The sequence below is a fragment of the Symphalangus syndactylus genome, chromosome 24, assembly GCF_028878055.3.
Source record: "Symphalangus syndactylus isolate Jambi chromosome 24, NHGRI_mSymSyn1-v2.1_pri, whole genome shotgun sequence".
Lineage (NCBI taxonomy): Eukaryota > Metazoa > Chordata > Mammalia > Primates > Hylobatidae > Symphalangus > Symphalangus syndactylus.
In genome coordinates, this window is record NC_072446.2 from 30,624,101 (window position 1) to 30,696,189 (window position 72,089).

Here is a 72,089-nt window from a genome sequence, read left to right on the forward strand (position 1 = left end):
CAAATAGTTGTATAGCACTTATGGAAATCATATTCATCCCCCATTTGAGAAAACCAGGAAGATAAACTTCTACATGCTGCAGCTAATTCACATTCAATGTTAATTAACCTCTCAAGTCTTCAGTTTTCTCATCTATAAAATGGACATAATCATTCCTGTGTTTATGACAATGTATAGCAAAATATTCCTTAGACATAAAGGGATATAATGTATGTCTTCATGGTGAGCATTTCTGGCATTGTCTAGGAAATTTGCTGATTTAAAGCAGTTGGCCTGTTTTTAAACATATATATATATTATATATATGTTTTATATATAGTATATATATGTTTTATATATATAATATATATCTGTTTGCAAGAGGTTTATTTATTTATTGAACAAAGTGCCTTCACAGCCTTCCTACACTTACAGTTGAGGATAACTATGTCATATTATGCTCAATATCTGTTATACAAGCACAGCCCTGCACACAGAAAGCACTCACTACACATTTGTGGAATAGGCACTGATTATGTAAACAGCCCTGCTAAAGAGATAACATAATCACCATTTTCACAGAAGAGAAAACTGAGGCTCAGAAGGACAGTGGAAGAACCTCTGTGCTGATGAAAAAACAATTTTCAACCAAACTCTTCCCTGTTTCTACAGATTGAAAAAGAGAAATGAAGGAGGTAGAGCAGGAGATGAATTGGTGCTTAGCTCAAAGTCGAGAGGAGAGGCCATAAAGGAATTAGAGAAGGAAGAAGCTACCAGAAGCCAAGTGATAAATTTCTATTTGAATTACGTTGCAGAAATTTAAAGAATGCTGTTTGGTAGATAAATGTGTATGCTGCCTGTTTTCAAGAAAGGAACATTGTGTATCTTTCTGTTTTCTTACCTGCCATGGCAACCAGAAAGCTTCGAATCAGATTCACTGCTTGAGTAATAATCAGTCCAGAGTTTAGAAGCACCTACTCTTTCCCTCCCAGAGGAGCTGTTTTCTGCTTTGTGCTTCTCTCTGCCCCATAGAAACGCCCAATCCTCACCCTAAACATGAAGCAGCATGGGAGAATTTTCACACATTGTATTAATTGGCCCATTCTTTGATTCCTTATATTTCACTAGCCCTACACTAATCATAGGAGTAATACCAACCATAATTAGGCATCATAAGTATAATGATTTCATTAAATCTCCTTTAATGGATTCGGACATGTACACTTTATTACCTTGTGATAATTGGAGTTGCTGAATTACAGTAACAGAGCAACTGAAGGTAATTTCCTATTTGGCCAAAGTCAGTCGACCTCCCCTGGGTCTCCAATTATCATATTTCTTCCTGGAATCAGGTCTCCCTTCTACTCAGAAGCTGCTGCAAGCTCCAAGCTATTACGATGGACTCTAAGCTTGCACGGGAGTCATGAAGTTCTAATTTTCTCATTACACAACCTCATCTGTCAGCTATTTTCTGGTGAGCCGGCCCTGTTCTTTAGCATAGGTGATAAATAGGCATGAACATCTTAGCGAGCAGAGAGGCAAATAAACATCTAAAAATGATCAGGCCTTGAGAATCTTCTATCAGATAGTGTTACGGGTCAGAGAAAACCAGAGCAAACCAGAGCAAACCACAGACTGAAACGTGGAGAAAAGGCTGAACCCAACTTGCCCTCTTTCACTCAGAATCACAATGACAGCACTAGGTAATTTCTTCTGCTACACAGAGACTCTCAGAGAGTTCTTTAGACAGTGCTGTCAAACTCAGTAAAGTAAGTTGATAGCATACCATCCAATGAGCACCTAGGAGGTGTGCTATAGTGTGTGAAGGCTTTAAAATACTGACTTTTTTCTAAATCAGGAGAATAGTTTACATTATGCACATTCACTCAATCTTATTAAATGAGATTACAATATGCCTGGCATGCTGTAAGCATCATATAAGTGTTAGTAAACATCTTCTTTTATTCATATAATGGTTCAGTGTCTATGTTGAGCCAAGCACAATGATAAACATCAGAGGTATGATTGTGAATGAGACAGACACAACCATTGCCTTCAAGTTGTTTGCAGTCTAGTTGGGTATAGGTACTATATAAATCAGCTTATATATATATTGATGTTATTGTCATTACAACGAATGTAGTGAAGGAAAGTTCCAGGTCCCATAATAAGATAGAATAAGGGACATGACTTAGTGCGATGTAGGAGGAGGAGGCAGTGAGAAGTGATGTTTAAGTTAAGACTCAGAAGATAGCCAGGTGAAGAGGTAAGAGGAAGAATGTTTCAGAAACATGGAATAGCATGGATGGAGGTTTTCATGCAGGAAGGAGCTGTGTAATAAACAAGGAAAGGGAAGGTTTGTCTGAAGATTAATGAGCAATGATGGGGAGGTAGCAGACATAAGATCACACAAGGCTTTGTAAGGCATGGTGAGAGTGTGAATTTCATCCACTCAGCCACAGACACTGAAAGATTGATGACTGGTCAGTCAGAGATTGGCTCTGAATGACCAATAATCACGATTTATATGATTTCTAGATGAACTGATCAATAACCAATCCATCCTGAAATGTTTATTTAGAAACTACTGTATGCAAATCACTTGCACAATGATGAAGAAAGCATGAGAAATCTTCCATTATTTCCTCATTATTTAAAATGAACTGTTTGGCCAGGGTACAAGGTTCAGCAGAGAATTGGAGGAGGATGAGGTTGAAAGGAATGCAACTTAAAATGCTAAGACAAGGAATTGGATTTTAGAAATTTTGCCTTTTAGAGAGGAGAAAAGAAGGGCAGAAGGCAGGGAGAAGTTAATCTTGTTGATTGTCTTTCATCTGCCAGGCACCTGTATTGTATATTTTATACATAGATTATAATTTGGTAACCAAAATCTGAGAAATTAATTTAAGCATCTCTGCCTATTTACCCTCAACATCAAATTTTTAGTTATGAATACAAAAAAGGAAAAGAAATTGTTCAAGCTGAGCTTAAGATGCTGACCACTGCCTTCCCATCCTCACTTTTGTCTAAAACATTTTAACCTGCCTGCATCCTTGCTACCACACTGATATCCCCACCCACACAGCTCTCAGCCAGAATTGACCACCTTGAGGCATCTCACCCAGGGAATCTATCTCATAGACTATGGTGAGGTGATCAAGTTCACTCTACTGAGGATCTGAACCAAGTGAACCAGAGTTTGGGTCCGGTAGGAGATGGTAGGAGTTCAAAATCAAAACCAGAGCCAAATGAGTCAAAGCTGAAGTTGTGGAGAACAGAGGAGTCCTGAGCAACAGAAATCGCAGCTGCAGAGAGATGCAGATGAAGAAAGCACAGGGCACAGAAAAATGCAGGGACAAAAGGCCTCATAGCCTCTTCAGAGACAGAGGGCATAAACTCAGCTTTCCAAATCTTATACTCTCAACCCGTGTTCAGTTATCTATTGATCTGTAACAATCACCCCAAAACTGAGCAGTCTGAAAGACCAATAATCATATTATTCTTATTTCTCACATTTCTGGGGTTGGCTGGGCCCAGCTAGGTGGTTCTCACTTGAGGTCTGTCATGTGGTTGCCATCAAACAGTGGCTGGCGCTGCAATCAATGGATGGATGGATGGATGGCTCACTTGCATCTTGGAGGCCTGAGTTGGGAAGATCACACAGGTGGGGCTGAAACAACTTGGGCTCCTCAGGCATCTTTCTCTATTTCTACATGGTCTTTCCACATGGTCTCTCCTTCAAGGTGGTTTCAGAAACCTAGAAGTCTTCCTGGAAGTTGCTTAATGTTCCAAAGGCCTGGGTCTGCCAAGAGAGAGCCGGGCAGAAGTTGCATTGCCTTTTATGACCTAGCCTGGGAAGTCATGAGGCATCTACTCCTGATGCATTCTACGTTCAGCAGCAAGGTATAGAGGCCAGCAGTAGTTTAGGGGAGGTGAAAAAGACTCGCTGTATTGATGGAGAAATGTCAAGTAATTTGTAGACAGGTTTTTGAACACCACAGCCCAGCTATGTACTTTGTCTCTTGCTCTTTGATGCCTGTGAGATGCTCCTTATTTCTCTAAATTAAAACACCTCTTTACTAGTGAGGATGGATTTTCATACAACCAAATGTGTCCTGATCAAAACACAAGATATACAGGCATACTTCTTTTTCTTTTTCTTTTTTTTTTTTGAAATAGAGTCTTACTCTGTCACCAAGGCTGGAGTGCAGTGGTGCAATCTCGGCTCCCTGCAACCTCCACCTCCCAGGCTCAAGGGATTCTTTTGCCTCAGTCTCCCAAGTAGCTGGGGACCACAGGCGTATACCACCATGCCCGGCTAATTTTTGTATTTTTAGTAGAGACAGGGTTTCACCATGTTGGCCAGGCTAGTCTCTAACTCCTGTTGTAGAAGCTGCAGCAGGTTATCCAGAAGATCTAGCTAAGATCATCAATGAAGGTGACTACACTAAATGACAGATTTTCAGTGCAGATGAAGCAGCCTTCTATTGGAAAAAGATGTCATCTAGGACTTTCACAGCTAGAGAGAAGTCAATGCCTGCTTTCAAACTTCTAAGCCCCTCTAGTTAGGGGCTAATACAACTGATGACTTGAAGTTGAAGCCAGTACTCATGTGCCATTTCAAAAATCCAAAGGCCCTTAAGAACCATGCTAAATCTACTCTGTCTGGGCTCCATAAATGGGACAACAAAGCCTGGGTGACAGCACATCTGTTTACAGCATGGTTTACAAATATTTTAAGCCCACTGTTGAGATTTGCTCCTCAGAAATAGAAGATTCCTTTCAAAATATTACTGCTTATTGACAATGTACCTGGTCACCCAAGGGTGTTGATAGGGATGTACAAGGATATTAGTGTTTTTTTCATGCCTAATAACACAGCATCCATTCTGCGGCCCATGAATCAAGAAGTAATTTCCATTTTCAAGTCTTATTATTTAAGAAATACATTTTATAAGGCTATAGCTGCCATAGATAGTCATTCCTCTGATGGATCTGGGCAAAGCAAATTGAAAATCTTCTGGAAAGGATTCACCATTCTAGATACCATTAAGAATATTCATGATTCATGGGAGGAAGTCAAAATGTCAACATTAACAGGAATTTCCCAGAAGTTGATTGCTACTCTCATGAATTACTTTGAAAAGTTCAAGACTTCAGTGGAGGAAGTCACTGCAGATGTCGTGGAAATAGCAAGACAACTAGAATTATAAATGGAGCTGAAGATATGACTGAATTGCTGGAATGTCATGATAAAACTTTAACAAACGTGGAGTTGCTTCTATAGGTGAGAAAAAAAATTATTTTTTTTTTCTTTGCAATGGAATCTACTCCTGGTGAAGATGTTGTGAACATTGTTGAAATTGCAGCAAAGGATTTAGTTTATTACATAAACTCAGTTGAAAAACAAGCAGCAGGGTTTGAGAGGATTGACTACAATTTTAAAAGAAGTTTTACCATGAGTAAAATGCTATCAAACAGCAGTACATGTCACAGAGAAATCTTTCAGGAAAAGAAGAGTCAATCACCGCAGCAAGCTTCATTGTTGTCTTATGTTAAGAAATTGCCACAGCCACCCAACCTTCAGCAACCAGCACCATGACCAGTCAGCAGCCATCAACATCAAGGCAAGACTCTCCGCTAGCAAAAAAGATTACAACTTGCTGAAGTCTCAGATGATCATTAGCATTTTTCGGCAAAAAAGTATTTTAATTACCTACTTACATTTTTAGACATAATGCTATTACATACTTCACAGACTATAGTGTAAATATAACTTTTTTAACCCCTGGGAAACCAAAAAATGTGTGTGACTCACTTCATTGTGATATTAACTTCATTAAAACATTTTCTTTATTGCCATATTTTCTTTAGTGCAGTGGTCTGGAACCAAACCTGCAAGATCTCTAAGATATGGTCATAGTTCATTATGCTTAGATCCAGTATTTATACTCAGGCCTGCCTAGTTTCAAAAGCCCATGTTTTTCTTATTGCACAAGGTAGTAATAGGTTTCTGGACCACTGTGAGGCATTACATAGATGTAGCTGTCATCCAGACCAGCCACTGGAGCTCTAGGGTGGACTGTTGAAGGATCTCCCCCAGCAGTGGCAGTTAGTGCTGTGTGAGTGGGTGAGCTACCTGAGGATAATGCTTAGAAAGCAAAAAGTAGAAAGGGAAGTACAGAATCATGGGGAAAGACATCATGGAGCAGCAGAAGAAACAGGGGCCAGCAGAAGGCAGAGTGGGGATCCAGTCAGAGAGCTGGGAGGCCTGAGAGCCACAAAACCAAAAAAGAGAGAGATTCAAGAAAAGAAGGGCTGCCACTATATTAAGGTAATCTTGTTACAGTAGTCAGAACACTTTTGTATGTGAGTGAGAGAAACCTCAACTCAAACTAGCATGAGAAGGGAGGGAGGGAGGGAGAGAGAAAGAAAGAAAAAGAAAGAGACATAAAGAGAGAGAGGGAAAGAAAGAAAGAAAGAGAAAGAGAAAGAAAGAAAGAAAGAAAGAAAGAAAGAAAGAAAGAAAGAAAGAAAGAAAGAAAGAAAGAGAAAGAAAGAGAGAGAGAGGGAGGGAGGGAAAAGAAAAGAAAAGAAAGAAAAAAGAAAGAAAAAAGAAAGAGAAAGAAAGAAAGAAAGAGAAAGAAAGAAAGAAAGAAAGAAAAAAAGAGAAAAGAAAGAAAAGGAAAGAAAAGAAAAGAAAGAGAAAGAGAGGAAGGAAGGGAGGGAGGGAAAGAGAGAGAAAGAAGGAAGGAAGGAGAGAGAAAGAGAAAGAGACAAAAGAAGGAAAGAAAAAGAGAGAGGGGAAGGGAGGGAAGGAGGGAAGGGAGGGAAAGAAGGGAAAGAAGGAGAGGAAGAGGAGGAAGGAGAGGAAGGGAGAAGGATCCTGAGGTAGCTTACAGATGCAAAGCAGAGTTTTAGGAATGCAGGCAGATTAGGAGACCTCAGTAACTGAAAACCAATTTACCTCCCCCTCTTCTCCCTCTCCCTTCCCCCTTCCCTTCTCCTCCCCCTCCCCTCCCTCTCCCCCACTCCCTCCCCCTTTCCCTCTCCCTGCAGACAGACTTTCTCCAAGAAGCAGAGAATTTGGTCACCAGCAATCAGATTCACACCCTTCTAGCTCCATGAAACAGACAAGAGTGACCTCCCTGCTAGCTCAAATTAGAAAAAATTCCTGGAGAGTACATGTGCACAATGTGCAGGTTTGTTACATATGTATACATGTGCCATTTTGGTGTGCTGCACCCATTAACTCGTCATTTACATTAAGTATATCTCTTAATGCTATCCCTCCCCCCTCCTCCCACCCCACAACAGGCCCCGGTGTGTGATGTTCCCCTTCCTGTGTCCAAGTGTTCTCATTGTTCAATTCCCACCTATGAGTGAGAACATGTGGTGTTTGGCTTTTTGTCCTTGCGATACTTTGCTGAGAATGATGGTACCCTAGAACTTAAAGTATAATAAATATATATATATATATAAGTTTTGTTAATATTGTGAGGAGATATTTGGACTTTATACAGGTAAAAGCTTGTGGAAGGATGAGAAGTATATGGGAGGTAGACAGTGAGGAACTGATACCTGAAGAGTTTGTATTGCAAAGAATGCAAAATTTAACTGACTAAACCACAAATAAATAACCAATATCAATTCATTTACAAAAAAAAAAAAAGAAAAATTTCCTGGAGAAAGACTGATTTCTCCAACTGTGGCCATTTCTACCGTGAAGTCATCATGGCGGCTGGGGATGGAATACACAGGCTGGACCAGTGCAGTTAAGGGGCAGAGCCTGTTCTCAAGAGAAAGGTGCAGGAGGAAGCACACTGGGAGAGGCAATGAGAGTTTCCACAAAAGTCACAGTTCAGGAAGGGCTGAGAAGTTTTTGTGTCAAGGAGCAAACTGCTGCAGCTGTCCCCTTTGCCGCCTCACTTTCCACTACAGCCAGCTGGCCACCCATATCCCATATATCCACCTTCACCCCCTGCTGGGGGCAAATGTCTCAGAATCCAAATTCCACCCCGCTTTTGACTGTCCTGGTAACCCAGTCTCTCACCTGGATCTTCTGGTCATACAAAGATCTCTCACCAGCCCTCAAACCCCATCTCATAGTCTAATGAGTCTATGAGTCACAGATATCCCCCAAGCTGCCCATAGTCTCTCCCCATTTCCCAAATTGTGCCCCAGACTTAGCTTGGAACTTTGAAACCTGTCCTATGCTCAGGTTTTGCATGTGCCCCTCATGTTTATTTACTGCCTGTTCCTGACCTGTGTCCTGTACATGCTCCCAATCAGCCCTGTTCTCTTTATCCCAGCTCAGGTTGACCTTGATCAGCACCCTCCAGACCTTGCCAGCCACCTGACTCTCAGCCACTTTTCACCCTAGTTCACCTCCTCACCCTGTGTCTGGGCCCGGCATGACAATGGCCCCATTGCAGAGCCAGATGCGAAGGTTTGCCAAGAAGAGATGAGGGCTCTCAGGCATGGGAGTTTCTCAAGCACACGTAAACAATATCCCACCTAACTTCCCCATCCCCAGAGACCTGTCCGAATGAACGGTAAAATCCAAACTCAGAAGAAACAGCCCCAACAAGGCTAGACACCAGAAAGTTTTCCATTTGAGGTCAGCTTCCTTACCTCCTTCAAGTCTTTGCTCATCATCTTGTCAGTGGACTGGTGGAGCTATCCTGATCACCTGTTCAAATTAGCACCAATCTCAACCCCTCCCACCACCATTCCTGATCCTCCCCTTTCCTGCTCTATGTTTATATCAACTTATAAAATACTACATAATGTATGGCATATTAAATTTGTTTTTTGTCATCTCTCTCCTCTCCTAACTCCTGCTAGAATCTGAGTTCCATAAGAGTAGGGGTAGTCAGGATGGCTGCTATTAAAAAAATGGAAAACAACAAATGTTGGTGAGTATGCTAAGAAATTGGAACCCCTATGCGTTGTTAGTAGAAAGGTAAAATGGTACAACTACTGTGGAAAACAACATGGTGGTTCTTCAAAAATTAAAAATAGAACTACCGTATGATCTAGCAATTTTACTTCTGGGTATGTACCCAAAAGAAATAAAAGCAGGGTCTCTAAGAGATATTTGTACACCCATGTTCATAGCAACATTATTCACAATCGCTGGAAGATAGAAGCAACTTATGTGTTTATTGATAAATGAATAAACAAAATGTGGCATATACATACAATAGAATGTTAGTCTTAAAAAGGAAGGAAATTCTGATACATCCTAAAACATAGATAAACCTTGAAAACATTATGCTAAGTGAAGCCAGATACAAAAGGACAAATTCTGTATGATTTCACGCATATGAGGTACCTAGAGTAGTTTAATCCATAGAGATAAAAAGTAAAATGGTCGTTTCCAGGGGCTGGGAGAAGGAGAAAATAGTTAAGTTGCTGTTTAATGGGTACAGAGTTTCAGTTTTGAAAGATGAAAAGAATTTTGGAGATTGGATGCCTAGCAATGTGAATGCACTTAACACTATTGAACTGTGTGCTTAAGAATGGTTAATATGGTAAATTTTATGTTACATATATTTTACCACTATCAAAAATAATTTTTTTAAAAAAATAGGGGTATTTATCTGTTCATTCACTGATGGATCACAAGTACCTAGAAGAATACCTGGAAAATAGTAGGTATTCAATAAGTATTTGCTAAATAAATACATGCCAGAAACTTCAAGAGTCCTCATAGATACTGAGGAGATAGGACCAGACAGAAAGCACAGAGTTTGAAATTCTCTCTCCAAACAAAGAGTGATCCATCTGGGGAGAAAGTAAATGAGTCTCTGAAAAGATTTTCAGAGATACCTCAATCCTGGCTCATTTTAGGCAGTATAGCTTTTTCTTGGTACAGTTGGGCAAAAAAGTGTTAAAAGTCTGAAAATGAAAAAGTAAAATGCAGTAACAAATTTTTAAATCATGGAAGAAAAAAGAATAAAACATTATACTGAATAAAACATTCAGTGATACTGATTTTCAAAAATACTAGCTTTCCCAGAATTAAGGAGAAAAAGACAATGACAAACATTATGATAAAGAAGATACTAGAAATGGAGGACAGAAAATGGCAAAATGCAACATAAAGACAACTTATTCATTTTCAAGAGATACCAGAACAGAACAGAAGCACTAAGAAAAAAAAAGAAGAGAATGCTTTCCCAGACTAGAGAAATGATCTGTAATAAAATTATAAGGATATCTATATTTCAGATATCTGATTTCAAGCATCAGTGAAGAGATTAATATCTAGACACAGTCTGGAAAAGTTTGCGACTTAAAATTTTAGACCCAGAAAACTCACCTTTTTTAGTGTAGAAGCGAAAACAAAACCATTTTCAACGAAGACTTAGAAAATGTGCCACCATGCATCCTTCTGGGAATTAAAAAACCACTTGAACACTAACTAGTCAAGACATGATATAGTTAACAACTCAACTTTCGGGAAATCAAGGTATTAAAAGACAAGGTTGAGTTCTGTAATCAGCCAAAAAGGTGGTACATCAAAGTAATGCTTGTAAATCTGTGTATAAAACAATGCACATGTCAAAAATTATTCTTAAGATTACCTAATGCAAGACACTAGATTGTGTTCATAAAACCCAAGAGGTTTAGGATAAGAGAATAAAAATATGCTCACACTGCATATTACGGGGAAAAAACTGAAAAATGAATGTCATATTTAGTTATAAAAATTTAAAAAGCAATAGTTACAGAATGTTTTTGAAAATCTTAAATAAACCCACTACTCTGATTAAAATATATCTTCCAAAATGGCATTTTTGAAGTAAATATAGTTCTCTAGTTTAAAACAATGCAAAGAAAAACAATGAGGCATAAAAGTTTAAAACATGAAACAAAGCTAAGGAAATAATATCAAATAGTTTTAATAGTAAATGCCAATATGTAAAATTCCACTATTAAAAGAAAAAAATTCCCAAATTAAGTCAAAGACAAAATCCAACAATACAGTTTTCAAGGACACAAGTGTCTTTCTATGTTAAATATGAAAAGGGCAAATGTGTAGTAGATAAATGCAAATTTTAAAAGCATAAATACAACATTCATATCAGATAAAGTACCTTCAAAGCAAAACCATATTACACAGGACAAGAAAGATTGTTATATATTGATAAAGTCTAGGTTTCATAATGAAGATTCAACTGTCATATCTTAGCCTGTGTTCTCTCATAAGAGCATGAGACAAAGACTTAAATACAAGGACACATGGAACATTAATTACAAAAATTGACCATATCCTGCACAAAAGCAAGAGTGAGCAAATTTCAAAGGATTTACATCATGCAAAGTAAGGTCTCTGGCTACAATGGAATTAAGCTTGAAATCAGAAACAAATAATAGCAAAAAAAATTGCCATTTGTTTGGAAATTTTTTAACCTGAAATACACTTCAAGCAACCCATCGGTCAAAGAACAAATCAGTAAGGAAACGAGAAAATATTTTTTATGTGATTTATAATGAAAATAAAACATATTAAAATTTGAGAGACATAACAAGTCATGCTTATATTAGAAAGAAAATATAAGCTGAAAATCAGTAAACAAAGCGTTTAGTCTTAAAAATTTAGAAAAGGAATAGCAAATTGAGCCCGAAAAAAAAAAAAGGAAGCAAATGAGAAAGTTAAGAGTAAAAACTAATGAAACTGAAAAGTAGAATGCAACAGAGCCTCAAGGTAGAGAAAGTTTTCTTAAATCATACATAGAAATTACTAACCAAATAAGAAAAAAAGTGTGATAAGTTGGACTTGATTATAATTAAGAATTGTACTCATCAAAAAATACCATTAAGATTACAAAAAGGAAAGTCAAGAGAAGAAGTTATATAAATTAATAAGAAAAAAGACAGTCAACTCAATAGAAGAATGAGCAGGAGACTTAACTAGGTACTTTCCAAAAGAGAAAATCCTAATCTCCCCACCAACCAAAAAAATATGTAAAAAGATAATTGATCTTCACCCAATGCAGTGGCTCACACCTGTAATCCCAGCACTTTGGGAGGCCAAGGCGGGCAAATCATGAGGTCAGGAGTTCAAAACCAGCTTGGACAACATAGTGAATCCCCATCTCTATAAAAATACAAAAATTAGCTGGGCGTGATGACACATGCCTGTAGTCCCAGCTACTGGGGAGGCTGAGGAAGGAGAATTGCTTGAACCCAGGAGGTAGAGGTTGCAGTGAGCCAAGATTGCGCCACTACATCCCAGCCTGGGTGACAGAGTGAGACTCCATCTCAAAAAAAAAAAAAAGATGATTGATCTTATTAGTCATCAAAGATACACAAATCCAAACAACAAGATGCCACTACACAGCCACCAGCATGGCTAAAAATAAAAAGTCTGACCATGCCAAAGTGTTGACAAGGACGGATGAAGTGGAAGCTCTCCTACAATGTTGGTGAAAGTGCACATGGATACAGCTACTTTGAAACAGTTTGTACTACACCACTGAAGTTAAACACACACAAAGCTTGTTACCCAGTAACTTCACCCCTAGTAATGCATGCTCATATGCATCAAGAAACATAAAAGAATGCTTGTAACAGCATTATTTATAAGCATAAAAAACTGAAAACAAGCCATTCAACCCCATTTCACCATTTATTCATTATCAACTCATTAATCCCAAAGCTGAAGAGACCCATTAACAAAACAACCCATTAGTATTCAAATGAACAAATAAATGGTGGTATATGCGTGTAAAAGAATAAAAAAAAATTGCAGTATATTCATATAATGAAATAAACAGCAATTAAAATGAGTGAACTATGTCATAAATCTCACAAAGATAATGTGAAACCAAATAAGCCAGAAAGACAAAAATAAACTACATTAATCCATTTCTATAAAGTTCAAAAAGCAGACAAAACTAAACTGTAGTGTTTAGGTACACATATGTAGCTGGCAAAATTAAAAGGAAAAGCAAGGAAGTAATTAACATAAAAATTAAGATAGTAGTTACTTTGAGGGGAGAGAGGAGCAGCAACCGAATACAGGCATAAAGGCCATTTCTTGAAAGGCTAGCAATGATCTGCTTCTGCACCTGGGTAGTAAATACTAAAGTGCCTCTTTGTGGTCAGTCATCAAACTATGAAGACAAAAATTAAAAACAAAAATAAACTGTAAAAAAATTTCCTATGGTATGTGACCAAATCTCTACTCAAGGACAAATTTACGTAATTCCATGTTTTACTATTAAACAAAAAGGAATATACAATATTTGCTAAACTTAAAACTCAAATCTTAGCTATAAAATATTAGAGAAACCATGCAATAATTTATTCAGCATGTATCTCTTAAATGCCTACTCTTATGTTTGACACATATAAATTAACAAAAATAAAAACAAAAAGTAATGACTTAGAAAACTGAAAAACACACAACACATACACATATACACATCCTTCTGGTAAGTTTTTCACCATCAACAGAAAGTAACCTATTGATTAATTGGGGATACAGTTTGCATTCTTAATTACAGTAACACAATTCATATTATGTGGCAGATATTAAAATCTCACCCCTCACTGTAGCCATGCCCTTTGCAAGGTGACTTTTTAAGTCCTGTCATGAAGAGATTGAGTCTATTTTGACTTAATTCTGGCCAACAGAATATGGCAGAGATGACCTTGTGCAATTCAAAGCCTAGGTCTCAAGAAACCTTACTTCCCTCTCTCTTAGAACCCTACCATCATCATGTGAGCAAAGCCAGGCTAGCCTTCCAGAAAATGAGAGACCATGTGAAGTAGAGATAAGCCACTGAGTGGAGGCCACTCCTTGTTCAACCAGCCCTGAGCTGGCCTGGCAGCTGACTGCCCAGCCAAAACCAGAAGAATCTTTGTATAAGGTGTAAGGAAGGGATCCAGTTTTAGCTTTCTACATATGGCTAGCCAGTTTTCCCAGCACCATTTATTAAATAGGGAATCCTTTCCCCATTTCTTGTTTTTGTCAGGTTTGTCAAAATTCAAGATGGGTTAAAGACTTAAATGTTAGACCTAAAACCATTAAAATCCTACAAGAAAACCTAGGCAATACCATTCAGGCCATAGGCGTGGGCAAGGACTTCATGTCTAAAACACCAAAAGCAATGGCAACAAAAGCCAAAATTGACAAATGGGATCTAATTAAAGAGCTTCTGCACAGCAAAAGAAACTACCATCAGAGTGAACAGGCAACCTACAGAATGGGAGAAAATTTTTGCAACCTACTCATCTGACAAAGGGCTAATATCCAGAATCTACAATGAACTCAAACAAATTTACAAGAAAAAAACAAACAACCCCATCAACAAGTGGGTGAAGGACATCAACAGACACTTCTCAAAAGAAGACATTTATGCAGCCAAAAAACACATGAAGAAATGCTCATCATCACTGGCCATCAGAGAAATGCAAATCAAAACCACAGTGAGATACCATCTCACACCAGTTAGAATGGCCATCATTAAAAAAGCAGGAAACAACAGGTGCTGGAGAGGATGTGGAGAAATAGGAACACTTTTACACTGTTGGTGGGACTGTAAACTAGTTCAACCATTGTGGAAGTCAGTGTGGCGATTCCTCAGGGATCTAGAACTAGAAATACCATTTGACCCAGCCATCCCATTACTGGGTATATACCCAAAGGACTATAAATCATGCTGCTATAAAGACACATGCACACGTATGTTTATTGCGGCACTATTCACAATAGCAAAGAGTTGGAACCAACCCAAATGTCCAACAACGATAGACTGGATTAAGAAAATGTGGCACATATACACCATGGAATACTATGCAGCCATAAAAAATGATGAGTTCGTGTCCTTTGTAAGGACATGGATGAAACTGGAAACCATCATTCTCAGTAAACTATCGCAAGGACAAAAAACCAAACACCGCATGTTCTCACTCATAGGTGGGAACTGAACAATGAGAACTCATGGACACAGGAAGGGGAACATCACATTCCAGGGACTGTTGTGGGGTGGGGGGAGGGGGGAGGGACAGCATTAGGAGATATACCTAATGCTAAATGACGAGTTAATGGGTGCAGGAAATCAACATGGCACATGGATACATATGTAACAAACCTGCACATTGTGCACATGTACCCTAAAACCTAAAGTATAATAAATAAATAAATAAATAAATAAATAAATAAATAAAAAAGGAAAAAAAAAAAAAAAAACAGAAGAATCTCCCAGGTGAACCCAGCCCCAGTCGCCAAACCACAAAATCATGTTGCTTTTTTTAAGGAACTACATTCTGAAGTGGTTTGTTATGCAGTAAAAGCTAACTGATATACATTATGGGGACTACCAATGGTTCAAAATTAGACAAGCTATTGACTGAAAATAAGAAGACCCAGCAGTCTGCTGTGAGTGCTTGAGTATTATCATAAGAATGTGTACTTTCATTTATCCTCACACCCTATGGTTCTTTTTTACTGTTGACTTTTATAAATTGTGCTGCAAGCAAAACTGTAAGGTTAAGTTCAAAGTTGACTGAAGGAGAATGGGAGGTTCCTGCGTGTGAGAATATAAGGACAAGTAAGGAGACATTTGAGTTTGTTTCTGTCAGTATTGATAAATCAATTTTTTCATTTTTCATTTGCAATGACAAAATATACCTGCAGAAATAAAAATAGGTAAACCTTTATTACTGACATTTCTGTAGAAAAAATAATTTATTGTAGATCTGAAACTATCTAACTCCTAACCTTGTCATACTGAAAAAATTTTTTCATAAGATAATCTTTCAAATGCAGTGCTTCTAACAGTATAATTGTTTTATACTAGAAAATACTGTAGAAAGAAACTGGGTAACATATATGAGCTTTTTCACATTAAGTAGTGAGTTTCTTTTTACTCATAAGAAAGCACTAGGGATAATTCTCTGCTAATCAATTTGAAATCCTCAGTAAAGTAAATTTGGGTAATTTATATATTCCTAAAGAAGAGTTGAGAAATTGGACGACTCCAGCAAACCATTAATTGTGTAAGAAATATTTTTTAAAAGAGAGAGGACCTATATCCTCAGGATTAGAAGTACCAGAAACCACATTTAAACTTACCTTGGGAATTTATTAGAAGGATAATGGGGCTACTCACATAACTATAGGAATGGGAGCCCCTCCCCAGAGCTGAGTGTCAAGGGCAGCTGCAGCCAGACACTCATGCCGTCTGCACTCTCTCCATTGGGTGCAGTTTTCTGTATTAGATTCATTCTGTCCTTCACACGGCAAGGATCTAGTCGTGCTGTAATTTCTGACTCCTAGTCCCACGGCTCCCACAATCAAAAGGGGGCTTCTTTACTTCCCCTTACTTCCAAATCAAAAAATCCTTGAAAAGACTCAATCAGCTACAGCCAAGGGAGCAGACTCCCATAGAACTTACACAACTACTGGGAGTTGCAAAATAACTAATGAAATATTATCATATGTAATTTAAATTAAAAAGGTGAACAAACGAGATATTTCTATTCTGAGTTTGGATGCTCATTTTTATCTTAACATCATCCTAGAAGTGCTGGAAATATAAGGAAAAAGAGAAAGAAAAGGAGAGAGAAAGAAAAGGGAGAGAAGAAGAGAGAGGAAAATGAAAAAAAAAGTTGAATACTCAAAATTATAGTTATTGTAAATGATGCCAGTTTCTACTTAGAAAACACAAGTATCAACTCTAAAGTATTAGAATAAAACAGTTCATTAAATTTGGTTGTTACAAAATACATATTAAAAAATGAGTACCTTCCTATATACATGCCATAATCTGTAAAAAAAAAAAAAAAAAAAAAAAAAAAAAAAAAGTGGAGGAAATTCTATTCATAGTTGTAACAAAAATATAAAGTCTCCAAGAATAAATTTAATTATCAACAAGTAAAACTTTTATGAAGCACACATCCAAACCTTACCGAGGCCATAGAATACGGCCTCTTCCCTCCATAGAAGAGAAAGTGACAAAATGCTCCTGAGGGCAAGACTTAAATATATAAAAATATAAATTATGCCAAATCAACTATAAATTTAAAGCAATTGATAAAATTGTAAGAACAACTCTGAAGTTTAGGGAATAAACATCTGAGAGAAGCCAAAAATTTTAGAAAAAGAGGAAATATTGACTGGAAGAATTAGAGACAGGGTAAATTGTCAAAAAGTAAAACCTTATATACAGTTTCAATTATAAAGCCACTTGGGTGCTGTACAAGGTTAGACAGATCAATGAACACAATAAAAAGCCTTAGACATAAATATTTAGTATGTAATAATGGCAGCACTTTAAATCAATAGGAAAAGAATACATTAATAAGGATTGCTCAAATTATTTAACTACTTGAAAAGGAAAAATCCCAAGAATACTGCCTTGTACTATTCACATACCCAAATAGATCCCAGACGTATTAAAGATTTTTAAATGCAGGAAATGAAACTACTAAAGTGTTAAATATGTAGTGTTTTTCAGTTGGCCTTTGAATAACACAAGTCTGAATTGCACAGGTCAACTTATACGTGAATGTTTTTCAGCCAAACGTGGATTGAAAATACAGTATTTGAGGGATGAGAAACCCAGGTATACTGTTGAAGCAAACTGAATGTGGTCTGAGAAGGACTCTGTGCTTCTCTATTTGAGTCCTCGCGGATGAGCTGTAGCCTAGCTTAATAGTCAGACAAGATTGAGAACCTAACGTAGGAGCATGCGCCTGTAACAATAACTGAGTCTTGGCCAATCCCAGCGGCCGTGCTTCAACCACTCAGAGGGCTGAGTGCTCAAACTGTGTTCAAGGGAGGCAAACGCCAACCTGGAACCAATCCAGCTGTTTCTGTGCCTCTCTGCCGATGTCTGTATGTCATTTCCCTTTTTTGGTCTATAAATTTTCTTCCACCATGTGGCTGCTCTGGAGTCCCTGTGAATCTGCTGTGATTCTGGGGGCTGCCGATTCACAAGTCATTCATTGCTCAGTCAAACTCCTTTAAATTTAATTCTACCAAAGTTTCTCTTTTATCAATACAAAGGGCTGACTTTCGCATAATTTGGTATCATGGAAGGTCAGACACCAATCCCCTGCATATATCAAGGGACAACACACACACACATATGTGTGTGTGGTGTGTTATATATATGTTATGTATATAAACACATATGTATGTTATATATACACACATATACACACGTATATATACACACACATATACACATCTATATGTGTAAATTAAAAACATCTATGTGTATATATGCGTGTGTATATATACACATATATATGTATATATATATACGTATATATGTATATATACGTATATATGTATATATACGTATATATGTATATATACGTATGTATATATGTATATATACGTATATATATACGTATATATGTATATATACGTGTATGTATATATACGTATATATGTATATATACGTATATATACATATATACGTATATATATACATATATATATATATATATATAGAGAGAGAGAGAGAGAGAGAGAGAGAAATGTATATGTTTGAGTCCTAAGCAAGTAACCAAAGTAAGGAAAACCATCAGTAAAAACTAGATTGGTTTTGCTATATAAAAATGTAATATTTTGGCCAGTCAAGGTGGCTCACACCTGTAATCCCAGCACTTTGGGAGGCCGAGGCAGGCAGACCACTTGAGGCCAGGAGTTCATGACCAGCCCAGCCAACATGGTGAAACCTCATCTCTACTAAAAATTTAAAAAAATTAGCCTGGCGTGGTGGCATGTGCCTGTAATCCCAGCTACTCAGGAGGCTCAGGCAAGAGAATCACTTGAACCCGGGAGGCAGAGGTTGCAGTGAGCTGAGATCACACCACTGTACTCCAGCTTGGGCAACAAGAGTGAAACTCCATCTCAAAATATATATATAATAGAGATAATATATATTATAGAGATAATATATAATAGATAATATATATAATAGAGATAATATATATTATAGAGATATCTCTATAATATATATTATCTCTATAATATATATTATCTCTATTATATATATTATCTCTATTATATATATTATCTCTATGATATATATTATATCGATAAGATATATTATATCTATTATCTATAATATATAATAGATAATAGATATATTATCAATATATCTTGTCTGAAATAACTGCAATGTGCTTACCAGAAAAAGAGTTAATATTCTTAAGTTTTAAAGACCTCTTGCAAATTAGTAAGAAAGGAATAGGCAGCGGCAAATTGAACAGAGTATATAAATAAAGAAATCATGAAACAAATGACCAAAAATATATGGAAAAATGTTTACCCTTACTACTAAACAAACCAGTGAAAATTAAAACAAAAATGTGATGCCATTTCTCATTCAGTGAATTGACCAAAAACATTTAAAGTCCAGTCCTGTGCACAATGTCAGGATATGGGAATTCTCAAGACTTATGAGGGTGCAACTTAATGATACTTTCCAGAAGGCAGCTGAGCAATGCATGTTACAAGATTTTAATATCTTTGTACCCTATTTTTTCTACTTTTATAAAATACATAAAATTTTTCATTAAAAGTAAGTTTTAAAATTCATATGCTTTTAGCTAGTCATTTTACCTGGAAGAATTTATCTAAAGAAAGTAATAAAGAATGTGCATAAAGATTTATGAAGATATTATGGGTGGCGATGGTGATGGTGAAGATAATAGCGATTTGAGGTGCTTTTGCTTCAAATGCAAAGAATGTCTTTGACTTCTTAGATCTGCATCATCCGTACCCCCAAATGGCTAAATAAAAAAAAGAAAAATCCTGCCTATTAGGCAGAGACCCCAAAAGCTTCCAACACTAATATTATCCCAAGATCCATTTGTATAATAAAACCAGTATTTTATATATTCATCATCCTTGAACATCTTAGAAATCTCTTCTAAAATTTAGTATCATAGAGAAATGACAATTGGTACCTTTTCTATTTCTTTGAGATAATAGTAATTACCTAGTAAAGTCCTCCTTGGCCTCCATTCTTTCTCAAAAGCCTGTGTCTTGACCTTTCATAGCTAAGGGGTAGTGAGGCAGGGAAAGCGGAAATCACGTGGGATAGGACCTTCTTATTAATGTCAGGCTACAGCCAGGTCCCAGGCTCTGTGGTTCTAGTTTGACCTATCGAGACCCCTAAACTGCTGAAGGTCCCCTTATTTACATTTACTCAGATCTCTTATAAAAAAAAAAAAGACTTGAGATTAACTAAGAGCCCTGAGTTCATAGGTTGATACACAGTAACAACAAATGCTTATTTAAAATGGCAAATGAGGCCTTTGAAACAGAATGAAAGCTCACATAACAATCAAATAAAACATGGTCAATTGGGACAGACTGGGCACCATTGTTTTTGGCTAAGTGGAAATTTCGAAGTGTTAAATATCATTAGAAGGCTTTGTCCTTTTTCTAGGAAAGGGTAGAAATTGATGGAAACTCTGTATTGTCTGAAAATCCTTTCTGGGAGAAACCCTGTTCCAAGAGAACCATCTATGTCTCCTTCTGGGCTCTCTCCACCTTGGCTCACGTCTGGGAGCTTGGATAGATAGTTCTGGGGTGGTCTTTATAAAATCAAGCCAGCTTCTGTGTAGATGAGTGCAGAGAGCAAAGCTTCTCAATGTTTATTAGAGCGGGCTTTAAAGCCACCCTGAACCTTTACACCAGCCGACTGCCTCCAATACAAGCAGCCAGACTGTATGAGATTGATAAAATGAAATGCTTTCTGGCCTTCTCCAAAGGCTGAGGAAAAATACAGGTTTTGAGCAGCCTTTGGAGGGGTGCCATACCAGGGTCATCTTGGATTTCTCCCAAGAATGACTGGGAGGAAACAGCAGGGATGGGATTCCCAACAGAAGAGATAGAATACCAGATGGCCAGACAGAAGGAACATAGATTCGGTCAAGGAGAGTTAAGACTCAGCTTTGAACAGCTGCCAATCCCAGAGAGTAGTAACACCAGCTCATGACAGTACTCGCCAAGTACAGCCTTTCCTGATCATACGTCTCCTCTCTCCTCAATCCCAGCCCTGGAGAAACAAGAAGTAACTATTGGTGGGATGGGGAGGGGAGGAAGGAAAGAAGCCAATGCAGATGGAAGAAGAGAGAAGCTTTAACTTCTTCCCTTCCTGCAACTAGGATGCTGTATGTGACTGAGCATTGGCCAAGCAGATGCTCCTACCTGGAATGCTGAACCCTAAGGAAGTGAAGCAAAGATGCATTTACAATTGAGAATGCATTCACAGCAGCAGTAACCAGCAGCATCGTCCTAACCAGAATGCCCCTGTGGTGCCTGCTGCCCAGCTTCCTGCCTGATCCTCAGCCTTCCCAATTCTATGAGCCATACCCAATATCTCCCCAATGAATTCCTTTTCCACTTAAGTGAGCTGGGACTGTTTCCTATTGCTTGCAACTGAAACCACCTCTTTCATATCCAACCATGCTATTTTTATCTCTTTTTGACTCGTACCTCTCAGATGCCACTGTTTTCCAACAGAGGCAGAGCAACTTGAGACTGTAACAGCCAGGGTCCTGGCACGAAGCATAGACACACTCATACTGGGATCACATGAACAGGGCTTAATAAAAGAACCTTTGCCAAGGTGGGGGCAGGTTATAGGGAAGCTTTCAGGGACAGCACAGTACCCCGGGATTAGTAACAATGTGGTCATTATCTTTTCTAGGCTCAAAATGACGAGGAGAGAGAACAGATACCAGAACTGGAAGGAGAGAATTTCATAAAAGGAGCCACCTTGAGGGGAACATTTACCTTCCACTGAAAGGTACAACCAGCCTGAGGCAATTCCTTCAGAGGAATAGATACCCTGAGCATACCCTCCTCCCTCCAAACCTCTGATCTCCTGCCAAGGGTCCCTGTTGACTGGACCCACCTAGCTGAAGCTAGAGGGCACAGGAACCTGCTCATGCAATCAATCAGAGTCAGCCTCCTGGGAAGAGAGCAGAGCAGAGCAGAGGCAGCAAAGAGTAGCTCTGGGTGGTGAAGAGGCACTTGAAATGCACTTGACACAACCACCTAAGACAAAAAGAGCTGCAGGTGATCCTCACATGCCCACGGGAATATTTACCTAACCTGGCTTCTAGCATCCCAGTCCTATCCCAGACAACTCCAGGTTAGAACTCCGCCAAGACAAAAGAGCTTACTTACAAGGCATTGGGGTTCTCTGCCTTTGCTTCCTTTATCTGTCCCAAGACTGCTTTGCAAGAGCACCTACTTCTGCATCGTCATCTCCAGTACTTCCTTCAGTCTTTCCCACCATCACAGTTCCATTCCTTCTTCTATAGCATGAAGACACCTGCACACACAGCTGAAATATTTTCAGTTGAGGACAAATCTAAAAGTTTTGTTTCTGCCAAAAATTCAGGGGATATAAAACCACAGTGAGACATGGAGGCAGCCAAGAGACATAAACCTCAGATCACAGGGCACTCAGATCCAAGCAACAAAGCAGAGCAACAAGCCATGTGAGCCATTTGTCATTCTGCAGGCAATTGTCTGTAGGCATTTTTCTGAGAATATGAAAGGAAAACAAGATTCCCTTGAAAACATAGTTCAGAAAAAGTCCGTACTTGACAATATGAAGACCGTAAGCAATTGCAGATGGAGAGACTGAGAATTCTTTGAAACTACAGAAGTATAAAAGGCTTTGATACAGAGAAACAACCCATATAACATAGACCATCGTGAGATGCAGAAGCAGATTAGGGAAAAACACTGACCTACGGTTCATCTATTCAACTTTCTACAAATATTTATTGAGCCTTGTGGGCACTGGACTGGGATTATTAAAGGCCAAAAGAGCTAAAACAGAATGCTTTCCCTTAGCTATATCTAATTAAGGCTTTTTATCTTTTCCCTAGGGAAAAAGGGTTGGAAAAACAACAATAGCTACCATTTCCTGGGCATTTACAATGTATCTGATATTGTCCTAAGCATTTCCCATTTACATCTCTCTGCAGCTCTAATAGATAGGCAAGTACTATTCTTATCCCCATTTTACATATAGGGTATGGAAGGCAAGTAACTAGCAATGAGTCACACCAAAGGAGATGGTGCACAGAAATAATAACAGAACTAGGACCATAAGGTGTAGTATTTCACTGGATGTATAATGCTTTACACAATAAGAGGTGTGTATGGAGATGATGGGGATATAGCAGAGGGAAGGAGAAATAAATGCTACCTAGCTACCTACAGATGCTTTATCAAAGGGTTCCACTAAATTTTCAGTCTAATTGATTCCCCCTTCCATAGTTATTTTCTTCATTAACTGGTCTTCTGTGCACTGACAATGTTTTGTCAGAGAATATTGATGCTTGGACATTTAAATCAATTAATGCATCCATTTCAATTGCTCATCTGTCAAGAACACCAAGTTTTCTTTCCAAATTAAGGATAGAAAGACTGTGAGGTCAGGAAGAAGCGTGTATTTGGAGAAGTATTTATAGTTATATAAAAAGGAGAAGTATTTACACTTTGTCAAGATAAAAAGACCGATATCATTTTTTACCTAAACAGACAGTCAGGGGAGTTCAGTAGGGCTCTGGATGCAGGCTGGCTGGGTCTGCCTCCCAGCTCCAGCTCTTTCTAGCTGTGTGACTTTGAGAAGAGTCCTTAACCTTTCTGAACCTCATAGAGATGATAATAACATGTGTTAATAGCTCAGCTGTTTTGTATTCAACCACCATTGCCAATTCTCTAAGACATGTTGACCAAACCCATGGCACTAGAATGTTCAGGGCTAATAAGCTACTCTCTGACACACCCATTCACTTCAGCTTCTAAAAGCTGAGTTGTTTAATCTTGCATTGGTTCCAAGCGTGCTAACACCATTTATACTTGTTACTATAATCACAGATTTAATTAAATATTATATATAAGAATCAATGCATCTATGAAAACTGTGTTTGAATACTGTGTACAAGGCAAATAACTTTTTAAAAAATTCTACAGAATTCGGAGTTTGGGAAAAATAAGTTTGGGAAAAACAAAATTCTAGAAGGATTCCTGCCCTCAGATTTCTTCACAGGTTGAATTCTTGCCCACTTCAAAGCAAGTTAAAGTTAGGGATCATCAATGATATGTAAACTTCAGCAGGAAGGAAACATGGGTACTCAAGGAAAATACCTGGACCCCCACATCAAAAGACTCATGAATACATGTACTTATATGCTTAAGTTAAAATTAAATGCTTAAAGTGTATATAATTTGTATGATTTCTTGCCTTAATTGGTTTTTTTCAGTTATCTAGCCAAATACCCGTTCTAGATAAGAAGATTTTTATACCTACCTCAAAGGGATATGGTGAGAATTAAACCGGAAAAGCCAGCCAGGCATGGTGGCACAAGTCTATAATCCCAGCTACTTGGGAGGCTGAGGCGGAAGGATCACTTGAGCCCAGAAGTTTGAGGATGCAATGAGCTATGATTATGCCACTGCACTCCAGCCTGAATGACAGAGTGAAACATGTCTCTAAAGAAAGTAATTTTTAAAAGTCCAGGGGCCAATGCTGGCACATAGTAAGCCCTCTTTAAACAAAAGCAGCTCCAAGGCTCACAAAGCACACAATAAATGTTAGCTATTTAGTAGGAGTAATAGCAGTCTGGTTCTGTCACTACTTAGTGCAACATCTACCAGTCATTTTGCCTCTTGTCCACAGTAAGTGGAAGCATTTGGAGTAGAACGAGTGATACTCAGACTTCAGCATGCATATAAATCACCTGCAGATCTTCTAAGATGCAGACTCCAATTCAGTAAGTCTGGGTGTGGCCTGAGATGTTGCTTTGGTAACAAGCTCTCCCAGGACATTGATGCTGCTGGTCTATGACCCACAATTCCAGTATCAAAAGCCTAGCATATCCTTCTCAAACTTGAACATGCATCAGAATCACCTGGAGGGCTTGTTAAAACACATATGACCAACTGGGTGCAGTGGCTTACGCCTGTAATCCCAGCACTTTGGGAGGCCGAGGCAGGTGGATCACTTGAAGTCAGGAGTTTGAGACCAGCCTGGCCAACATGGTGAAACCCAGTGCCTATTTTTAAAAATACAAAAATTAGCCAGGCATGGTGGCACATGCCTGTAGTCCCAGCTACTCGGGAGGCTGAGGCAGGAGAATCACTTGAACCCGGAAGAGAGAGGTTGCAGTGAGCCTGGGCAACAGAGCAAGACTCTGTCTCAAGGAAAAAATATATATGTGACCGTGTTAAAACACAAAAACTCTGAGAGCTTCTGAATCTAGTTCTAGCATAGAACCCAGGAATTTGCATTTCTAACAAATTCCCAGGTGGTGCTGATGCCACTGGTCTAAAGACCATGCTTTGAGCATCACTGTCCTAGATAATCTCTAAGCACTCTTACAACTTGAAGCAGAAACTCAGAATGGTATGACCATTTAAAGCCAAAAAAACACGCTGTTGTTGTGTTACAGATGGAGGAAACCAGGCAAGCTCTCAACCTTCCTAATCACCAGAGGCTCTATCAGGAATCAGAAAGATAGTGATACGAATCCTAGCTCTCTGTTTCTCTGCAACTCACTTCGCCTCAGAACTATAATTTCCCCACAAGTCAATAGGGTTCCTTTTTCTTCTTCTTTTTTGCTTTTTCCCCTTTCCTTCCGTGCTCATCAAGAGGCCCAGAAGAAAATCTTCATAATGGGGGTGGGAACGAGACTTTGGCTCTAATCCTAGTGTCTTGACAAGCTCAAAGATGCAAACATCACTTAATGTGACAAGCGAACCATAACTGCAGTGAGAAAACACTGTTAGTCAGGTAAAGAGATGATGTGCACAGAACATGCTGAGCAAATAACAGCCCTTTGTGAATCAGCATTAGCATAATTACTGAACATTGGTAATTGCTGAAATTATGTTCACTAGGATCGTTTATAATTCTAAGTGAGAGGCTTCTTCCACGTATTCTCTCAGCAGGGAGATGAAAATGGCTCACCAGCTGGTATTAGACACTCAAAAAAGCACTAGTTGTCTTCCATAGGACATCCCAAGCATAGCCTTCAAATGGATTGTCATCATCAGGTGGGCCCCAAACTCCGCCTGGAATTTCCTGCCTCTATATCTTTGTTCCAGTTGTACATTTCCTCTAGAATTCTGTCTCTTCTTAGTTCAATTTGTCCAACACTGGCTGGTCAAAAAGATGTATGTAGTAAAATATAGAAAGTTATGTAGTAAAATGTAGAAAGAAGGGTTTGGATCATGGCATGCAGCAAGTGCAATGAAAGCTGGATCGCCTGGCCAAGTGGGATCATTTTAAAGTCAGATTCAATCAGGGAGCTACCACATGCTACTCAACGCAGGGCAGGATATGAGTCCTCCCATCCCTGCAAGAGAGCAAAGGGGTTAATTGGTCGTGAATAGCACCTTGCAGAGTATAACAAGGGAGAAGAAACCTTAAACCCAGCACCATGTGTATCTACATCATAGATGGAACTGTACAGATATGTGAAGAGATTATGTAAAAGGTAACCTTTCGGCATATTAATAGACACTGAGAATTGACTCCCATTAGTCCCTGGCAGTAAGATGCAGATGATGGAACAAAGAACAAAGAAGAGGATCCAGAGCTTCACAAAGAGAAGGAACTGGATTAATCGAGGCAAAATGATGCCCCTTAGCAACTTGTAACAAAGGGTATCAAAATCGCATTGTGAAGCAAATATCACTCCATCCTCTCAGGCAGGAAACCTGGGAATCATCCTCTTTACTCCCCTTTCTTCCCCTGCATTCTACCTTCCACCAGTACTTAACCTATATAAGCACATTTTTGCTTGTTTTGTTTACTGCTATATCCCCAGAGCCTAGAACAGCTGAATTAATAAACTGAATGAATAAATCAGTGAGTCCTGACAGCTCTACCTCCAAAAAAGATCTTGCCTCTGTCTGGGTTTCTCTATTGCCACTGCTAATTTCCTAGCCCAAGCCACCATCATTTCTCACCTGGCCAACTCCATCAACTCCTACCTTGTGTTCCTCTTCAACTTTTGTCGACTCTGAGCTAGACTCCTTGCAAAATCCAGGAAGTTACTAACACCCAGATCAGGTGACACACCTGATTGTAATAATCCAGATGCTTCCCCAAGTGTAAAAAGAAGTCACTTCAGAATTCCTCTTTGCTAAATCAAGACCTCTCCTAAGCTTATATCTCTGTTTGCTAAAAGTTGGGCCTCGTATATGCCAGGCAGTATTTTCTGGACTTTCCAAAGCCTGCCTCCTCTGAAAGCCCAGTTCAATCCCACCTTTCCTGGTAAGCCCTTTATGACAATCTCTGACCAAAGTGTCTCTCTTGATGCTGAACCCTTCTGTGTCCTACACATTTGGCATTTAGCATTTGCCACTCCATATCACAGAATGACCTTTCGCTGGTATAAAATTGCTAACAAATGCACTGTGCGTTTCTAGTCTCAAAGTGGTTTTCTAACTAGAAACATACAACAAGCTGGCTTGTCAATCACTGTGATTTTCACCCACCATTTTACAGGTGAAACAGTTCCAGGGAAACTGCTCAAAATCATGGAGAAGTAAGTGGTAGAACTGATATTCAAACCCAGGACTTCAGACTTCAGTCTCTATGTATCAGGTGCCCCATTTGCCTTGTGTATGCCTTGCCTCTCCCAAATGGCCTTATTTATAACCCTCGATGCCTAGCAAAGTGGCATATAAATAATAAATAGTGATTAATATTAATGGTGCACTTATAACATTCTCCATATTTTATAAGTGGCCTACACAGGTTGTCATTTAGTTCTCACTGCCCTATGAAGTATGTCTTATTATTATCCTAAGGTGCAAAATGAGACTTCTGAGGCACAGAGAAGTTAAATAACCTTCCCAAAGCCTCACAGCCATTAAATAATGGGGCCAGAATTTAAACACGAGCAGTCTGGCTCCTAAGCCTACACACTTAGCCACTGCGCTATGCCACCTCCCTCTCTAATAGGCCCCCAGAGGCTATTCAGAGGTTGACTGGTGGCACCATAGACTTTCAGAGCCAGGAGAAGGGCCTTGGTGAGATCAAATGTCTACACCATCCTTAAAATATCTGGCTTGGAGTGACAGTTAGCAGTTGATAAGGTTTGACATTTTCAAATCAATTTCTATCGATTTCTTTCTCCTAAAAGAAAGGACTTGAGTTTGATGGATAAAGCGAGTACTCGATGTGCTTGGGAACAGCAGGGAAAATGGGTCATGAGCTAGTTCTGCAGAGGACAGTGGGGAAGGGAATAGCAGCTGCATACTGTCTGTCAGAAAAACCCCTGCTTGGCAGAGCCCTGCTCCGAGGTATCAGAACACACTGTCAGGTAAATAACACGGGCTCCGTTTTGTTGTCACGTGATGTTTTCTCCTGGCAGAGTGGGGAGGACACAGAAGCAGTGGTATGTGAGTGGGCATTGTCATAAAGTTATGAATATTTATGTGGTCAACACATAAAATCCCATTTTAACAAACACCATTTTGATGGATTTAACAAGTTAATCTAAGCAATTTCCACATCCTGGTGGATGCCTGCAAGAGATGAACGGATGGCATTTCTGTCAATTGTACTGAGTGAGGAAACGTCTGAAACAGATGTGTGCATTAATCCACATTCATTTGGTAAATGTATTGTTTTGTTTCAGTATTGGGCCTGTGCCATGTGCCTAGCACCATGCTGTTGCTTCTACTGCTGGATCCTCACAGCCACTCTTAGAAGCCCTATCGACACTGTTCACATAGGTTTGGGTGAAACCCAGAATCTGAGATGGGGATGGGCACCTTGATGGGGCAGAGCTCAGAGGTGTGTGTGAGAACACATAACTTAGGGCTAAGCCCTTGCCTGGCTGGGGCAGAAAACTTGATGCCCCAAGCAGGTGGACTTGTGATGGACCGAGGCTCCTGCATTGTACTGCCGTGAACCTCTCTCATCGTCTCCATCTTCCCTGACCAGTGGGGACAGTTGCTCCCATTAGCTTCTTCCCCTACTTGGGCTCTTTCAGCTAGCAAAGCATTTTCACCTGCTTGTTCACAAGCTCCCCTCCCAATAAGTATAGTAATTGTACTTTTGTCTCCATTTTGTGGCAGGAGAAAATGATGTTCAGAGAGTTTAAGGGTTTTCATCATGAACAGATGGTTAGCAAGTTCCATTCTGGTCATAGACATAAATATCGATCTTTGCATTTTAAACTATGTACTATTGCTCCTATGTCTGCTCTTTATCCTTAAGTTCTTTGTTCTGGTACCTGTTCTGTAGGGGTTTTCTTCCCCAACCCTGAGATCACCGGAGGTAGATTGGATTGCTATCTCCAATTCTTTATTCCCTCCCTTATTAGAATTGCACATCCAAGCCTTTTGCCATATGACTTTGCAGCTCCTACCACTACCTCAGCAGCATATATTTCCTCAGCCCATTGATGTTGGGCTTGGCCATCTGATTGGCTTTGGCCAATAGGGTTGTGGAGATAACACAAACTGAGGCTACAAATATGCTTCTAGGGTTTGGTTTGGCCTCTGACACTCCTGGAATCCATTATAAGAAGAGCACACTCCAGGGAGTTACTAATCCAAGGAGAAGAAGGAACTATAAGACTCAAACCTGAACCCAGGCCATGACCTGGAGCCAAGATTAGCTTGATCAACTCACCTACAAGCAAGAAAATAAATGTTTGTTATAAGCCAGTGAGACTTTGAGGTTGTAGCATAGCAAAAGCTGACTGATACGCTACCAAACTGTGACAGAAAGGCTTTCAGAAGACAAGCTCAAAAGTCCTTTAGAAAACAGATTCTCATCCTTCCTCCAGCAAGACAACAGTTTTCAGCAAATGTACACTCTGCACCAAACTGCTGTAACATTAATTTTGCCTTATCAAGTAGAATATTTTGCAATTATGTACCTGAATTCAACAAATTTCAACTCAACACAGTGAACCTGTTAAACATGAGATAGGACAGACCACCACGGAGAGAGAAATCTGGCTCAGTCCTCACAAGTTCGCAATCTAATGGCAAAGACAGACATGAACATGAGTAATACTAACAAAAGGTTTTGAGAAATAGCGCTGTAGCAGGTGACAGAATGTTATCTGACAAGGGGACTTACAAAGTCAGCATGGCAAATATGACATTTGCGGTGGGAGTTAAAGGTCAGATGGGATTTCCAAAGGCTAAGATGGGAGAATAGGAGGAAAAGACCATATGGGGAAAGAGATAAGAGTATAGTCACAGAAAGGCCAGAAAGCCATGTTTAGGAATAACTTTTTGCAAAACTGGCCAATAGCAAGGGTATCCAAAATGGGGTGCTAATAGATGGAGTGATGTCACAGAGAGCCTTTGATGCTAGACTGTGGTGTTTGCACAGGATTTCATGGGAAGTAGGGAGCCATGGAAGGTGTGAGAGTGAGGGAGGACTATGGGGGATTTGTGCCTTAGATCATTATGGCAGAGTGCCAGATGAAAGGATTGAGGGGGTTGAGCCTGGAGCTGAAGGCACCAGGTAAGAGTCTGTTGCCATTGCTCAACTTAGGGATTTGGGTAATAGGGTGTGGACCATCAGACACTGTGGGCAGGGCCACAGCAGGGATTTCCAGTTCACTCCGATTTTCTCCCATCCCCTTTCTCCCTCTCAGTTCCCCCACTTCCCTGAGCTATTCCTGTTTTTCTTTTTCTCAGGAGCCTGCAGGGTTATTCCTGCCACGCATCCTATCACTCCAGCAAAGCATTAGCAAAAGCCATCCATCCATCTGCTGACTCCACAAAAACGGTGAGCACCAGATCCAGGGACAGAGGAGGAGGGAGGGAGGGAGGGGACACTTTCCTGATTACAGTATTTTATCCTCAAGCATTTGCCACCATCCATCAAATTTGCTAACACAGCAAAAAAAAAAAAAAAAAAATCAGGAACTGAAATGTGGGGGGAGGAAAGGAAAAGGAGGCTCTTATCTCCCAAATAACCTAACACGGCTTCCCCAGCAGTCCGGGATTTGTGGGCCGACTGGATGTCCAGATGATAGTGAGTGGGGAGCCAGATTCGGGAGCTTGGGGAAACCAACAAACCCAGTGGGGGCTCCAGATTCACTGTATTTTAATAATCACTCAAAGAAATGATCTCTGTTTTGATGGGGAGAATTGGAACAAATTGAACACAGGTCTGTAATTCCAGTGTGATCCTCCCCCTCCTCAGTCCAAGCAGCTGGACAGCCTCTACCCTTTGTGCTCCATCCCAGCCCCAGGAATCTCTGCCTCTCCTTCCCTCCTTTCCTCTCCCCATCCCTCTTCCCCTTCCCCCATCCCCAGCTTCTCAGTCCTTGTATTTGTTTTCTGTGAGCAGGAGGAACCTCATCTGTCAGTTCTCTTCAGCACCTCATGCAGAGCCTGGCACTGCCTCATGCTAATAAACGCCTGTGGACCATGGTCAGCAGAGGCGTGCGCTGCCCAGCTCCCTGCCAGAGCTGCTCTTTAAGTCAGCGGACCCAGCCCACACAGCTCCGAGAACGGAGATGCCAGCACCCCCTTGCCCATGGCCTTGCTCTGGGCCATTTCATATCAACTGGCCTCCTGCTCCCCTGGCTGACCACAGCTTTGTCTCCATCTCCCAGATTCCGAGGCTCTGCACACCTCCCCCACCAGAGACCTTGGCTCCCACATACCCTTCAAGCCATGTCCTGCTCAAACAGCTCTGAGTTGCACCTGCCCCCACCCTGACCAGGACCTCAGGACCACATACACACACAGCACACATGTATATGGACCATGTATACCCCACACATTCATACCACACATGTGTATACATGCCACGTATACATATACCACACATGTGTATAGACAAGCTACATACAACACATGCATATACACACACTGCATAACACATACCCAAACATTGATACACATCACACACATATGCACCATGGGCACGCACACACATGCCACACACATATACATAGGGGTAGACACCATGTACACACCTCACACATACACCCGCATGTGTGTATACACATGTGCATGCCCTGTGCACACCAACCCACACGTATACATACCACATATACCATGCACACATACCACGTGTATATATATAACATGTATACATGCCATACACATATACACAGCATACATATCCCATGTATACACCCCACACAGCTTTCCACACCATGTACACCACACATATGCACACTCACACACACAACATTCACTGGGACCATAATTCCTCCAGAGTGGCCTGTTCTGATCCAGCCCAATCAGAGGTTTCCTTGGAAGCCCTCTAGAAACCTCATTTCTGTTTTTTTTTTCTAACCAAACCTAGGACTTTTCTTAAATAAATGTGAAGATTTTCAACTCTCAAAGAGGAGGACCATACTGGGCCCACCCTGGGATGCCAAGGGTTTGAGCCAGCCCCCTCTAACACCTTAAAGACGGTGGTGGAAGGCAGCCTGAGACGGCAGGTATGCAGGGGCTGGGAGCGGGATCAGCAATTGCGAGAAGCCGTTGTCCTCTTCTCACAAGGGCTGGGGCTGACCTGGCCAGAGGCCCACCAAGAAGCCAGTAGAGATGGCAGTTTCCGCAGCATTCGTGCCAGAATTGGACCTGAGATATTGGTGGCAGATGCAGACCAAGCCCATAAACATGGGCAAGGCCAGGTCTAGATGCCAAATAACATATAGAAGAAGCCCAGGATCTGGGGCCAGAGGCAGGATCCAGGTCCTTACCCCAGAGAAGAGACCAGAGCCCAAGCAGTTCTGGAACAAAGATAGAGAAGTCAGAATGGCCAGAAAGTGGGGCTCGCTTTCCTAGCCCAGGAAGGATATAGGATGGAGAAAGGCAAATTGGCTTAAAAGATTAGGGTAGATCAGACCTCCCTGTGCAAGGTGGAGGCAGAAAGCAGTTTTTAGAGTGGTCATTCATTCAACAAAAATTTATTGTGCTGCTACTACGTGCCAGGCACTAATACAATGGCAACAGGCAAGTTCCTGCCATTAGGGAGTTTACCGATTTATTACGGTTAAATACTGAGATAAGGACTGTCAAAGAGAGCGTGATTCTACGAAGTGGCCTCTCTGTCAAGAGCCACTGTTAATCTCTAAACCTTAAGTCGCCTGACTTTAACTTTTAGCCGCACCATGTCACATCCCCAGATTCCCTCTAACATACACCACCTCTCAGGATCACTGTTTTTCCCATTAGCATGCCAATCTTGTTCCTAATTTAGCCCTCAGAATAAGCCAGGTTGTCAGTTTGCTATTCCCTAATCCCTTCTCACCCCAGCAATTGAAACTAATGATTGCAATATTGCTGAGTGCCTTGTGTCCTGATCTGTTGTGCTCAGAGTGGGTAATCAGTACCACAGAGGGCTTATGGGAGCTCACAGAGCCAATGCCAGGTAAACAATGCCTCCTGCCTCCATGCTGGTCTGATCTGTTTCATTAAGCACCTTCAGGGTCCTTATGTTAGGAATTGAGAACCAGTTTCTGCCCTCTGGAAACTCACGGTTCAGTGGGAAAGGCAGACCCTTATGGGTTATTCAAATGATACTGAAGGCCACCTAAAGTGGGTGGGTGTTGTTCCAAACCCCTATTGACTCCAGTGGCAATGGCACCACGTTCAAGAGGCCGAAGAAGAGACCCAGAGCCAGTGAATGAGACATAGAGTTTTATTGGGGGCTTACATATAGGGGAGAAAATACAGCGGTTGGGGACAAGAGAACCACACAGCGCAGTGGTAGTGGGCTGGGCAGAAAAACTGGAGCCACTTGCAAAACCCATGGAGTTTATATAGCATTTTCACTTAGCACTCTTTCCCTAATAACTTACACCTGTCAACCTTTATTCAACCCCAGACTGAGGCCTGGATCCCCTGTACTGCCAGTGTTCCACAGGACATGTGGGGGCTCAGATTTTCCTCAGAGACAAGGAACAAATCTCCAGGTTGGCCACTCCCAGATTCTCTAACTTGGAACATTCAGGTGTGTCTGCAACACAGGGTCATTCTCAGGGTATGTGTAAGTTATTGCCATCAGGTGCATTTCCCCTCCATGAGGGAAGTGCATGGGGGAAAAGCCAAGGGCATCTTCCTAGAGTTGAGGATGCCTGAACAGCATCTTGGAGAAAGAGTGGGAGAAAGTCAATGCCTAAAGATGGGGAGGAGGAGGAGCCATGCAATGAAGAGGGACCCCGGGAAGCAGCAGTGGCACAGGGACCAGGTTATCTGCACATCAACGCTGCGGGAGTCCAGATAGCAGGCCAAGTGTGGCAGGAGAGGAGGTTGTAAGGGACCCTGGGGCCAGCCCCTGGAGAACCTTGTCAGCCAGGCTAAAGAGCTAGGGTTGATTCTGGAGCTGATGGAAAGTCACTGAGGGATTCTTTACAGAGAAGGAAGCCGGTTATGTGGCTGTTGCAATAGTTTCAGGAAGAGTAGAGGGAAGGGATGACTTAACCAGGTCACCCAGATGCAGTTACTGGGCCCCTCCTAGGACAATTGAATCAGGATTTCTGATGGCAGCCCCACAAATGTGCCTTTTTAATAACCTGGCCCTGGTACTAAAGTTTAAGAGCCACCAAACAAGATTTAAAAAATCGCTATAAAGATGTTAGTCAATGTGCCACTTGGCTTATAAAGCAGGACTTTATCTATGACCATATCCAACTTAGGTATATTCTTAAGTAAACCCTTAAAAGGGAACCATTGAAGATTGAGATCTAAGGTATCACAGCAAAGCACCCCTTTGTAGCAAAGCTTTCTGTTTCCTGTGAAACACCATAACATTGATTAGCACATCTTCTTGGCCTGCAACTCATTCATATGTGCACATTTTGTCAGCCTGATGAGAGTGTTAGCAGAAAGGGGTGCAGGAAAGAACATGAGTACTAGGGTAACTGTCCTGCATTCCAATACAACAACGATATTCAACAGCCTCGAGGTTTAAGACAGTCACTTAAAGTTTCTGGACTTGAGTTTGGGGTGACCAGCTCATCTTGGTTTGCTGAGAACTTTCCAGGATTTAGCACTGAAAGTCCCATGTCCTAGAAAACCCCTTAGTTCTGGGCAAGCCCAGATGTTTGATTATCCTACTTCAGTTTCCTCATTTGTAAACAAGATGGTTGGCTGGGCAACGTAGCTCATGCCTATAATCCCAACACTTTGGAAGGCCAAGGTAGGAAGACCACTTGAGCCCAGGAGTTCAAGACCAACCTGGGCAACATGGTGAAACCCCATTTCTACAAAAAATACCAAAAAAATTAGCTAGGCATGGTGGCACACACCTGTAGTCCTAGCCACTCAGCAGACTGAGGCGGCAGGATTGCTAGAGCCCAGGAGGTCGAGGCTGCAATGAGCCGTGATCATGCCACTGCACTCCAGCCTGGGCGACAGAGCAAGACTCCGTCTCAAAAATAAAATAAAATAAGAATGTTAATATCTGCCTACAGGGATGCTGTGAGGATTCAAGGGAGGTTAATCAAAACAACAGTTCCCTGTTTTTTCTTCTGTCCCTTGGGATTCCTCCTCCAGGTTGCAAACAAAAGCACCACATCCCATTTGATTGGAGGGCGCAGTTTGGCTTACCATGCACTTGTATGGATGTGATTTGATTTGTTTCTAACAACAACCTTGTACAGAAAACAGGGAAGATATTTTGTGCTCACTTGATAGATGGGGAAATGGGAAATAAGACAAGTTAAATGGCCCAGTGGGAAACATCTTTTCTCTTAACCCTTTAAGTTTCTGCGTAGGTCCTGAAGAAAGAAATTGCTACCCACACTTTCAGCCCCTTGGAGAGGAGGAATGGCTAAAGGGGTCATTCAGGGGGCGGCATTTACTGAGCTCCACTTCACTGATGGGTGATGTGCCATATGCCCTCGCCCTCCCTTCTGCCAGGTTGTTCATTTTCTCCATAGAGTTATAGGTTTGTTTGAAGAAGAAGAAAAAAAAAGAAAAAAAAACCTCCAATTTAAGCAAAAGTGAGTAGGAAACAGGAAGCCTAGTTAAGCCGAGCAGCCAGAACAAGCTCCTCAAGCTCTGCTCCTCCCAGAGGGCAATGAATTGGGACCTGGTGCACTTGTTCAATCACGGTTAAAACAGGAACTTTGATTCTGATCTGGCTATTGATCTTTTGCCAGAGGACCCGACCCGGTGGGGTGTGGAGAAGAGTGGCTGCATGCATATAGGCCTAACAACTGGACTCCCAAGTTGCTAACACTAATGACTGACTCAGTAACCCGATGACTAAGCTTCCAAGCAAGACATGAGCCCGTGGCAACTGCTCCTGGATCCAACGTGCATTTCCCTACGTTGCGCAGCTGCACCCTGGAAACCACACCTCATAGGAGCTCAATCAATTATTGTTAATACTCTCACCCCAGACAAGCAGCTTTAAAAAAGCTGTTTTAGGCAATACCATCAGCCTTTTGCTGTCGTTCATTAAGGGTTTAGCAGCTTGGTATTGATTTTCTTGCAGCTGCCTCTGAACTTTAATTCCTGCAGCAGAAAACAAGGCTCTGTCTGCGACATTTCCTGTTCAAGTGGCGGGTAACAACCATTCCTGGGATGCTGATTTCCCCAGCTATGCTACAAACCACAGGTTGCCTGCAATATGTCCTTTGTCTATTCCAAAGAGTAATTTCTGTAGCTGCAGGAGGTCCCGTCAAATGTGAGCTGTGGCTCCACCTCCTTCCTAAATCAGCAGTGCCTTCAAACCCCAGCCTTTAGAAATCCAATGACCACCCCTTTCCTCACACTGACTTGCAGCTAAGAAAGTGCTGTCCTGTATTTATGTCATCTTTGTTACATTCAGATTTCTCTTAAATGTTAATTCCTAGGGATTAGAAAGGACCTTAACAATCTTCTCTCGCAAGCAGCGCCCTGATATTTTATCCCCTCTGCAACATCCCCACCAAGTGGCCATTCTGGCTTTGCTTGAACACCTCTAAGGACAAGAAACTCACCTCCTCCATAGGAAAGCAACTTTGTTCAGGAAAGCTCTGAAAGGCAGAAAATTTTTCATTGTGTGGAATCAAAATCTGCCTCCCAGAAACATCGGCCACAGCTTTCTCTGCCAAATCTCCGCTTCTCATCCCTGAAGCCCTGGATCCTATCCACAACACCTGCGTGGGTGAAGAACCCACTTCTGAGGCAGCCCCTATGTGCTCCACATACTTCTCTTCCCAAACCATTTGATTTGATTTCCCACTATTGAACAAGCACTGTGCTGTATGCACCTGTGAATGTTTTCTCATATTTATCTCATGGGGTAAGTTTTGCTATCCCCATTTTACAGACCAAAAAGCTGAGGCTCAGAGAAGGTAAATAACTTCCCAAGGATACATAGGTAATCAGTAGCAGAGACAGACTCCAATCTTAGAGTTGCCTGCCCCAGAGCCTGTGTTCTCTCCACTATTCTGTGCTTTCTAAAAATAGAGCAAGTTTAGTTTCAAAGGGAGAGTAGAATCTGGCAAGACATGTCCAACAAGATCAGCGAATTTCTCACCGCCACTAAGGAGGCCTTGGGAGAGCCCTGTTCCTGGCTTGCCCCTTCTGTCTCTGCAGGTGGAAGGCATGGAAGGAAATGATATTGCTGCCAATGGCGCATGAGGCTGCAGTGGGCCGAGTGGTCACTCAGCAGCCAGCGGCAGCCTGCCTGGTGCAGCAGGGCCCATGGTGACAACCGGTGCCCAATTCCGGTTCCAAGGCACAGTCACAGAATGGCATTCTGAGGATGGAACCACCACTAAGAAGACACATTCAGAGCTCTGCCTTCTGCTTTGTGCCTCTATTCCAAGCCCCTGCTCCTGTAGCCAGGGTTCTTAGGCTCCTCATGAAAGCTCAGACTCTCGTCACTCCTACCTGTCCTCTTCCTCACAACCCAGAACATGCCTCTGGGGCTCATACCTGACCTGGACTGTAATCACTCTGCAAATGGACCCACTCATGCTCTAATAGACCAGTCTGGAACTAGACTCCTTGCTCACCACACACCACCATCACCCATTCCTGCCTCAGCCACAAAGCCAGAAACGGGACATGGATGGAAGAAGGAAGACAGACGGCAGGAAGACCAGCCAAGAGGCTTTTGCAACTGTCCAGGTGAAAGATGACAATGAACCACGAAAGGGGTAGTCAGGCTGCAGAGAAAGAAATAGCCAAGATATTACAGCGGTAAGAATGGAATACAATGACCAACAGTATGCTGATCACAGTCATGGTCGGGATATGTGGCTGACAGCTTCAAGATGCTGCCAATGACCCTCAATACCTGGCGTTCATGCATCAGATATTAATGTAATCCTTCCATTTGAATGTAGATTGGACTTAGTGGGTTGTTTCTAATAAATGTAGCAAAAATGATACGATATCATTTTGGAGATTAGGTTACAAAAGGCTCTTTCCATCTTCCTAGCCTTCTCTCCTTCACCCTGACAGAACGCTGGGGCCATGATATGAGCTGCCCTATGGAGAGGCCCATGTGGCAAAGAGCCAAAAGGAGCCTCCAGCCAATGCCCCACAAGGAAATGAATCCTACCAATAACCACACAAGCACACCTGGGAGTGAATTTTGCTCCGGGCAAGTCTTCAGATGACCACAGTGCCAGCTGATGCTTTGATTGAAGCATCAGATCAAATCCTTCCAGAGATCAAATCCTTCTGAGAGACCCAGACTGGAGGACCCAGCTCAGCTGCTCCTGGATCCTCTCCCACAGAAACTGAGCTTGTAAAGTTCATTGTTTTAAGCTGCGAATTTTGAAGGGCGTTCATTACACAGCCTTAGATAACCAATATAAACAGAGAAATAAGCAAGGTATGCTTTTTCAACCCATGAGGAGTTTTTAGATGTCCAGGGCAAAGAAGAGAAAGGAGTCCCTGATGGTGCCCATGTTCTTATCATGGGAACTCACATGCACGTCAATGTCATTTACTGAGCTTAGAACCCTAATGGTGGAACAAGCTTTTAAGGAAAGAAACCAAAACAAGCTTTGGCCATGTTCAGCCTGAAATACCTAAGAGAATAATGGCTTCCAGCTTCATCCATGTCCCTACAAAGGACATGATCTCATACCTAGGTGATGGGTTGATAGGTGCAGCAAACCACCATGGCACACTTTTACCTATGTAACAAACCTGTACATCCTGCATGTGTACCCCAGAACTTTAAAAAAATTAATTTTTTAAAAAAGAAATACCTAAGAGAGATGCAACTGGGTGAGTCAAGAAGTAGTTGGATTTATGACCCTGGAGCTCAGAAGAAAAACACTGGCAGGAGACAACCATCTGAGAATCATCAAGCTCTTCCCCCTGGACCCACTTGGAATGTTTATTTCTCCATCCACATGACAGTCTTTGAAGTTTTTTTTTTTGGTTTTTTTTTTTTTTTTTTTGAGACCAAGTCTCACTCTGTCACCCAGGCTGGAATGTAGTGGTGCGATCTCGGCTCACTGCAACCTCCACTTCCCAGGTTCAAGAGATTCTCCTGCCTCAGCCTCCCGAGTAGCTGGGACTACAGGTGCCTGCCACCACGCCTGGCCAGTGTTTGTATTTTTAGTAGAGACAGGGTTTCACCATATTGGCCAGGCTGGTCTTGAGCTCCTGACCTTGTGATCCACCCACCTCAGCCTCCCAAAGTGCTGGGATTACAGGCGTGATCTGTAACACCAGCCTCTTTGAAGCATTTGTAAAGAGTTCTCATGTCTCCCAAGAGTTTGGCTTAAGTATGTCCACTCTTGCACTTTTCTCAGATAATTCGGCTCCAAGTGCCCAGTCTGCCTCTGGGCTTGTCAGATATAAGTTTTATTTCACCTGCTCTGCTTATAATTGAATGGGCAAGTTAGTTACTTAATATTTGGTTTCCTCATTTGCAAAACAGTTGTTTTGAGGTGAAAATAAAATAATTCATGGCAAACATTTAGCATTGTGACTAGCACATAAATGATCAATAAATGTTAATAATTATAGCATCTGTTAATAATTATAGTATCTAGAACAGCACTATCCATATTATGCAAGCAACATGTGTAACTTTTAATTTTCTAGTGTCCACATTTTATTTAATAGTTTTGGGGTACAGGTGGTTTTTTGCTACATGGATAACCTCTTTAGTGGTGATTTCTGAGATTTTGGTACACCCGTCACCCCAGCAGTGTACACTTTACCCATCTGCAGTCTTTTATCCTTCATCCCTCTCCCACCCTTCCCCCCAAGTCCCCAAAGTCCATTATATTATTCTTATACCTTTGCATCCTCATAGCTTAGCTGCCACTTTAAGTGAGAACATATGATGTTTGGTTTTCCATTTTGAAAAGTGAAAGAAACAAGAGAAATTAATTATATTAATATATCTGATTAATATATTGGCCAGGTTAGCCTCGAACTCCTGACATCATGTGATCCACCTGCCTCAGCCTCCCAAAGTGCTGGGATTACAGGAGTGAGCCCCTGAGTGTGCTCTGATCTTTTTTTCTTTTCTCGAGATGGTGTCTTGCTCTGTCGCCCAGGCTAGAGTGCAATGACACAATCTTGGCTCGCTGCAGCCTCTGCCTCCTGGATTCCAGCAATTCTCCTGCCTCAGCCTCCTGGGTAGCTGTGATTACAGGTGCACGCCACCACGCCCGGCTAAATTTTGTATTTTTAGTAGAGACGGGGTTTCACCATGTTGGCCAGGCTGGTCTTGAACTCCTGACCTCAGGTGATCTGCCCACCTCGGCCTCCCAAATTGTTGAGATTACAGGCATGAGACACCATGCCCAGCCCTCCGATCTTAATTCTGACACTTAGCAGCCAAGTAACCTGAAGGCTCAGAGTCACTCTACAAAATGAGGATAAGAAATCCATCTGGCTTATGTAACAAAGACCATAAGAATATCTAGTACTTTCTACTCAATAATACTTATCCTGATATTCCAAGGTAAGGAAATAATCTGAAATATATGAAAACCATTATGCACAAAGATGTGCATCACAGCATTGTCTACAATGGCTTTCCAAATGAAATAATCTGATTGTCCCACAGTAGGGAAACAGTTAACAAACATCCTCAGTGTTTGGGCATGTTACATACTGTATCTTACTAATTGTCACAATAGCTGCTTTATCTCTATAGGAGAGATAAGGAATTGAGACTAAGGGAAGTTGTCATTTTTCTTGGGCTGCACAACTCTTGAAAATGAATCAAATATAATTATTATTAGACCTCATACTTATATAGCATTTACTTTGTGATTTTCATATAAGTCATTTAAATCCTGATTTGTGCTTTGCATATAAGTCATTTAAATCCTGATTTGTCTGACTCCATAGTGTTCAGAATTATCATTAAAAACAATTTTGTGGACTAGGCAATGTGCTAAGGGCTTTAGCTGCAATACCTTACTTCTGTCTTACAACCCTATAAGGTGAGAGCTATTATCAGATCCATCATGTGGATTAGGAAACTGAGGCTCAGTGAGTAAGTTGGCCATTTTATTATATTATTTTACATCATGAAAGGAAAGGAGTCAAGTGCTATAAAGAATACATTCCTAGTCATAGGAGGAGATCATTAGAGCCGGCAACAGGAAACACATGTATTTATTAAACATGTACTAATGTGCCAGCTATCGCTGTAAGTGCCATTGGCACAGAGACAAAGCCCTTGATATCATGGCATGGAATTTTGAGTCTAGGATGAGAGGTGGGTAGTAAACAATCATAGATATACGTGAGTGTAGATGTGGACATGGTCAGCTTGTGATTTGTCTAATAAAAGACAAACAGAAGGAACAGAGCATGTTAGGCACGGGACAGAGTTGCTATGGTATAGAGGGTAACCAAAGACAAATTATTTAAGGGAATGGCATTTGGACAGAGATCTGAAGGAAGAAGGGAGTAAGCCATGTGCACTGGGAAAGAGTATTCCAGGCAGAAGGAAACAGCAAATGCCCCAAGATAGGAGTGTGCCAGTGTATTGGAGGAACAACCAATACACAAGGATGCTAGCGGTTCTTTAAAAAATATAAAGTGAGCAAAAGGGAAAATGATAGGAGACAAGGCCAGTGGCCCAGACTGTATTGGCTCTTGTGGTCATAGCAAGGTTTTGGCTTTTACTGTAAGTGAGATGGGAGCCAATGGAAGGTTTGGGGGACAGAGGAGTGGCATGATGGTGATGTGAGATGTAAAATTTAAAAATAAAATCACTCTGACTGCCATGTTGAGAACAGACTGCAGGGGAACAAAGGCCGAATCAGGAGAGCAGTTAAGAGGCAACTTCAGTAACCCAGTGAAAGATGCTGGTAGCTTAAACTGGGATGATAGTGGGAAAAGTAGTGAAAAGTAGTTAGCTTTAGATTCAGGATGTATTCTGAAGGAGAGATAACAGGATTTGTTGGTGATTTGAATACAGGGCATAAAAGAAAGACAGTCAAGATGACTCCAACCAATGTTTTTAGCCAAAGCAATTGGAAAAACAGACATGTCACATACTAAAATAGGGAAGACCATGGGAAGAACAAGTAAGGGGAGAAAACCATGAATTGGCTGGACAAGTAATGTTTAAGATGCCTGTTAGACATCCATATGGAAATGATGAATGGTCTGTTGAAAGTATGGATCTGGAGGTCAGAGCAAAGCTATAAATTGGATTGATAAAATTGGGAGTCATCAGCCTATAGTGGTATTTAAAGACACGAGACTGAGTGGGATCACCTAAGTAGCAAATGTAGATAGGGAATATGTTTGCAGGCCTGAGTCCTAGGATATTCCAACCTTTAGAAGTCAAGGAAATGAGGAGGAACCAGCAAAAGCGGCTGAGGAGGAGCTATCAGGAGTATGGTGTTTTGGAAGTTAAGTGAAAAAAATAAAAACACTTCAAGGAGGAATACGTAAACAATTGTTCAAATGTTGCTATTAAGTCGAGTAAGATAATAACTAGCACTAGCACTAGCCACTGGACTTGGAAACATGAAGGTTATTGGTGACCTTAACATGAGCTGTACTGGCACAGTGATGAGAATGAGAGTCTAATTGGATTATCATTAAGAGAGAATTTTTTTAAAAAAAGGAAGTAGAGGTAAGTATGGATCTCCCCCAACCTTAGACACCTAACATAGGCACAAAGTGGTCCACCAATGTGATTCAGATGGATACAACGGTACATTCTTCCTTCGCCATGGTGACAAAGCTCAGGACAGAAAGGTAGCTTCTCATCAGCAGACATACAGAGGCTTTTCAGAATCAGCAAAAAAATCGAAGAAGAAAGTAATATGGCACAATACCAGGCACAGCTCCATGTCTAGAGTGGCAGAGAAGACCATGACAGGGACAGGGAATCTATGTGGCCATTGTTATGAAGGGTCCTAGTAACTCAAGAGGAACCAGGAATGTGGGGCTTGGGCTGAGGCTGAGACAGAGACATGTCAACTGTTACCATGGCGACCTCTCCCACTCCTCCTGCATAGATGTGACCCATGAAACAGGTTTACACATGGGAAAACGTAGACAATTTAAAGAGAAAACAATCAGAATCAGAATCATGATATATGCAGCATGTATTAGCCCATTCTCATGCTGCTAATAACATACCCAAGACTGGGTAATTTATAAAGGAAAGAGGTTTCATTGACTCACAGTTCAACATGACTGGGGAGGCCTCAGGAAACTTACAATCATGGTAGGAAAAGAAGTAAACACATCCTTCTTCACATGTCAGGAAGGAGAAGTGCCCAGCAAAACGGGGGAAAGCCCCTTATAAAACCATCAGATTTCCTGAGAACTCACTATCATGAGGACAGCAGCATGGGGGTAACCACCCCCAAATTCAATTATCTCCCAAGGGGTCCCTCCCACGACACATGGGGATTATGGTAACTACAATTCGAGATGAGATTTGGGTGGCGACACAGGGAAACCATATCACAGCATGATTGTTGTATGAAAAAATAAAATCAAATTCCAGGAATAAAGACACTAATAACACTTAGCAACATGTAAAACAATGTCAGTGTTGAAGCACCATAAATGTGGATGAGTTCTTATTTTCTCTATTTTGTAACTTGTAGTGGAACTCTTAGGTAAACTCATGTCACAGGGGTTTGTTGTACAGATTATTTTGTCACTCAGGTATTAAGCCCAGTACCCAATAGTTATATTTTCTGCTCCTCTCCCTCCTGTCACCCCTACATCAGTTTTTATAGTAGAAAAAAATTTTAAGTGGATAATAATCCAAGCCAGTCTCCCAGAGTTGTTATGAAGATTATAATGACTAATATTTGAATAGCTCACAAAGTGCTTTTCACATATTTAATCTCTTTTAATCTTCACAACCAACATGCCTTCTCTTGGCACTTTGTAAAACCCTTTTTATTGTTGCACTTAGCAAAAGGTATTGCAGTGATGTGTTTATGTATCTTTTTTACATCACAGACTGAAGTATCCAAAAGATAAAAGCCATGTCTTTTCTTCCTTCTCCTTGACAAGCAACACAAGCCCTGGCACATGATAGGAGCTCAATAAATGTTCAGGGATGGATAATGGTTAAATGGATTAATGAGAGGATGAATGGTTGAGAAGATGGATGGATGGATGGATGGATGGATGGATGCATGGATGGGTGGGTGGGTGGATAGAGGAATGGATGGAGGGATGGTAGGATTGATGTATGGATGGATGGATGGATGGACAAAAAATCAAACGGTGCATCTTTGGACATGAGCACTTGACTGCCCCAAGGCCACAGAGTTACACTTAGTGCCTATAGACTGAGCCAACCACCAGTCCCTTCACCCCAAGCTAAAATATTTTGAAAACCCCATGGTTCATTAATAGTTCATTAATACTCCCCATATCTCACACTTCTGATCATATTAGTGAGTCCTTCTTAGCTTTCCTCTCCCATACTTATATTCCCACACTGCTCTATGCTTCTCTCTCTGCTTCCCTAATTCCATATTGTTCTTGTCTCACCCAAACCCTTCCATTCAATACCCAGAACTCTCTGAACCATGAAGAATGTGTCTACATCCTCAAACTCTCTTTCCTCTTGTGCACTGAAGTGAACCTAGCTCTCACCTGGAACCCCACTTTCTTATAGCTCTCTCTGGAAAGCTTCCCATTTTTTCCCATCTCTAGGACATCTTTCTAGAACATCTCCACATCAGGTTATGTTGTTACGTGCTGTTGCAGTACCATAGATTTCATATGCAGGTGTATTATCTATTTCAGCAGTTTCCTGTATGTTATCCAGAATCAGTACACACGAAGCCAGATTGTCTATGTAGATGCTTCAGTCTCGTTCACATGTTTGAAAAAATTTTACAATTAGATGTTTACAAGAACCATGACATATGCTGCATATGCATCAGGACAATTTCAATTGCAAGTGACAGAAAACCAGCTTAAACTGGCTTACATTAAATAAAGGGAATGTACTGGCTCATGCAACTTGGAAAGTCCAGCAGAGGTTCTGGCACCAGATTACCAGGTCTTTGTCTTCTTTCTCAGACAGGCTCTTTCTTCATGGTGGGAAAGACGACCACTTGCAATTTCAACCTTATGTATGCCCAGAGTCCAAAAGCATCCATCAGTCAATTACATATAAAAGCTCTGATTTGCTCTGAGTTTTAGCATATTTATGAAGTTAAGAGGAATGTAGCAAAGCATGAAGATTGAGAGTCCTAAAAGGAGCAAATGGAATTGAGGGAGGAAGGGAACATTTGAATCCCTCAAGATAAAACAACACACACACTACGTTTAAGTCAGGTCTATGCCATCTCAAAACAGGTTGACAGTGATCTGGTTACTCACACATCAAATAATTGGTCTTTTGGCTTTTATATCTACATCATTTTTCAACGTAAGAATTAGCAGTATCTAAATGGAACATGGTAAGAAAAGATGGGGGAAGGTCGTCCTCTGATCAGAAACTAACATATAAAATTGTTGACCATGGTCTCCTCTAGGAAGAAAAGTGGGAGTGGGAGGGGGTGGTGATAGAAATAAATTTGATTTTTTTCCTTTGTATATTTTTTATGTATTGCTTGCTGGTTTCGCATGGAGTATGAAGGAACTGAAAAACTCCCTATAAAGGAAAGAGAAGATTCAAGAGTTTGGTTCAGAGGGATTCTGGAGAAATAAGATGAAGAAATGACATTTTCTGGAAGATATGTGCATAGCTGCAGAGCCTGGTTCCATTTACTTGTTATTGGGAAAGCTAGTCCAGGCATAAGGCAAAGAAAGGTGACTATGATCCCTTCCCAAAGCTGAAGAGCTGGCATTATAGCCAAGGGAAAATTGTTGTTTTTATTAGTGCTGTGTTTGTCTAATGTTTAAATCCACACTGTAGTGTACTAGGAATTTGAACTTAAAAATTACATTCATTTTCTTTGAACAGTATGCTGATAAATTGAAAGTTAAATTAGATCTAAAATCTGTCCTATCTTTAAAAAACAATCACAGAAAAATTTCAGAAAAACTGGCCAGCATTGAAATAGGAAAAGACCAAGTTGTGAATTAATTTTTCCTCCAAATTTGATAATTATTAAATTCCTGTGGATGTAAGTTCCAGTTGAATTATCAACCTTGTCTGGACAGTATGAGAATGATTTTTTTAAAATAGCCTATAAGTCAAATTGGGTGAATGATGATATACAATGTTGGTATATTTTGGAATGAGGAAGAAATGAATAATCTATTTGAGTGTCATTAAGCCTGTCATTGACGAGAAATTAGGTCACTAAATCTGACAGTGTGCTCATGATTTGGGAGCCAAATCGCCATAGAATATAAAATTAAGAAAGATAGACATGGCATACCTAATCCATGTGCGGGATCTGATCAGTTTTACTCAGAACACGGTGGCATTTGCCGGGAATTACTATGTTTAAAGACCATCAATATTGTATATTTTGGGATCATGCTTAGTTTGAAAAGAGTATGGATAAACTGAAAGAACGTAGCTTTATTGAGACCACCTGACGTTAAGGAATTTTACACTAATCTGAGTGGATTTAATTTCCTAAAGCAGTGTGTTTGTTCTTGTCTTGATCCCCCCTGGATGTGGTGAATAAAGAGACAGATAAACAAGTGTTTAACATTTCTGACTAGACCAAACCTTTGTGCATTATTCAGCATGCAGCTGCTTGGAGGGAAAATCTTTCCACTCGAAGAGGAAGAACACATAATCATCTAACAGATATACTAAAAGGCCCTCCCCTTTTATAGTTTGTTAACCACAAGTCTGTCCAAAGAGATTATTTTTACACTAAATTTATCCAAGGGTCCAAGGAGAGTAGGAAGTGCCCCAGAATAAAGATAAGGAATAGTCGCATTAAATTGGTGACCATAAACCAGGCATTTAAAAGAAGGACTATGATTGCACAGGTCAAGAAGGCCATTTATCTCAGGTCCTCCATTTCCAAAGGTGTCCAAAACCACTTTTCTATTATTTTCAATTGTCTTGTTATACATTCATTCACAGAGCCGCCTGACAAGTATTCATCATGCTTTAATTTTTTGTCCCATTACCAAGCCTTATCACATAATATACCATGAATTAATCCTATAACTAAGTTGTGAAGAACATAATTATAGTGCAGTTTATTTTTGGCGTCCTAAAGTGTTAATTTAATGTAATCCTTTTTTAAGGTCTCTGAAACTACAGACCTGTTTCAGCAAGTAGGTTTTTTTCTTGTGTGTGTGTGTGTGTGTGTTTGAGCCTCAAAATATAAAGAAAAGAAAAAGGTGGTGGGAAGAGAAAACAAAATAAAAAGAGTTCTGTTTTCCTTTCATCTCTGAAAAGCCATGGTCACCATCTAAAATGAATAAAAGCATAGTTAATGTAATTGAAAGAAGTGAGATGGGTGAGAATACGAAATGGCGAGGACTGTAGCAGACGTAAGAGTTCAAAAGAACTTATGCCGAAATGCCCCATTGAGAAGGAACAGTGAATATTTAGCACCAGCTGCTTATGGTGCCCTGTGGAAATTCAGGCCCAGAGTTACTAGATCTAATATTATCAAAAGGAACCATGAATCCATATATTCATTGAAATTTCTCAATTTTTAAAGGCTGGATGAATTTGTATGACATTTTTTATACCGAACAAAACATATCTTCCATCCAGAGTTAGCCTGTGGAGCATCAGTTTGGATCTATGATATAATTAAAGGTAAAAGTCCAGTTGTAAGGCATTTAAAGGCATGGCAATTTGGTGGTCCTCCAAAGGATAAGACAATCAGGGTTTGGCCTATGAGTCTTTATGCAAACACGAGCCAAAGCCCAGACTAGGTGAGATGAGCCAAAGTCATTTCTTCCGAGCAGATGTGCAGCTGTTGTTACTGGGATGCATGTGCTATATGTTAATTAGAGCTCATGCTATTTTAAATGTGTGAATGTTTTTGTTATGGATCGCTCATGTAACTCATAGGACATTGCCTTTTGAAGCTTATAAATTTTTTATAATCTAGTATTATCAGAAGAAAACAAGTAACAAGTATTCAGACTTATTTAACTCTAGAAACTATTCTTAATAAATTGAGACAAGCACAGAAGTTGAATTCAGGAGTCATAAAAATATAGAACTGGGGCCTCAAAGAAATAACAACAGGTAAAACTGTAAGATTTCACAGATGGCCAGGCATGATGGCTCATGCGTGTAATCCCAGCACTTTGGGAGGCCGAGGTGGGCGGATCATGAGGTCAGGAGATTGAGACCAGCCTGGCTAACACAGTGAAACCCCATCTCTACTAAAAATACAAAATATTGGCCAGGCATGGTGGCACGTAGCTGTAGTCCCAGCTAGTTGAGAGGTTGAGGCAGGAGAATTGCTTCAACCCAGGAGGCAGAAGTTGCAGTGAGCCAAGATCACACCACTGCACTCCAGTCTGGGCAACAGAGCGAGACTCCATCTCAAAAAAAAAAAAAGATTTCACAGAGTCAAATATATCCACTTATTTATTCAACAAGTATTAGTGACTAATGTATACACATTGTGTTAAGAGCTATACACACACATGGTATTTAATCTTATGACAACCCCGTGTCTTAGTTTGGATTCCTGCAGAAATGGCATCCAAGACAAAAATCTGAGGGCAAGTTATTTATTTGGGAGGTGACTGTGGGACACACTGGTAGCGGAGTGGAAAAGTGGGACAGAGAAGGGAAAGAAGGCAGTAAAGAGGTGTGGTGTCACAAGCAGGAACCACCACGGACAATTAGAGCTCAATACCACTGGGGAGCTCTGAGATACTCTGCTGAACTTGAACTTCAGAATTCTCCCATTGGAGGAGTGAATGAGCTGGGATATTTATACAATAACTCCCTTTAGTCATTGGCTGAAGGCTGCTCCCAGGAATTAGTTCCTTGGCATTTCTGAGCTGTCATGCTTGTGGTAGCCAAAGAGAGACCCCGGGAAAAGAAATGCATGTACTGGCAATGAAAAGTTAGGCAAACATGCACAGAAATGGTAAGAGCCAGAGATATGGGTGGGACACAAAGAGTGTCTACTACAGACCTGAAGGTAGATCCTATCCCACTTTGCAAATGAGGACACCTGGGGTTTACTCTTCAGGTAGAAAGTGCTGGCAGGTAACCCCCCTTGGAAACATGCCAGTCAGAAGCAGGACAGCCAAGACTTCTTCAAGAGACAGGGCATGGAGAGACAAGTTGTCAGCTGCTTTGACAGCCTAGGGGAAGGTATTGACTGACAGTCAATATATGGGTCCCCAGGTTCAGGCATCAACAATACATCAGCAGGCATCAGCATGCAGGACTTTGATGCAGTGATGTCAGCGCTCTCTGGGCATCATCAGAGATGGGATCACAATGAGCTGACACAGGACAGGAGGAAAATGACAGGTACTATATGATCACCAAAGGAGCCATTGTGAAGGACTGATGAGACATACCTTGGAGACTTCTGATACTATCTCATGAAAAAGTGAGGGTATATATGTTTCCCTGGACTAAGTGTAGACTGTGTGCGACAGTTTACAGTGGCCCAGTTGTTATCCACAAGCCATCAAAGATACACTAGGCTTCCAGAAATACTTTTTCTTCCTCCACTGAAGATTGTGCCAATAATTTAGGATGACACAGACAAATTACCAAACTATTAAATGTCAGTTAACATCTTTGGAAAGTGAATACAAAATGAACTTACTAATACGGCCATGTTATAACCCCACTGTGTATAAAAATTAGGTTTAAATGCTTAATGAATGTATAAAAATATAATTACCAAGTTATTGCTCTTGTAGAGCTGATTAATAATTATACCATTGACTTTTCCACTGTGGTCTTGAGCTACTGAACTGGAATATTTCCGATAGGTTCTCTTCTCTGCAGCTTTTTTTTTTTTTTTTTTTCTATTTATAGTATTTGTAAGTACTACCAAACTACTTCCTCTATTAGACTCTAAAATGCTTGGACATTTGGGCACTGCCATTATTCACTCCTTATTTCTAGCACCTAACAGAGAGCCTGATATATAGTAGGTGCTTGTGAATGACTGTAGAAACCTTTATAGTTGAATAAAATTTTGCCTTTATTTCGGAATATAACATAGAACTGAATGATCACAGAAGAGACAGATCCAGGTTTAAATCTTGGGTCTACCACTTATTAACTGAGCGACCACAATCAAGTCACTTATACTCTCTGAATATCAGTTTTCTTAATTGTAAAATGATGGTTGTCTTACCTTGGATTCCTCAAAGGAGACCTTGAGATAAAGACTTGGATGCTGGTGATTTTCTGTAGCCAGTGAGGAAGTGGTGAAGTGGGGAAAGCCAATCAAGCATATGTTTATGAGCAGGTTCCTGCTGTGAGCCACTAGAGCCCAGTCCCACAGGAAGTACTCCAAGAAATAATGTAAAATGTGCCCCCAGAACCTTCATGCAGGACAGGGAAGCTGGGGCAGAATATCTGCCTACTCCATTCTCTCACTGGTTGATGGCTACCCCTGAGGTCTTTAACTTCTACTTTCAGATTCTCCCTATGTACTACACAGCAAGTTCCCATAATGCCAGATAAAACCCTGAGGCACAGAAAAGAGATGGAAGCACCTAGGTGAAGAGTTGTTATAGTGATGAGAATCACAGCTGCAGGTCAACTCAGTTGGGCCAAGGGGAGATGGGGCAGGGCATCACCAGCAACTGCTACAGCATTAACACCTGTACCATGGAACCACCTGACAAGCTGGGACTTTTAAATGAGAAAATGTATGTAGAACACCAACCATAATGCCTGACCCACAGAAAATTGCCCATAAATTGTGTTGGTTGTGGTGGTGCTCTCGTTAAATACGGTGGTGAAAATTGAAACTCATAAACAGAACCACTTGAATTTACAAGTCAATTCTGTATTGTTGCTGCCTGTTTTGAATCAATGTCTTTTGCAGATTTATGGATTATAGTGGTGAAGAAAATATGACTGCTCCCTGCTTGAAGCTCAGAGTTTGTGGGACAGCCAGACATCAAAGCAAATGCTGGTTCTCTGCTCTGCTTTGGGTGGGCTTGACTGTTCTTGATAGTACCAAGATAAAAGGACACAGTGCACACATTTTTTATTGCTAACTAAACAAAAATACAAACTATGCCATCACCTCTACAAAATCTCGTACCACATATGTGACGTGTATGCCACAATTACTGCCTTGGACTAGAAATATGTTTATTCTGCTATGATTCTTTTCCCTTCTAACCACTGTTACCCATTAACAATGTCTTTCTTTGTGTTTCTCTTGAAATAGATCCTGAGAGGATTCAAGGGCAACGACTTCGTTTAGGAGGTGGTTTCTGGAAACTCCAATAGGAAAGTGGGAAAGTGAAACAGGAAAAAGGAGACAGCCAATGATAATGTAGGGTGCATTATCAACCAGTGATCACTGTAGACAACCAGATCTTAATCATATGGGGAACTCAGAGTCAGGGTAAAGCACACACCTTACAGTTATCCCACCTGAGGGATAAGAGATCTAGGATGCTTAATACATCCACCAACTCCCATAACACACTTGTTGAAGGCTTCTCCCAGAGAGTGTTTATTGTCTGGTACTTCTGGCCTGCTGTGCTTTGCTAGCAGAGTGGGCTCTGGCTGCCAGAGAAAGCCTCAGGCAATTGGAAATCAGGCAACAAACATGACCATACTAAGATCCCAATGGATACGTATAGGGCACTAACAGGGTCTACTCGAACAGATTATTACATATGGGATGGTGGCTGCCATGTTAAATCATAAGCAAGGTATCGTGAGGCCACAGAGGAGGCTCAACTGAGAGCTCTTCAGTAGGCATGTGTCAAAGACACAGAGAAGAGATTCACTCCACAATGTAAACCCAGGAAGCCAGGAACTATGCCTGTCTTCCTCATCATGGATCCCCAATTTCTAACATATTTCCTGGCATACAGCATTCAATGAATACTTTTGGATGGATGCGTGCATGGACGAATGGCATTTGTGCTGAGTCCTGAAGGATGAATAGGAGTTCACTGAATACTCCAGGATGAAGAAACAGCATACTAAGAAGTACAGAGTTATGCAGAAATGTACTTCCATGTTGGGGAAGATCTCAGTGTAACCCATTCCTTTGTTAACAGTACACAGCTGCATAGTGTTTCCTTTTAGGGAAGCATAATCTGCCTTTCTGTGGTTTGCACACTTGCATCCTACTTTTGCCCTTTGAAGCAGCAACAACAAAATTCTCACTTCTCTTGTATATCACCGTCCTTCAGATATTTGATGACATGTCCTGTTTTCCAAAATGTATACATCCCTAGTTTCTTCTCCATGCCCCACAAGAGATTGATCCAGGTATTTCTGGACCATGTGACACTAGATTTCGGGTCCTCAGATCAAGGATGTAGGATATCGTGTTGTGTAATGACTTTGGTGTCTTCTAAATCTGAGTTCAAATTCTGACACTGCCAATTGTGTGATTTTGAATAAATAACTTGTCTTCCTTGAACCACACTCTTTATCTAAAATGAAGGTGATAATGCTTATCTCACTGGAAGTTATAATGGGTGTTTAGTAAAGCTCATTCTCTTCCATTGAATTTACTGACCTTTTCTCCACCACGCTTCTGCTAAGCCACAGCTCTCTGCACCCTCGGACTTAAGAGCCTTCAATCCAGAACAAAAATGAGACTAGATAAATACCCGTATCACCCAGGCCACTGCACAGAGGCTTTAGTTCAAAGGAAGCCACCCTGGGCCTCCCTCCCTCTCTCCAACAGCTCAGAGTTAAGCAGCCACCCTTGCTTCTACAAAAGCAGGAATAAGTACTGCTCACTCGTTCATCAGCTGAGCAAAGGGACTGATTACCCAAGAAAGGGAAGTGTCACCCACAGAAATCAATACAGATGAGGCTTTGAAAAGGTTGGCTGGCTGCACAGGATTAGATATTGATCTTGCTTGTTTTCCCAGTTATTGCTCTGCTCACCACCTGTGGAGGCCATTTCTAATCTCCCCATAATACCAAACAAGACAAAGAGCTCAGCCCAGAGCAGGCTCAATGCATGACAATTTTAGGACATGGAGGAATTCCCAGTAGCTATGACCAGAACACCATGAACAAAGGGGTAGGAGATCCCCCCAACACTGCATGACAACTCAGGTTGGGTGGAGGATTCAAAAAGAGCTGGACACACAGACTGAAGCTAGTGTGAAGCCCAAGCTGCATACCTGCCCCACAAAACTCTGAGGAGTCCAGGAACAGTCACGGAGAGGGAAGAAAGCATTTACATCAATGTCTGAAGATCCATGAATGGAAATTTAGGATATAAAAATAAGGTCCAAGATTTGAAAACACCCATATGGGTATAGAAAGAAAACTGTAAGAGAACATTGCTTTTACCAGCAAATTGGAGAGGGTTTTTTAATGATAATATTGAGTAATAGCAAATGTTCAAGGACATGGAAATAGTAAATAAACTTTTCTGGAGGGTAATTTGATAATATATTTCAAAAGCTGTAAAATTACTTTGAACCAGTAATTTCACTTCTAGGAACTGATCTGAAAAATTTAATTAAGAAGGTATGCAAAGCTTTGCTAGTAGTTAAAAGGCATGTGCCCCTTCTTGGGACACAGAGTTAGGGCAGAAGGAAGACTGGTTGTGAAGTCCAGGAAGGGCTGGGGCACTACAGTTTCAGAACCCTGTGTAGTGAAGGGTCCAGACTTGCCTCAGAGGAAACCATATCAAGGTCAAGAGATCCTTGGCTAGTCAATAAACATGTGGCCATCACTGTGTTAGAAATGTGAAAACCCTGGGCCAGGCGCAGTGGCTCACACCTGTAACCCAGCACTTTGGGAGGCCAAGGCAGGTAGATCACGAGGTCAGGAGTTCGAGACCAGCCTGGCCAACATGATGAAACCCCATCTCTACTAAAAATACAAAAATAGCTGGATGTGGTGGCATGTGCCTGTAGTCCCAGCTACTTGGGGGGCTGAAGCAGGAGAATCGCTTGAACCCGGGAGGCGGAGGTTGCAGTGAGCCAAGATTGTGCCACTGCACTCCCGCCTGGGCGACAGAGCAAGACTCTATCTCAAAAAAAAAGAAAGAAAGACAGAAAGACAGACAGACAGACAGACAGACAGAAAGAAAGAAAGAAAGACAGACAGACAGAAAGAAAAATGTGAAGACCCCATCTTTGCCCTAGAGGTGTTCACTTTATAAAAGGGGGCAACAGGCATGGAAATGGAGAAGTATGCAATCTGTTATAGGAGCAATGGTGGAAAATCAGGGTGGGCGAACACAAAGGAAAAGGTTGTTAATTCCACGTGGTGGGTCAGTAAGGCTTTATCAGGGTATCACTTGTGAACTAATTAGGAATTGAATAGGACTAAGGGGGAAAAAAACTCCCCTTAGACCTTTGGAAGAGCATTCCAAGTTATAAGAAAACATTCTTGAAAACTAATGTGTATAGGGAAGATCTGAGAGGTATGTTAGGAAAACAGGAAAGACAAGATTATGGGAGTCCTGATGGGTCACAGTGAGACGCTTGGGTCATAATGATCAAAGGTAATGATGCAGGACAAGTAAGCCCCAAGATTGGGCCTTAGCCCAGGAGAATTCTTGGCTCCACCCAGGAAAGAATTCAAGGGTGAGCCCGTGGTGTTAGACAGTAATCTTTCGTTAAGCAATACTGCTCCTTACCAAGCAGAGCTAACTCATTGGCAGTACACCCACAATAGGCAATGTATGGGTGCTTGGCAACTGTATTTATACTCAGATAAGTCCACTTTCGAATGCATACAAATTAAGGAACAGGTCAATGCAAATTGAGGGGTGGATTGTTTCTAACTTTCTGGGAAAGGGGTGGTAACTTCTGGCTGTTGCCATGGCATTTGTAAACTATCCTAGTACTGGTGGGAGTATCTTATGTTAATGAGCAATGAGGGCAGCTGGGGATCAGCCTTAGGGATGACGCTCATCTTTGCAAGACAGTGTTTTATAGGAGATGTAATCACTTGAGCCCATTTATTCTACTACTGACTATTGTTATATACTCTAACACCTTGTATAACTTGTATAACATTCTGGTAAGCCAATCTTATAGAAAAATTTGGTAATACAACATAAGATTTTCAGCAGTTTTTATTGCTCTTTCCTCTATAGATGGAAATTGGTCATGGGCTACATGAGATAAGTATCAACCCCTGGATATTGATGCTTCTATAGAATCAGGCCCTAATATCAATGTGAGATGGAGAATTAATAGAAAGAGTCCTAACAGGTCAGATTACAATTCTCAGTGAGGAACAAAACAGAATGTGCTCTAGCCACCTTTCTCTTTAACTTGTATTTCAGTAATGTGAATTTGCCTTTAGATGAGACAGGCTTGTGTCTACCAGCTACAGAGGACAATAAAAGATAAATGTTCCCTTACAAATTGATAAAATGGTTTTGTTGTCACATACTAAAAGTATGTGTATTGGAAAACCAGCCCTGCGATCAAATCACTGCCAGAAGAAATAACCTAGTTCAACTATTCCCAAACAAAACTAGTCTTTTGGTAGCTGCTCCCAACATTACCAACTAGCAACCATATCCATAATCACTAAGCAAATGACCACAATTATCTTCCTCCCAGTGTCCATGTCCTTTTTCAATGTGACTTTGAAGCTCTACCAAAAAAATGGTAGTATCCATTTTTTCAGTCTTCAAATCTAGGTAGGCTTTGTAATTTGCACTGGCCAAAAGAATGTGGGAGAGGAACCCAGGTGTCAATGGAATCTATATGGGAAACCTAGGCTTCTACTCCAAACGAGTATTAATAAAGCATCATCCCCTTCCCTCAATGGAGTGTTGCCTAAGAAAGCCAGCTAAAACAGAGTTAAACAGGATCCCAAGTCTCATAATACCCATATTGTCTTGATTTTAATTTTTTTAAATCATTCATCATACCAAAAACCAGGAATATCTCAAACTGAATGAAAAAAAAAACAGCGAACAATTATGAACATGCTTAAAACAAATGAAAAAACAGAAAGTCTAAGCAAGAAAAAAGACCTCAAGGCAAACCAAAAGGAAATTTTAGAACTAAAAAATACACTAACTGAAATTTTAAACCCAATATATGGACTCAACAGCAGAATAAAAGAGAAGGAAAAAAGGGTCAGTGAACTAAAAGATTATAAAAATAAAAATTACCGAGTCTGAACAACAGAGAGAAAAATTGAACAACAACAACAACAACAATAAAAGAGCCTCAGAGGCTTGTGGGACTATAACAAAAGATCCAACATTCATGTAATTTGACTTTAGGAAGAAGAGAAAGAGGGCAGGACTGAAAAAGTAATCAAAGAAATAATTGCTGATTTTCTTTCTTTGAAATGTGGCAATATACATAAACCTACAGATTCAAGAAGTTGAGCAAACTCAAAACAGGATAAATTTGAAGGAATTCACATCATAGGAAAATTTGAGAACTAAAGACAGAAATATCTTGCAAGCAATGAGAGAGAAATTATACTTTATCTATAGGGAATCAATTTGAATGACAGTGGATTGCTCATTAGAAACAATGGAAGACAGAAGGAAATGGCACTGGGGTTTTCAAGTGCTGAAATTTATATACATCAAAAATGAATAGTAAATCAAGATATCCTTCGATGAAGGAAGACTAAGACAATTTTTCACCAGCATGCCTACTCTCCAAAAGAATGGCTAAAAGAATTTCTCTAAATAGAAATGAAATTATAAAACAGGAAACCTTGAGCCATCAGCAAAGAAGGAACAAAATGAATAATTACAATAAACTTCCCTTTTCCTCTTGAGTTTCCTAAATTATGATTGATGGTTTAAAAAATTATAGCAAAACATGAATAAGATTAGTACCACAAAAACTACAAGCCCGTCATGAAGAGAAAACCTAAATAAATGGAGAGATATATCATGTTGAATTAGAAGACTCAGCATAGTAAAGATGTCAATTCTCCCCAAATTTACATACAGATTCTATGCAATTCCTATCAAAATCCCAGCAAGACTTTTTGTAGACATAGGCAATATTATTCTAAAATTTACATGAACATACAAGGGAATGAGAATAGCTAAACCAGTTTGTAAAAGAAGAATAAAGCAATATAAATCAGTCTACCCAATTTCAAGACTTATTATATTTCTAGTCAACAAGACAGTATATTTACAGAGAGGTAAATAACATAGATCAACGGATAGATCAGAGAACCGAGAAATAGACTCATACAAATATGCTCAACTTATTTTTCAAAGTACAAAAGCAATTACATAGAATAAATATAACTTTTTCAACAAATTATTATGGAGCAATTAGACATCCATAGGCAAAAAAATAAATTAATCTTGGTCAAATTCTTACAACTTATATTAAAATTAACTTAAAATAACTTATATGAAAAGATAACTTAGATTTGGAGAGCAGACTTAAATGTAAAGCATAAAACTATAAACTTTAGAAAAACAGAAGAAAATTTTCAGGACCTATAGCTAGACAGAGTTCTTAGACTTGATATCAAAAGCAGAATCCATAAAAGGCAAAATTGATAAGTTGAACCTAATCAGAATTGAAAACATTTGCTCCGTCAACTCTGCTGAAGATCAGAGATGGTCATAGGTTTGTGACCTTATTTTTCTGCTCTTTATTATGTGTCATTGGTCTATGTGCCTGTTTTTGTACCAGTGCCTTGCTGTTTTGGTTACTGTAGCCCTGTAGTGTAGTTCAAAGTCAGGTAATGTGATACCTCCAGCTTTGTTTCTTTTGCTTAGGATTGCCTTGGCTATTTGGGCTCTTTTTGCTTCCATATGAATTTTAAAATAGCTTCTTCTAGTTCTGTGAAGAATGTCATTGGTAGTTTGATAGGAATAACATTGAATCTGTAAATTGCTTTGGGCAGTATGGTCATTTTAATGTATTGATTGTTCCTATCTATGAGCATGGATGTTTTTCCATTTGTTTGTGTCTTCTCTGATTTCTTTGAGCAGTGTTTTGTAATTCTCATTGTAGAGATCTTTCATCCCTCTGGTTAGCTGTATTTCTAGGCATTTTACTCTTTCTGTGGCAACTGTGAATGGGATTGCCTTCCTGATTTGGCTCTCAGCTTGGCTGTTGTTGGTGTATAGGAATGCTAGTGATTTTTGTGCACCGGTTTTGTATCCTGAAACTTTGCTGAAGTTGTTTCTCAGCTGAAGGAGCACTGGGGCCAAGACTATAGAGTTTTTCTCTCCCTGTTCAATAAATGGTGCTCGGATGACTGGCTAGCCATATGCAGAAGATTGAGGCTGGACTCCTTCCTTACATTATATACAAAAATCAACTCAAGACTTAAATGTAAAACCCAAAACTATGAAATCCCTGGAAGACATCCTAGGTAATACCATCCTAGACACAGGAATGAACAAAGATTTCATGACAAAGACACCAAAAGCAATTGCAACAAAAACAAAAATTGACAAGTGGGATCTAATTAAATTTAAGAACTTCTGCACAGCAAAATAAATTATCAACAGAGTAAACAGACAACCTACAGTATGGGAAAAAAACGCAAACTATGCATCTGACAAAGGTCTAATATCCAGCATCTATGAGGAGCTTAAACAAATTTACTAGAGAAAAGCAAACAGCCCCATTAAAAAGTGGGAAAAGGACATGGACACTTTTCAAAAGAAGGTATACATGCAGCCAACAGCATATGAAAAACAAACTCAGTATCACTTATCATTAGAGAAATGCAAATCAAAATTACAATGAGATACCATCTCACACCAGTCAGAATGGCTATTATTATTTTTTTTGACTTGCATTAATGCTTTACTTCCCCACCCACATTCACATTAAAAATTTACACACAAATGAAAATTGAAAAACTGACAACACCTGACTTCTCTCTCCTATTTTTCTGCTCACAGTCATATACTTAGGTACCTTTTGACCCCATGGGGAAAAAATATCTAACATTCAGAACTACCAACGACAGGAAGCAGAGACTTTTTTTTTTTTTTTTTAAAGAATGAAGTTGGCCAGGCACGGTGGCTCAAGCCTGTAATCCTAGCACTTTGGGAGGCCGAGGTGGGCGGATCACGAGGTCAGGAGTTCGAGACCATCGTGGCCAACATAGTGAAACCCTTTCTCTACTAAAAATACAAGAAAATTAGCAGGGCGTGGTGGTGGGCGCCTGTAGTCCCAGCTACTTGGGAGGCTGAGGCAGGAGAATGGCGTGAACCCGGGAGGTGGAGCTTGCAGTGAGTCAAGATGGTGCCACTGCACTCCAGCCTGGGGGAAAGAGCCAGACTCTGTCTCAAAAAAAAAAAAAAAAAAAAAAAAAAAAAAAAAAAATGAAGTTTCCCCCATCGTAATGGATTTTTTTTTTTTTATACTTTAAGTTTTAGGGTACATGTGCACAATGTGCAGGTTTGTTACATATGTATACATGTGCCATGTTGGTGTGCTGCACCCATTAACTCGTCATTTAACAGTAGGTATATCTCCTAATGCTAACCCTCCCCGCTCCCCCCACCCCGCAACAGGCCCTGGTGTGTGATGTTCGCCTTCCTGTGTCCATGTGTTCTCATTGTTCAATTCCCACCTATGAGTGAGAACATGTGGTGTTTGGTTTTTTGTCCTTGCGATAGTTTACCGAGAATGATGATTTCCAGTTTCATCCATGTCCCTACAAAGGACATGAACTCATCATTTTTTATGGCTGCATAGTATTCCATGGTGTATATGTGCCACATTTTCTTAATCCAGTCTATCATTGTTGGACATTTGGGTTGGTTCCAAGTCTTTACTATCGTGAATAGTACCGCAATAAACATAACGTGTGCATGTGTCTTTATAGCAGCATGATTTATAGTCCTTTGGGTATATACCCAGTAATGGGATGGCTGGGTCAAATGGTATTTCTAGTTCTAGATCCCTGAGGAATCGCCACACTGACTTCCACAATGGTTGAACTAGTTTACAGTTCCACCAACAGTGTAAAAGTGTTCCTATTTCTCCACATCCTCTCCAGCACCTGTTGTTTCCTGACTTTTTAATGATCACCATTCTAACTGGTGTGAGATGGTATCTCATTGTAGTTTTGATTTGCATTTCTCTGATGGCCAGTGATGATGAGCATTTCTTCATGTGTTTTTTGGCTGCATAAATATCTTCTTTTGAGAAGTGTCTGTTCATGTCCTTCGCCCACTTTTTGATGGGGTTGTTTTTTTCTTGTAAATTTGTTTGAGTTCATTGTAGATTCTGGATATTAGCCCTTTGTCAGATGAGTAGGTTGTGAAAATTTTCTCCCATTTTGTAGGTTGCCTGTTCACTCTGATGGTAGTTTCTTTTGCTGTGCAGAAGCTCTTTAGCTTAATTAGATCCCATTTGTCAATTTTGGCTTTTGTTGCCATTGCTTTTGGTGTTTTAGACATGAAGTCCTTGCAGAATGCCTATTATTAAAAAGTCAGAAAATAACAGCCACTGGTGAGGTTGCAGAGAAAAGGGAACACTTACACCCTATTGGTAGAAGTGTAAATTAGTTCAACCATTGTGGAAAGCAGTATAGTGATTCCTCAAAGAGCTAAAAGCAGAACTACCATTTGGACCAGCAATCCCATAACTGGGTATTTACCCAGAGAAATATAAATCATTCTACCATAAAGACACATGCACACAAATGGTCATTGCAGCACTATTCACAATAGTAAAGACATGGAGTCAACCTAAATGCCCACCAATGACAGACTGGATCAAGAAAATGTGGCACATATACATGACGGAATACTATGCAGCTATAAAAAAGAATGAGATCATGTGCTTTGCAGGACCATGGATGGTCCTGCATTATTATCTTTAGCAAAGTAAAACAGGAACAGAAAACCAAATACCACGTTTTCACTTATAAGTGGGAGCTAAATGATGAGAACTCATGAACACAAAGAAAAGAACAACAGACACTGGGGTCTACTTGATAGTGTGGGGTTGAGAGGAAGGAGAGGAGCAGAAAATATAACTATTGCATACTGGGCTTAATACATGAGTGATGAAATAATCTGTACAACAAACCCCTGTGACATGAGTTTACCTATGTAACAAACCTTCACATGTGCCCCCAAACCTAAAATAAAAGTTAAAAAGAATTTTTTTTTTTACTCCATGAAAGACCATGTGAAGAGGATAGAAAGACAAGCTTCAGAGCAGAAGAAAATACTTGCAAACTATGCATCTGACTGAGGACTAATCTCTAAAACACAGAAAGAGTTCTTTTTTAAAAAAATCAACAGTAAGAAGATCTCTCTATTATTTCCTATAATTGCATGTGAATCTATAATTATCTCGAAACAAAAAGGTTAATCAAAAAGGTAAAATAAAAGAATGTGGTACAAGTAACTGTGCCAATTCCAAGCTGAGGCCTCAAGAAGCCTTCATAGTCCTTTATTCAGAATCCTACCCAGACACCATGTGGACAAGCCTGGGCTAGCCTGCTGGAGGATGAGGGACTATGTAAAACAAGACAAACCATCTCAGCTGAGGCCATCATAGACCAGCCAGCTCCCAGCAAACCTGGCAGTCAACTGCAGAAACATGACTAAGTCCAGCAGAGACCAAAAGAATCACTCAGCTGGGCCCTACATAGCTGTGAAATTGTGAGCTAAGCAAATGGTTATTGATTTTAGGCGCTAAAGTTTTGGACAGTTTGTTACATAGTAAAAGCTAACTGATACAAGCCAATGCATTTACATGTTTTAAAACCAATTTATCTTGAAAGGATCTCTGAAAGGTTATGCTGTCTGAAATTAGAATATTTTATAATCTTTTATGACCGAACTGGACATTTAATAAGCCCCATTAAAAATCTTACAGGCTAAGTTATTATTGACTATAGTCACCCTATTGTGCTATAGAAAAGTAGGTCTTGTTCATTCTTTTCTAATTATTTTTGTACATTTTAAAATAACTTAAAGAATGTAATTGGATTGTTTGTAACTCAAAGGATAAATGCTTGAGGGGATGAATACCCCACTCTCCACGATGCGCTTATTTCACACTGCATACCTGTATCAAAACATCTCAGGTCCCCCATAAATATATATACCTACTACGTACCCACAAAAATTTAAAAAAAAAAATAGAAAAAGGTAGTTAGTTAAACAAACAAACAAACAAAACCCTTCCAGACTAAAAATAGGAGTGGTACGAGACCCTGATCTGGCTCCTAGATTTGCCCTAGGCCCATCTCATTAGGGAGCTGGGGTGGCGTTATATTCAGGCATGAATCCTTGATAAGTTCCCCAACATTCATTAGTGGCCATCAGTGCTGCCCTCAGCACAGTGGACGGTCGAAAGCATACAGCTCTGCCCTTAACGGGCTTCACAGCATAGTGGCTACGCAGACACTTGACCTCCAGCTCACTCCCACTCAGACCTCACCAAGAGCTCAATATTTGTGGAGGAGTGTCTGAAGGCGTCAGACCATCCATTCCTCCAGGTACTCTAAGTGCTACCTTTGAATTAAGCCATACCATCAGAGAATAAAGGAAACACATTGTTTTGGCCCTCACAGAATTGTTTTTATTGAACTGCACTTTGGCGTTTAGCCACTTCCTTATCCTAAGGGACTTAAGAAAAAGCACCATGAAACCCAATATTGTCTTTGCTCTGATGACAGGGCTAAGAATCCTATTCGCAAAGAGAGCCTATAGGAGAAATCTCTCTTGCTTTTATTAGTAGGAAGAGCATCACTCTCCTAAGTAGCTGGTTTGTGTTTACTATGTGGTCCCTATGAATCATGTCATTGACACAATTTCCCACTTGTCCAGGCAGCTCAGAGACAAACTGAGCAGTTAAGACTCTTGTAGAATAGTGTGTGGCTCAGAGTTTAGGCATCATCAGACTCCAAACCTAGCTCTTCTCACCTATAGCTTCTCTGCCTGCCGTTCACCCCAGAGCTGATGACCTGCTCCAGGGAGGTCTTCTCAGTGGCCCTGGATCATGGCAGTTATGACAAGTCACATGAAACTAAGCTTATAAATACAGCCTTGCTCACTTGGTGCCTTAACCACCAAGCTAATCAGGCATGCAGGCATGGGCTCCCATGTCTGGAAGAAGAGGAGTAGGGTGTAGAGAAATCTGCCATGGGTGAGCCCCTCAATGTGTCAGGAGTAATATATATGCTATTTCTCTTCAAATCAAATCTGAAGAATGGAAATTATTATCTGTATTGTCCAAAGGAAGAAAACGAAGGTCAGTGACCCACCTAAAAGTCACACGACTGGTCAGCAAGCAGAGCTAGGATGTAAACCTGAATCTAATCCTGATGCCCCTGTTGTTTCCTCTAGCCCCAGGGTTGGCAGACCAAGACCCATGGGCCCAATCCAGCCTACCACCTGTTTCTGCAAATGAAGACTTATGGGAGCACAGCCAATTCACGTGTTTATGTGTTGTCTGTGGCTGTTTTTATGCTACAGCATCAGAGCTGGGGAATGGCAACAGAGACTGCATGACCCACAAGGCCTAAAATCTTTAGTATCTGTTTCTTTACAGAAAAAGTTTGCTGACTCTTGCTGTAAACAAAAAACTCTAGATAAATGATCCCTCTGTCTTAATTAAAGAGGGGCCATCAGAGTCGCCCATCAGGGTGAGAGAGGGCTTCTTAGCAATGCACATTTCCACCCCCACCTCTGACCCACCACATTAGACCCTTCCAGGTTGGAGGCCTGCATCTGCATTTCTCATGTTCTCCCTCTACCTCCAAGTGCTCCTTACATTCACCGAAGTTTATGAACTACAGCCCAATCCTGGCACTCAGTGTCCCCCTCAGCAGCCCTGGGTTGGATGGGCATTGAGAGATAAATATCCCTGCTCTCTCATCCCTTGGGTGGGGTAACACTGAGGCATACTCTACACCCGCTCCCAGTGTCCCCAGCAGGGATGAGCCCCACTCGCCTTGTACACGGTGATAACTTGCTGGACCATGCTACTAACTGGATTCTGTTGACTCCTCTTTAAAATAGAGGAATAATTTATCTAGAGCTTTTTGTTTACAGCAAGGGTCAGCAAACTTTTTCCATAAAGAAATAGATAGTAAAGATTTTAGGCCTTGTGGGTCATACTCTCTGTTGCCATCCCCCAGCTCTGCTGCTGTAGCATAAAAGAAGCCAAAGACAACACGTAAATACGTGAACTGGCTATGTTCCAAGAAGACTTCATTTGTAGAAACAGGCGGTAGGCTGGATTGGGCCCATGGGTCTTGGTCTGCCAACCCTGGGTCTAGAGGAAAGAAGATGGCCATCAGGACTAGACTTCTTTTCCCTATCCCACTTCCCCTACTCATCTACTGGTGGCTCCTAGAATCAACTCCTAAATAAACTACTTGCCCTTGAATCTTTTTCTCAGGATCTGCTTCTAGAAATGCCCCCAAACACAAAAAGACAAAAGCCAGAGACATTGAGATAATTTTTTAAATGCTATATGTGTAATGATTTGCATGTTCCCACCAGGAATCAGGTCCTGTACTCGTCCCAGAGAGGCACAGAGTAGGAAAGGGTGAGGGAACCAAGCTGCAAAAATTGATGAGGCATGGTCCCCAACTCTGACAGAGCTGATACTTTAGGTGAGGGTAGAGGTGCTGGCCCATAACACAGGGAAATAGAAACAGGAAAAGCAGGAGCTGAAGGATGCATCAAGCTAGCCTTCGGTCTCCAGATTAGGCACCTGGATTTATAGCAGGGGCAGGGACCACCACCACCAACCATCATGGCACTCAAGTGGAGATTCACCAAGTGTCCCATGTCGGAGGGTAGCAAAGTGTAGAAAGTGTGTTCACACGCCAATATTAATTTTTTACCTTCACAGCAGCCTCGTAAGGTAAGCAGGAATTGCATTATGGATATTAGCCCTTTGCATTGCATTATGATTATTCATTCCATTTTTCAGGTAAGAGAACTAGAGTACAGATTTGCCCAAGTCAGGGCAGAACAGCTCACAGCCCACAAGCCCTTCTGCTGCTCTGCTACCAGTGACTCATTTGAAGGTTACAGTTATCCAGGATCCCATTCTGCTGAAAGTTTCCTTGGCTAAGCTAAACTGATGATTTCTGCTAGGGGAATACCACTACTATCCTAGTTTCAGCCAGCTCTGGAATCCGGTGGGGAAGGAAGCCTCTCCAAAAGAAAAGAGTTCCCAGGGACTCAGTTCTGAGCCCGGCTGAAAATGGGGACTTAGTTCCTACCTCAGGAAGTGGGGTTTTCCCAGTTCATTGCCTAATCTCACCTCCCGAAGCCTAGTATCCACCACTTTACCCACCCTTCCCCCAGCCTGGTGTGGCCCCTCTACTCCCAGTGGATACTTCCTAACCCAAGAGAGCCAGAGGGATAGCGGGATTGTAGTATCCATGGCAACACAGCCAGGTTCACAAAGCAGCAGATCCTGTCTTTGCAGTCAGCTCAGTGTAACTGTCAGTGGCCAAGGCAATTTCAAGTCAGGCTACAAGGTTAATTTGTCTGATGCTTTGTCTGCACAGAAGCCCCCAGCATGGAGGAAAGGTGAGTCACCAGCCCAAACCACACCATTAAGCCAGGACCAAATACAGTGGCCTTTCTTTCCCCCTACACACAAAGCAGAGGAGGTCAGCCCAGGTAAACAGAATATCATCTGTTAATCAACCTCATGATCTCTGAACATCTCATGGGTTACACCCAAGGATGCAAGGAGACTTCCAGCACAGCATGTCCTAACGCACATGACAACAGGGACTAGCATTCTCATTCTCCAAGTCCTCTCTCTCAGCTTCCTCTTCTCTCCCCCAGGTTACGGGCAAAGCAGACAAGGAGGGGAGACACAGGATCCAGCTCCAAGAAAGGAGCAGGATCTGCTTGCATGGCTGATTGTTGGGAAATAGTGGTTCCTGTCGTCAGTTATCAGTTCAGAGGAAGTTTTGACAACCTCCTTGGGACTTGTCAGAGCCCAGTCCAGACTGGCAGTAGTTGTCTGTCCAATAGGAGGACATTGCCCTGCCCGAGCCCCCTCATGTGTCCTGAAAGAGATACCTTATAATGAGCCCTCTTAATTGCCTAAGACTTGATTAGGAGACCCTTTGCTCAGGTGCTGACCCTGCAGGGAGGCTGCGCCCCTGCTCTGCAGCTGGATGCTGTGATGCCTTCACTATGATGCTCAGAAAGGAGAGTGGCCTGGTGCAGACCCCTGCCCATGTCCAGGTGAGTGCATGCTTCAATGGCCCATGGCTGTGGACAGGTCATTACTGCCCGCCAGAGGTTAGAATATGGCTTTCAGCATAACTTCTAATCCATGGTATTTGAACAACATATTAAAATGCTGTGTGGATGGCACATTCCAACATCCTTATTAAAATGAACTAAAAGAGGAGGAAGAATAGCAGCTGCTACAATTTAATTGAGTGCTTAGCATGTGCCAAGCACTGTGCTGAGCATTTTATTAATATTATGTTATCTAATCCCTGCTGCAACCCTATGAAGAACTATTTTTTTTTACAGGTAAGAAAATAAGGGTCAGAAAAGTAAATTAACTCACTCAGAGTCACACAGCCAGTGAACAGTGCTTTGCACTGTTTGAACTCAGAACTTTGTAACTCCAATTCCAGATTGTCAATATCTTTTCCATGCTTCCTAAACCAGGAAAATAAAGTAAAAAGGCAATTCCAAAGGCAACATTCCATGCACACCCTCCCAACACAAGGAATTCATTGGATTAAAGAGCCTCCCATCTTGAGGGAGACATTGATAGGAAAATGTTCCAAGGTTGCAATGAAAACTCACAGGGGCCACTCTGAAATCTTAGCCCCACTAAGGTGGTGTTTCCTAATCAGAAAAAGAATATGGATGAGAAAGTTCAGGAAAAGGAGGGAGAGAAGTGTACTGTCACTTTACTTGTCAATATTAAACTATACTTGTAACTTCACAGGGAAAAAGGATAATAGGAGAAAGAATTTGGGATCTAAGAGTGGGAAAAAGCATCCCTAGACATAGGAAGAGACACTAGGAGCCCATGGATGAAATCCTTCTACTTTTAAAACTGAAGCTGCAAATACATGGTTTCTTTCTAAACACAGTTAGACAACTTTTCCCAGCCTTCCTTGCAGTGAGGTGTGACCATGTGACTAAGTTCTAGCCAATGGAATATAAGTGGAAGGAATGCCTGCAGCTTTCAGAATATTCTATAGAAACTTTCCACCTATCTTTTCCATGCTCTTCTCTCCTTCCAGCAGAATGAGAGAAAGTATCACAGTGGTCCTGAAAGCCACATGTTGAAAGCAACAGAGCCTCTATCAGACTGAATCCTGCCTGAATGACCATGAGAAGGAGGCCATCCCCTAAAACTCTTCATCTGCCCATGATTGTTATGTGAGCAAAACATAAACATCTAGTAGCAACAGCATCAGAGCCTGCAGTCAACATTACTGCCCACTTACCCTGCATGGCCACAGGGAGATTAAGGCCTGGAATCCTCATGCCTGTATGACTGTAGGTGGGGAGGAGTTTGTCCAGCAAGACCCACAAAGAAATGGAGGAGGACATGGCCCATGAGTCTGACCAGTGTGTAGGGATCAAGGCAAAGGAGATGGTCTGCATAATCAGGAGATTGATTATATACAGGGGAATTGAGAAATTAAGTGACTAGATTGAGAAGAATGGAAGCCAGATTTCTCACTGTCAGAGAAGAGAGATACAAACATGGAAAAAAGGGAGGCTGGGAGTTAGATTGGAATTGGAGGCATCAGTGTGAGCTCATGGTTTTTAACATATACAGATACATATATAATCAGAATTTAGTCATGAAGAAATATCAGCCAAAGCCAAATTGAAAGACATTCCAGAAAGCATCTGGCCTGTACTCCTCAAAAATGTCAAAGTCATGAAAGACATGGAACTGCCCCAGATTGAAGAGGACTAAAGGGACATCACAACTAAATGCAATGCATGACCGTGGATAAATTCTGGACCAGAAAAACAAGGGTGCTTATGAGACATGTTTATTGAGGCAACTGGCATGATTTAAATGAGTCTGCAGATTGAATAGTACCACCGTACCAATGTTAATATCCTTGATTTTACATTTGTACTGAGGCTATGCAAAAGAGTGTCTTTGTTTTGGAGAAATACACATTGAATTATTTAGGAGTTATTGGCCATGATATCTGCAACTTACTTTCAAATGATTCAGAAAAACTGTACTAACAGCGAGACAGAGAGAGATGGTGATAGAGTGAGAGAGTGAAAAATAAGACAAATATGGTAAAATGATAACAATTGAAGAATCTGAGTTGAGAGTATATGACTCTTTTTTTTCAATTCTTGAAATTTACCTATAAATTTAAAATTATTTCAAAATAAAAAGTTGAAAAAGACATTCTATTGTGTTGAACAATTATATGTTTGGTTCTATTTGTTACTTCAGCTTAGCCTATTCTAATACAGTACGTAACTATTTTTTTCCAAGTAGGACTTTAAACATTTCAATCGTATAACAAATATTTGAGTACTCTCTGTGTGCCAGACACTGTGCTAGGTACTAGGGGTATGGCACTGAAGAAGATAGTTGATTAGACAAATTGGGTCATTTTGGTGATAGCCAACTAAACCAAAGTTGAGAGGCCAGGGGGATAAAGCACTCAGGACATATAACAACCTACTCCAAGAATTGAATTTTCCACAAGCCCAGCTGTTGAAATGGCCTGCTGTAACAACTGTAAGACCAGTAGTACCTAGTATCTGCTGAAAAAACCTTCCATTCCTCTCAGACTAGTTTTACCTGCCACCATCAATCACCAGATAAAAGCTTGCCAGCTCCCAAAAGCTTCTCTGGTGCCAATGAGCTTTTTTCAAAGCAATATGGAACATTTCCCTTTCTAATAAAACCCCCAACCTTTCCCTTGTTCCTCAGATATGCTAAAGACCACTCAGTCTGTATGAATGCCCCAAATTGCGATTCTGTAATTCCCATATAGAACATTAAGTTTAGAGATTTTTTTATGTACTTTTGACTTTGACCTACTTGGTGTCAGAAGTGAGACTCAAAGCTGATTCACCTCAGGGATATCACTGGCCCCTGGTACTATGGCATGCAGCATCCACACTCAGGGCCTTTGAGCCCCTTCCCTGCTTCCCTGGGACACTCCAGACAAACCTGCCTTAAGACAAAAATTTTTCTTCTGGCCTCTTTATTGCTCAAATGTGACCTGGGTGCCTTACATAGCCCCCATGCCTTCCTCCCAATGTGGGACAGAGACAGCCAGGAAAAGTGCATCCTGGCACTGAGAAACAATTAAGCCTAAGTTCAAGATGATTCACAAGCAATGCTTTTATAAAAAGATCTTGATCAAAAGGAGGAAATGTGAAAGTTGACTACGTGAATTGGGTCATTCTTGTCATAGCCAACTAAATCAGAGTAGAGAGGCCAGGTGGGGAAAGGACTTGGGGCACATAGCACCTGCTCCAAGAAATGGAATATTCCACAAGCCCAGCTGCTGAAATGACCTGCTGAACCCTAAGACCAGTTTCACCTAGTATCTGCTGAAATGACCTGCTATGACTCTGAGACTAGTTTTACCTACCACCATCATTCACCAGTCAGAGCTTGCCAGCTCTCAAAATTTCTCTAGTGCAAATTCTCTTGCCTTTGAAGAGAATACATTTCTTTTTCTAATACAACCCCCAACATTTCCTTTTTCCTCAGACATACCAAAGACCTCCTGTCTGTGCATATGCCCTGAATTGCAACTCTGTGATTCCCAAATAAAACGTTAAATTTACAGATTCATCTTTGTTTTTTCTGCCGTTTTTGTTTTTGTTTTTGGAGACAGAGTCTCGCTGTGTCACCCAGCTGGAGTGTAATGGCACGATCTTAGCTCACTGAAACCTCCGCCTCCGAGGTTCATGCAATTCTCATGCCTCAGCCTCCCAAGTAGCTGGGACTACGAGTGTGCACCACCGTGCCTGGCTAATTTTTTGTTTTTTGTTTTGTTTTAGTAGAAAGGGGTTTTTGCCATGTTGCCCAAGCTGGTCTCAAACTCCTGAGCTCAGGCAATCCACCTGCCTTGGCCTCCCAACATCTCCGTATTTTTATTTTTTCTTTAATACAGGCATGATCCCCACTCTCATGGAGCTTTCAGTAAGGTGTGGCAGATATTAAACAACCAATTACATAATTTTTCATCAGAATCAGGATAATTTTCTTTATCTGTTAAACACTATTTCTTTGGAGAAATCTTCTTGGACACCCCAAGATGAGTTTAGATCAGCCTGTGACAAACTCTTCCCCCTAGCACTTACCATAATGGGGTACTTTGCACAGTTGAGGAGTTTGGAGTAGTCCTGCACTACAAGTTGTTTCTTCTGGGAACATGTTAACAAGTTAATATGGATTCTAAAGGCCAGTCTGTGACCTCCACATCTGTGTTTGCTCACTTTGTGAATCAAATATAGCACCTAGCTGAGAGGGCAGCAAATATTATTGGCAGAGTGAATGAATAATCTAGGTAAATGAATTAAGACAGTGAGAATAAACAGCATGTGAAAGATGATGGAAAAATGCCAGAACTTGGGAAATGACTTTTATACTGGGACAGAGGTGTGTAATAAGAAGTCAAAGAGGACCTCTTGGGTATTTGGAATCTGGAGGTCCAGGAGCCAAATTTGTAGAGTTCTTGAGGAATTGGGATGGTGGAATAGAATTTTTCAATGCTCTGCCCATAATCCTCCAGATCCCCTTACCATTTCATGCACAGCAGAGGACACACCTGCATCTTTATCGTAGGCCTGCCTGCAGGGTATGCCACTTTGCTCACTGTATTAGTCCATTTTCATGCTGCTGATAGACATACCCAAGACTGGGTAATTTATAACGAAAAGGTGGTTTAACTGACTCACAGTTCCACGTAGCTGAGGAGGCCTCACAATCATGGAAGAAAGCAAAAGTCGTGTCTTACATGGCAACAGACAAGAGAGAATGAAAACCAAGCAAAAGAGTAAATCCCTTATAAAACCATCAGATATCGTGAGGCTTATTCACTACCATGAGAACAGTATGAGGGGAACTGCCCTTATGATTCAATTATTTCCCACCAGGTCCCTCCCACAACACATGGGAATTACGGAAGCTACAATTCAAGATGAGATTTGGGTGGGGACACAGCCAAACCATATCACTCACCTGCCCGGCCCATAGAGCAGCCCTCAACTAATGACTGATGGATATGGGAGTATAAGTACCTCAGCTCTCTCACCCTTTGCCTGGGATAAATCTGAGATGTGTGTTTTAAAAGGTCTCTCCATGTTTTCCCCCATGGGATTAAGCTCCAGTTGCCACTGTGGTCGCTGGATTAAGAGTTCATTATTTGCTGCCTGAATTACCTCCCTCCTTATCTACTCACGTTCCTTGTACCTCCCAATAAAATGTTAGCCCTTGAATCCCTGGATCAAACACTCAAGGCTACTCTTGGGGAGCTCCAAGTGGGTTGTGAGCAAAAAAATCCTAGGACAAGAACTATGCTCCAGCAAGACACCTCCTGCAACCCACACAGGAGAACTGGAGGAAACCACTTCTCCCCTCCTGCCTGCATTACCCAGTGTTTCCCTGTCCCTCTCTGCATGAGATCCCAGCTCTGAGGATTCCAAAGTGCCCCAAATGTGTGCGGTTTTGCTAT